At 40.2% G+C, this 72,089-nt stretch overlaps 1 protein-coding gene across 1 annotated transcript; it reads right to left on the bottom strand.

Annotated features, from left to right (window-relative positions):
• Nucleotides 1–18,929: 18,929 nt before the first annotated feature.
• PPP1R14C (protein phosphatase 1 regulatory inhibitor subunit 14C) lies at nt 18,930–68,117 on the bottom strand. Its single transcript, XM_081320532.1, has 4 exons — nt 67,707–68,117; nt 26,029–26,112; nt 25,506–25,538; nt 18,930–19,437 (listed from the first exon to the last, which is right to left on the bottom strand). The coding sequence occupies exons 1-4, from the start codon at nt 67,989–67,991 to the stop codon at nt 19,363–19,365; spliced, it is 477 nt and encodes a 158-aa protein (XP_081176658.1). The 5' UTR covers nt 67,992–68,117; the 3' UTR covers nt 18,930–19,362.
• Between the last annotated feature and the right edge of the window lie 3,972 nt (nt 68,118–72,089).

Genomic DNA, 72,089 nt, shown 5'->3' with positions numbered 1-72,089 from the left:
GTTCCTGGAGGAATAGTAAAATCTCAGGCTAACAAATAATGATTTGTAAGCAAGATGAGAAAGCTAAATATATGAATATTGATGAAGCAAAGTGATTTCAAAACAGGGAAGATAAGCAAGTCAGATATGAAATTCATTTCCTCATGCTGCTAAAAGGCAAAGAGTTTGTTAATATGCAAAAGAAAATATTAATTAATATGCTATGGAATACATCTCACAAAATTAATAAACATTCATAAAGAACATACAATATTATGTTTCAATGCTTTATACAGATGCTGAAGACAAAATTCTAACAGACAGCTAATGAGTGGCAGATGATAACAGCTTAGCTATTACTTTTCTGGAAAATTGCCAAAATGGAAATACTTACAGATAACATGATTCTGTAACCATCAATCATGAATAAACACATTCTGTGCCTACTAGTTCTCTCAGAATGACAAATATGTAACCCCCGTTCTCCTGCTGCAGTTGCAGAACCTCACATCCAAAAGGCATTGTATCTTTATTGTATCTTTAGCAGAATGGATTTAATGGTGCATTTTATCCCATTCTTAAATCAAGTATATGAACATATGTATGGCCTCATTGATTATTGCTAAAGGAGAACAATCAAATGCTTCTTAAAATATGACATTTCCATTCAATAACAGGCAAGTACTTAGCAACCCACTAACAAAGGTGGAAAGATGCTAGCTTCCTAAGCAACAAAGATAAAGAATGCTGCAACAGGTGTAATTCAATGTAAAAGTGTGAAACTTCCAATGGCTATTTTTATTAAGGCCAGAGATGTATCTGAAAGAGATGTAGGAGACTTGCCCACTCAGCCCACGAGAGCCTCTTCAAAGACTCTTCTGCCAACATCATCAACAAAGGCTGCTCTAACTGGACCTTCGAAGAAGAGGGAAATGTTGCCAAGGATAACAGGGAATTTCATTCTCTCAATCCTCCCACATGGAAGAAATGAACGTTATTCATTCATTCATCCATTTCAAGTCCTGACCTTGATATTGATGCATTGGGATAGTGAATCCCACTGAATGATATTCAATTTCCCACTCCAATTCTGAGTAATGTTTTTTTAACTAGACAGTATAGTAATAATTGGCCAGGGAACCTAATCCATGGATGAAACCACCACTCTGTTTGCTAATCAGACTTGTCGATCAGAAGAGAAGGGGTAGCATTCATCCTTTTTTTTCAACACTAATTTCAGTGGGCAGAGCAAATGTATTTATGCATTTAATCAATCCGTTTATTACTTCCTTCTTACCTGCTTCAATGGCTAAAGCAACTCCAGGCAGCAGAGATGGTAAGAAACAATTAAAACAAGAAGGAGGAGGAGGAGGAGGAGGAGGAGGAGGAGGAGGAGGAGGAGGAGGAGAAGGAGAAGGAGAAGGAGAAGGAGAAGAAGAAGAAGAAGAAGAAGAAGAAGAAGAAGAAGAAGAAGAAGAAGAAGAAGAAGGAGAAGGAGAAGGAGAAGGAGAAGGAGAAGAAGAAGAAGAAGAAGAAGAAGAAGAAGAAGAAGAAGAAGAAGAAGAAGAAGAAAGAAGAAGACCCAGCAACAATAAAAATGCAATATCGTTTATTTGGAAACAAGCAATCCCATATAATACTCAGCAGGCAGGGTTCAAAAGCACCTGAACCAAGGCCTGCTGGAAATTCTAGGTCTTCATAGCTTTGCTAAAGAGCAGTGGAGTCTGGACTGTATGGATTTTAGGGAGAATGCTATTGTACAAGACAGGGAATAGGGACACGTGAGACCCAAAGAAGCATTTTTGCCATTGTTCCATATGTTAGGGAAAATAGGAGATTCCCCCCCCCCTTGAAGCGGTAAGTCTCTCTTGATCCTACTGCAATATGCTTTCTTTTTGTCTTTTCCAACGCTGAAGTACAGGCAGCGTACCAGACAAAAACCATATTTACGGTACTATCAGATTATATGATCCCAAATTTTGTATTCAGTCGTAGGGCAGAGACTTTTTTCCCTTTAACAATCCATTATTCAAATGTGGATGGTGTCGAAAACTAGAACAATTTGGACCAAAAGGAGAGCACAACATTGCTCAGGGTTTTTTTCCCCATTTTTGAAAGCTTTGTTTTATAGAAAACTATTTTAATGTTGTTTGAAGATCTTGCTATAGGGTACCTGTCCAAAAAGATTGTGGTTGGCTGGACAGAAATAGGCAATCGTATAACAGACAGGATGAGGTTTTTTTAAAAGTCTTTTAAAGTTCTTTCAACAGGAAGGAAAATCATCAGAGGCATATTTAGAATTTATCCAGTCATTTTGGGGGGAAAGGGCATTGAGAAGATTTTTTAAAAATTATTATTATCAGCATTTTTCTCAAAATAGAAAGTACTATATCATTAAACCAGTTTTAATGTTTCAGTCTGAAATGCTATGGCAGAAAGGCGAGTAATAGGTCTCCTAGTCAGAAATTGCTCAGGAGAGCCATAATGAGGAATGAATGTTGTGGGGAATGGAAATTAACAAAGCAGCGGGAAGTTTCTTTCTGCAAATTTCTCCACAGGCAGTGCTTACCTGGACAGAAAACTAAATGAATTCAAGTGATGGGCTAAACTGAAGGCTATTTTGCAATATAATCCAGGTTCTTTCCCTGACATTAGCAGAATAAGGCCAAATCTACATAGACCAGATAACCCAGGGTGGTCTTGTTCCTACAATACCCCTTACCTTGGTCAGTGGGAAATAGTGTAAGAATGCTAAAAAGACCTCAGTTTATCCAATCAACTATGCCCAAGGAAACTAGATTTACCGGTAGTCCTAAATAGACTCAGTTTCACATGGGTTTATCTGAATTCCATTTAGGCAGGGCTTTTTTTCTCATAGAACGCTCAGAACGGAGTTCTGACACCTTTTTTGGATGGAACCTTGAAGGGTAGGCAAGGCGGGTTGTATGACATGTGTGAGTTCCGGCACCTTTTTCTTTTACAAAAAAAGCACTGCATTTAGGCATTTGAATCAGAGAAGACCAGAACCAGGCAATTGCCTAGTTTTGTTTAGCCAGGCTTTCCAAAGAGAAAAAGAACAAACTAAAAAAGCAAAACAGTCCACTAGAAACATCACTGCTGAGATTAGAGAACATAAGACATACCATCCAAACCCTGATTGACAAGTAAAACTATTCCTATCCATCCAGATAGTAAAAAAGGGCATTAATGGTATAATGAATAATGTACAGTATGCAAAAGTTCATAGGATATCGAGAACTTCTTGATTACAGAAACAGAGGAGTTTTGTTTGCACATTGTTTGGCTGCTAGTAAAGAAAGACAAAGAAAGTAGCAACTTAAATGTTCTTGTATTTCCTGTAAATATCTGTTCAGATTCTTTTTATGAGTGTTAGCTTTCTAATATCAATAAATATTTCCTAAAGGTTTATCAAACATAAGACTACTTTTATTAATAAATTACTGGGTTTTGCCACAAATGTTTAACTTCACCTAAAAAAGATTGTAAGTTTTTCTTATAACCAATTATCTCTTGTTTGTGGCTCTTAACAATTAGGTCATTCAGGGCTCATAAAAACAAAATACTGCATTTTAAAACATACTTTAATTTCCTTATACTTTTTTGTTAACTTAGAACTCGCTAAATGTTGAGAAACCTTTCATTCAAAAGCCTTATTTTCAGCCGATTAAGAGAGGGGAATTGCCCCAAATTGGGTGAGTGCATACAGTGTGAGCTATCACTGCAGTAACTTGTCAAAATATGCAAACCATAATCTTTGCAAATTCGGGGTGCCTTATTATTCAGCCTATTTATAATACATTTAATACATAGCCAGTTTGGGGTAGTGAGTAAGGCACTGAGCTAGGAACAGGGAGCCTGTGAGTTCTAGTCCTGCCTTAGGCACAAAGTCAGCTGGGTGATCCTGAGCCAATCACTCACTCTCACCCTTAGGAAGAAGGCAAAGGAAGACTACTTCTGAAATCTTAGCAAGAAAAGGGTCCAGAGAGTCGAAAGTAATCATCATCATTATCATCATGAGCCTTGGTGGAGCTGTGGGCTAATGCCTCCTTAAGTAACACCAGCTGCCTGCAATTAGTGCAGGTTTGCATCCCACCAGGCTCAAGGTTGACTCAGCCTTCCATCCTTCCGAGGTAGGTAAAATGAGGACCCAGATTGTTGGGGGCAATTAAGCTGACTTTGTAATAATGCCGCTTGGGGTGTGTGTGAAAGCCCTAATAAGCAGGCATATATATAGAATGAAGGCTACTGCTAAGCTTGTAAGCCGCCCTGAGTCTTAGGAGAAGGGCGGGATATAAATGGAATTAAAATAAAAAATAAATAAATAAATCATCATCAACAACAACAACAACAAAATTACAAGATTCTCTAGTACTTTAGGCCCTGAGATAGGCAATGCTCTATAACAGGTGGTAAGACTTTGAAAGTATGCAGACTCAACAAACTAAGCAAGGCTAAAGAAAAAAATTAAGATTTTGGATTGGGAAATATTGCAGATTAACAATCATTTTCTAAATAAAATGCCCTCAGAGGGAAAATGCCCTCTGAAAAGATTAACATTGGCTCTTGGCTGTAGCTGTTTGCAGGCAGAAGCCGGTCACAGTAACTTAAAACAAAACAGCAGGACGAGCAGAGAAGCATTATTCCGATTCAACACAGCAACCTGAGCTTTGTTCCCAGTACATAAATGTAAAGCATCTCTGGGTGTTATCACTAGCCTTACATGCAGAGCATTACAGCAAGTTAAAAATAAGCCAGACAATTATGTATGCAGGATATTTTTCTTATCTGATTTTTGTTAAACTAAGTTGTAGGCCGTAGGGCAAGTATTTATGCAAATCACTTCATAGAGAGAGATCTCTATGATCGAGTGAAACTGCTGGATGCAAAATAATAGGAGAATGTTCTCGCACATATAATGAAGAGGGCAGCACTGGAGGGAGACATGGAATGCTCTCCATTCAATCCACATATTGGTTTTCAAAAAAGGAAAGTACAAGAGCAAATACTAATTTCAGTGAAGTGTTATCAACACAATAGACTCTTCATCTAAAGAATTTAGTGAGGAAGAGAATTTAGTCCAAAGAACTAAGGGTATTTTGACTACTTTACAATTCAACCTCAAAATCAAGGAAGGCAATTGTGCAATTAAATGACACTTTCTTAACTTTTGAATAGATTTTCAAAATTAATCATCTGCCTTTCAGTGTCTATGGTCTGCATGCTATTGTTCATATAAATATTCAATACCTGAATTCCCGATAAAAAATAAAAAAGATAGCTATATGCACTTAAATCCAATATGTATTGGATTTAAAATATTTTTTTTAAAAAAATCATCTACCCAGCATATAAACTAACAAGAGCTATTTTAGCATCTGTTTCAAGTTTGGAGCAGGATGTGAAAATAATTAAAAACAAAAATTATGTTGACTGTAAAATAATATTTACCAAATTGTTTATCTGTGGACATTATTTTTATTTTTATATATGTATGCAATATATGTGTTTTCTTTGTTATTTCATCTCTAGTCTGAATTAGAAATTCTTGTCAAAAATGGGTTCAGAAAGTCAGATCTAAATGAAATTATGTATGATATAGCAAAATATGTATGTATCCTCTGTTGCATATTTTAAAAGTTGCATTCATCTTAATGCACTGAACATTTTCAAAATTATGAAATGTGAGTAGTTGTATACATTAATACTCACCATTTTATCCTTTCTACAGCTGTTGTTGAAATGCACACTCACACATAGGTTGGAGAATTGAGGTCAGAGATCAAAGTATTAAGACTATTTTATATACAATGGGATGGGAGAGAAGATATTTATAAGGTTGTTTTTCTTGAAATATGATGTTTCTAGAGCCAAATTCCTTTCAAGGGTGAAAGAAAAGAGTTTTGATTCCATGAGGAAGTTTTAAGTCTAGCACCAGACAACCTGGAAGAGGAAAATGTCAGAAAGCAGTTCATCAACAAAAACCTCAGTCAGGTTCTGGATAATTTTTCCAAATTCTATCTTACCAACTTTTTATTTATCTCTTTCTAAACAACTTTCAATTTGTCAGCTGCTCACCTGAGCGGTTTTCTTTTTTTATGGGCAAGCAGAATCAACACATTTATGGGCAAAAAATTGCAAGTGATAATTTATCAAATGAACCCTGTTCATATGTACACAGACATTCATATTACATTCTCTTGCCCACTGCCCAATGGTCCCAAGTGTCATATTCTTCCTCTGACTTTGTATCCAATCACAATCACATACTATTTCAGAATCCAGTAGTGAGTTGAAGATGTGAAAGGAGCAATGGAGGAAGCAACAAAAATTGTTTCCTATATCATCCAAGTTTACTAATATATCTTAGATTCCAACCTACCATCAACTAATGAGCTCTATACAGTCATATTTCTCCAGCTGATTCAATATACTACCGTAATATTTTTATGGCAACACAGTTCATATGTATTGTGAGCAGTCCTGCTATGCCAAATTAGAGTATCCAGAAGTACTATGTTACAGCCTGAAAGTAGATGTCCAAAAGCAATTAATCAACCAAACGTCCATCAGACTCTGAGTAATCAGATTGAGAAGGTTTATGACAATATGCACTTTTCATATTCTTATTCTTGTCAAGTACACTAAGCAAGCTTCCATTTTCATGGGATTGGTTGGCATAGAGCCAAACTCTGAATCTTCTTTGTAGATGCTTGAAATACTATTACGAGAAAGTAGATGCCTTCTTAGATGGGTTGCATCATACTTCACCCCCAAAGCTACATCAGTACATAAAACAAAGATGACAAACAAGTTCTGTACTATTTCTCTGTCACATGACACTGAGCGGTATTATCAGAACTGATTCTAGGCATCCTGTAAATGGGAGGTAATGGGAGGGGGACATGGCTTAGAAGACATTGTGGGATATGCTGCCCCATTTAGGCACGTTGTGGAATATACTTTCCCCAGAGGTGAGCCTGGCCACTTTGCTTTTGGCATTTAAGAAGGCACTGGAGACTCTTTTTAACTGGGTGTTTGACACATAGGCCTGAAGGGGATTGGATAACCATTGTCAGTTATAATTTGTTGCTTATTTTTACATGTGCATGTGGCAAGACTGTTCCTTTTGGGGAAAGACAATAGTCAGAGGCAATTTGGTAGAGTAGTTAAGACATCAAACTAAAAACCAGGAGACTATGAGATAGGTTGACCAGCTGGATCACACATTGGGCCAGTCACTTTTCTCCTTCAGGAGGGAGGCAATGGAAAAACCACATCTTAAAACCTTGCTAACAAAACTGCAGGAATAATAATAAGTTGGAAGGGACCTTGGAGGTCATCTAGTCCAACCCCCTGCTCAGGAAGGAAACCCTATACCATTTCAGGCAAATGGCTGTCCAGTCTCTTCTTAAAAACTTCCAGTGTTGGAGCATTCACCACTTCTGGAGGCAGGTTGTTCCACTGGTTAATTGTTCTAACTGTCAGGAAGTTTCTCCTTAGTTCTAGGTTGCTTCTCTCTTTGACTAGCTTCCATCCATTGCTTTTTGTCCTGCTTTCAGGTGCTTTGGAGAATAGCTTGGCTCCCTCTTCTTTGTGGCAGCCCGAGATATTGGAACACTGCTATCATGTCACCCCTCTCCCTTCTCTTCGTTAAACTACACATACCCAATTCCAGCAACCGTTCCCTATATGTTTTAGCCTCCAGTCCCCCAATCATCTTTGTTGCTCTTCTCTGTACCCTTTCTAGAGTCTCGACATCTTTTTTACATTTGTCCAGGCAGTCACTGAGAATTGGACATAATTAAATGGAGGAGGAAAAAAACCAAGAAGGGACAGGTGTTGTGTGTTTTATACTTTTATATGCTAAACAATGCAGAACAGTTTGGAGAGATCAATAAATAAATTTCATATTCCTCCTTTGCAGGCAAAAATGTTTCGAGAAAATGCCTGCATGCTCAGAAATAAGAATGGTTCTGATAGGCTTTCTGGCACTCCCTTCCTTTTTGTTCCAAGTTCACATCAGCAATCTAGCTTCAAATAAATCCAATTTATTGCCCTGTGCTTTGTGATGAAATTCAACCAGAATTGAAAAGCAATATTTTTTCCTTCAAGTTTGCAACAAATATAGATGCTTTGATTTTTTTTATTTGTTATTGACCCCAGGTTTCACTTATTTACTTTTGCTGTTTTGTAACCGGAGATATTATACCTGAGCTGTAAGATCCTGCTGGAGAAAAAGACAGTCAATGGCCATAGCCTTCTCCTTCCTCCTCAGAAGAAATCTGAGTTTTATTACTTCATATCCTGGTAACAAAATTTACACAGGAGGGCAAAACCAAGCCTTTGATTTAATCAGATGCCAGTTGAAGTTCTGATCCAGCAATAAATGATGAGTCAGGAAAAGTGGAGAGAACAAGAGGACAGAGCATGCATATTTGTATATATATTGCAAATGTTCAATAATTTACAGGGAATGACATCCTTTCAGTACAATTCTGTTAGACAGTAGATCACTCATTTACACTTGTCAAGTAGACAGTTTCCAAGAATTTAAATGGGAAATCAATTTTTGGTACCAAATTTAATAATAATATTTTATTAAAGTCATGTGCCACTCCATTCTCAGCGATTCTACTAATTTGTAGAAGAGTTTGAAGGTAATGTTGGAAAGAGAAGCCAGAAAGCCAAGCAGGAGCTTTTTCAAGCATCTGATTCAATCCACTTCCAAACACCAAGCTGAGACTAGGAGACAATACTAAGAAAAAGCTAGACATCATAAAGGCATTAAGTGCTCTCCGGTTCTGTAAGCTGTTGACATGGAAACCTAAAGCAAGTCCTTTATAATTTTCAGAACGTGAAACTTGGAAGCTCATATATAGTGTATTCTAGTTTAAGAACAACAGGAAGCAATAGGAAGCATCATAAATCTCTGCTCAGACTGAGAGTTTGCTAGACATTTTTTTTACCCCAAGAAGAATTGCTTAAAAACAAAGTCCCATGTCCAATTAGGTCAACCCAAGTGACAGAAAATTCCACTAAGTCTTCAATTTATAACACTATTGAGAATAGCACAGTTGACTGTTCTGGAAATTATTAGTTTTAATTCCTATGTGAAAAAAATTACATATAGAAATGTCTTCTATAGTCAGATACGTGTCCAATTTTTTAAACGACAGGAACTAAACCAGAGATAGGGGTGACAAAGGGTATGTTCAAGGAAGAATGCCCAAGATGGAAATCCAATGATTCAATTATTTTGGCAAGAAAAAAGTTAAAGGAAACGGGAAGAAAAACAAGCGAAACTTACAAGTAGGAGAAGACATTAAAATTCCATTAATAAAGCAAGGCTATGTCATTTTACCCCTTCATGGATTGCTGCCTTGTTGTGGCGAAGGGGCTTGCGTAATTCAATGAAGCTATGAGCTATGCCGTGCAGGGCCACCCAAGACGGAAAGGTCATAGCCGAGAGTTCTGACAAAACATGATCCACTGGAGAAGGAAATGGCAACCCACTCCAGTATCTTTGCCATGAAAACCCTATGGACAGTACCAAAAGGCAAAACGATATGATGCTGGAAGATGAGCCCTTCAGGTCGGAAGGCGTCCAATATGCTACTGGGGAAGAGCAGAGGGCTAGTACTAGTAGCGCCAGAAAGAATGAAGCAACTGGGCCAAAGCCGAAAGGACGCTCAGCTGTGGATGTGTCTGGTGGTGAAAGGAAAGTCCGATGCTGTAAAAAATTTTCTCCATAGGAACCTGGAATGTAAGATCCATGAATCAAGGAAAGCTGGACGTGGTCAAACAAGAGATGACAAGACTGAACATCGACATCTTAGGTATCAGCGAACTAAAATGGACAGGAATGGGTGAATTTAATTCAGATGACCATCAGGTATACTACTGCGGACAAGAATCCCTCAGAAGAAATGGAGTAGCCTTCATAGTCAATAAAAGAGTAGGAAAAGCAATACTGGGATACAATCCTCAAAATGACAGAATGATCTCAGTTCGAATCCAAGGCAAACCATTCAATATCACAGTAGTCCAAGTCTATGCCCCAACCACCAGTGCTGAAGAGGATGAAATTGACCGGTTCTACGAAGCCCTACAGCACCTTATAGAACTAACACCCAAAAATGATGTCCTTATCATCATGGGGGATTGGAATGCTAAAGTAGGAAGCCAAAAGATAACTGGAATAACAGGCAAGTTTGGCCTTGGAGTACAAAATGAAGCAGGGCACAGGCTGATAGAATTTGGTCAAGAGAATACGATGGTCATAGCAAACACTCTTTTCCAACAACCCAAGAGACGGCTCTACACATGGACATCACCAGACGGTCAACACAGAAATCAGATTGACTATATGCTCTGCAGCCAAAGATGGAGAAGCTCTATACAGTCAGTAAAAACAAGACCAGGAGCTGACTGTGGCTCAGACCATGAGCTTCTCCTTGCAAAGTTTAGGCTTAAACTGAAGAAAGTAGGGAAAAGCACTAGGCCACTCAGGTATGAATTAAATCATATCCCTGTTGAATATACAGTAGAGGTGACAAATAGATTTAAGGAATTAGATCTGATAGACAGAGTGCCTGAAGAACTATGGACAGAGGTTCGCGACATTGTACAAGAGGTAGCAACCAAAACCATCCCAAAGAAAAAGAAATGCAAGAAAGCAAAATGGCTGTCTGAGGAAGCTTTGCAAATAGCTGAGGAAAGGAGGGAAGCGAAAGGCAAGGGAGAAAAACATAGATACGCCCAATTGAATGCAGAATTCTAGAGAATAGCTAGAAGAGATAAGAATGCCTTCTTAAATGAACAGTGCAAAGAAATAGAAGAAAACAATAGAATAGGGAGGACCAGAGATCTTTTCAAGAAAATTGGAGAGATGAAGGGAACGTTTAATGCAAAAATGGACATGATAAAGGACCAAAATGGCAGGGACCTAACAGAGGCAGAAGAGATTAAGAAGAGGTGGCAAAATTACACAGAAGAACTATACAAGAATGAGCTTAACGTCCCTGATAATCACAATGAGGTGGTCACTGACCTCGAGCCAGACATCCTAGAATGTGAAGCGAAGTGGGCCTTAGAAAAGCTGAGCAACAACAAAGCTAGTGGAGGTGACAGTATTCCAGCTGAGCTATTCAAAATCTTAAAAGACAGTGCAGTAAAAGTGCTACACTCAATTTGCCAGCAAATTTGGAAAACTCAACAGTGGCACAGGATTGGAAAAGATCAGTTTACATTCCAATTCCAAAGAAAGGCAGTGCCAAAGAATGTTCAAACTATCGCACCATTGCACTCATTTCTCATGCTAGTAAAGTCATGCTTAAAATCCTACAAGCTAGGCTTCAGCAGTATGTGGATCGAGAACTACCAGAAGTACAGGCAGGATTTCGAAGAGGCAGAGGAACTAGAGATCAAATTGCCAACATACGCTGGATCATGGAGAAAGCTAGGGAGTTCCAGAAAAACATCTACTTCTGCTTCATTGACTATGCTAAAGCCTTTGATTGTGTGGATCATAACAAACTGTGGCAAGTTCTTAAAGAGATGGGAGTACCAGACCATCTTATTTGTCTCTTGAGAAACCTATATGCGGGTCAAGAAGCAACAGTGAGAACTGGACACGGAACCACTGATTGGTTCAAAATTGGGAAAGGAGTCCGGCAAGGCTGTATACTGTCGCCCTGCCTATTTAACATATATGCAGAGCACATCATGAGAAAGGCAGGGCTAGATGAATCAAAAGTTGGAATTAAGATTGCCGGAAGAAACATCAACAACCTAAGATACGCAGATGATACCACTCTAATGGCAGAAAGTGAAGAAGAACTAAAGAGCCTCTTGTTGCGGGTGAAGAAGGAGAGTGCAAAACTTGGGTTGAAACTTAACATTAAGAAAACCAAGATCATGGCATCTGGCCCTCTCAATTCCTGGCAAATAGATGGGGAAGAAATGGAAGTAGTGACAGATTTTATTTTCCTGGGCTCCAAGATCACTGCAGATGGGGACTGTAGCCAAGAAATTAAAAGACGCTTGCTCCTGGGGAGGAAAGCTGTTGTGACTCAGGGCCAGCCTGTGGGTCCGGCAGCCGGCTCAGATGTCTCGGATGACTCAGATGAGGGGGAGGAGGAGGGTGTGGAAGACGAACTGGCTGATGATGGCTTGGAGGCTTCGCAGAGCCCCCAGCCGGGGCCCTCTTCTCAGCTGCGTGAGCCCGATAGTGCGGAGGATGATGACCCACAGCTGGCCCTGTTCAAGGACGCCCGACGCAGGAGGCAGTCGAGCAGGAACAAACAGAGAAAGGCTGTGGGACTCCTCGGGAGGAGGCACAGGGAGGCCACGCCCTGAACTCTAAATAAAAGGAGTGTTTGGGGAAGGGCTGGTTGCTGAAAGCAACCCTTCCGTTTGAGGATTCAAGTTCCAGTGTTTTTGTTTCTTGTTCTGTTGTTTGAGTAATAAATCTTGGCAGACGCTTTTCAGCCTCAGACGCTCTCCAGTCTCTACTGTTTGAACAGGGGTTTGCCTTATTGCAAGGCCGGTAGCAGGCTGGTTCAGAACAAAAGCCATGGCAAATCTAGACAGCACACTAAAAAGCAGAGACATCACCCTGTCAACAAAAGTGCGTATAGTCAAGGCTATGGTCTTCCCAGTTGCAATGTATGGCAGTGAAAGTTGGACCATAAGAAAGGCTGAGCGCCAAAAAATTGAGGCCTTTGAACTATGGTGCTGGAGAAGGCTCCTGCGAGTCCCTTGGACCGCAAGGCGATCAAACCGGTCAGTCCTAGAGGAGAGCAATCCTGACTGCTCTTTAGAAGGCCAGATCCTGAAGCTAAAACTCAAATACTTTGGCCACCTAATGAGAAGGAAGGACTCACTGGAGAAGAGCCTAATGCTGGGAAAGATCGAGGGCAATAGAAGAAGGGGACGACAGAGAATGAGGTGGCTGGATGGAGTCACTGAAGCAGTAGGCGTGAGCTTAAATGGACTCCAGAAGATGGTAGAGGACAGGAAGGCCTGGAGGAATGTTGTCCATAGGGTCGCGATGGGTCGGACACGACTTCGCAGCTAACAACAACAAATGTCATTTTAATCACGTAATCTGGCTGTGTTCTAACCAATATTGCTCCAAAGTAAGCCTTATTGTCCCAAGGACTGAACACAATCTTAGGTGATGTGCCAGGGGCTGCACGACTAGACTGAACTGAGGGAAAAATAAAAATGGATTTAATCTAAATGGCAATCAATTTAAATAAAAGGCAATCAATAAAATATTCCATATTTTCTCCCCTTGTATATTAGAAATTATAAATTGATAATCCCGTTAAAAGCTTTGGCCTTTGTAACCTACTCTTTGTTTTTCTGCCTCTGCTTTGACATGGCAAAAGTCAAAATACTTTGCCTGATCTGCTGGAACTTTTAGAAAAGCAAATGCAGAGAGAGTGCTTGTACGATTTGTGCGATGCACTGCAATATGCATTAAACTTCTATGGATTAAGGCACTAAGCCAAATGCTGGCATTAGCAAAAAACTAGAATAGAACATCTGTGATCCCTTTCTATAATCAGGCAGCCAAGAAAACAGGTGGGAAGCACTAGGCTAGAATCCCAACCAAGGAACTGTAGGAGTTGAAGTCCACAACGTTAAGACTCATGGACTTCAATTCCAAGAATTCCTTAGCCAGCATAGAAGTTGAAGTCTACAAGTCTTAAAATTACCAAGGTTGGACACCCCTGGGCTAGAAGATCCCAGATGTTTCTTTCCATTACAACAATTTCCCTGTGACAGTCCATGCAGAGTAGTCTCCTGCAGCAAAAGGAAAGGCTCTTTGTGGCATTTTAAGAGGTGGTATAAACTCCTGGGAATAGGGACCTGGTGGCTCAGTGGGTTAGGACGACAGTTTGGCAGGTCGAATCCCGAGTGCTGCGTAGCAGAGTGAGCGCCTGTTACTCATCCCAGCTTCTGCCAACCTAGCAGTTTGAAAGCACGTAAAAAATGCAAGTAGAAAAATAGGGATCACTACGGTGGGAAGGTAACAGCGTTCCGTGCGCCTTTGGCGTCTAGTCATGCCGGCCACATGACCACGGAGACGTCCTCGGACAAGCACTGGCTCTTCGGCTTTGAAACGGAGATGAGCACCAGCCCCTAGAGTCGGAAACGACTAGCACGCATGTGCGGGGGAACCTTTACCTTTACCTTATAAACTCCTGGAGACTACAAGCTACTTCCGTTCTTATTCTTTCAGTCTTTCCTGACCCGCTGCCACTTTCAAAGTTAGCACAGCGGTTGAAAGTTATAAAGCTAAGGTTTTGCTGCCAAAGTGTGGGCCATCCTGGGTTATACCCATAAGATAGTAACATTGCTTTGAACTAACAATTATAGTCTTAGAAATGAATGTATTAAAATGTTCTGTAGATGCTGGGTCTATTATCTCTTCAACAGGGAGAACAAACTAAGAATAATTTACAGATTGTTCATAATTCTACAAGTTCCCATTGCTCTAGTGAGGAGGTGATAAGACACCTAACAGGCTCAATGGCCAGGAAGATGCCAGCATTTTCAAATTAATACATACTAGGTGGTCCTTGACTTATGACCATTTGTTTAGTGATGGTTCAAAGATACAATGGCACTGGAAAAAGTGACTTATGACTGTTTTTCATACTTACGACCATTGCAACATCCCCACAGTCCACGTGACCAAAATCTGGATGCTTGGTAACTGGCATACATTTGTGACGGTTGCAGTGTCATCACCATTTGCGACCTTCTGACAAAGTCAATGAGGAAGCCAGGTTCCCTTAACAGCGTGTTACTAACTTAACGACTGTGGCAAGAAAGTCATAAAATGGGGCAAAAGTCATCCAACAACTGTCTTGCTTAGCAACAGAAATTTTGGACTCAATTGTGGCCGTAAGATGTGGACTAGCTGTATCACTATTTATAGCTATAAAGATGGCCTCATTTCAAAGCTCACCCATCTGGTAGAATTCTTCAAATTGAATACCAAAATGAGTTCGAGTGTACTGGTGGAGGAGGGGGGGAGGGGAGAGGGAGAGAGAGCACAAATATAAGAATTGCCTTTTGAATATATTCATTGCTATGCAAGTTTAAGCTTAATGGCATTCTCATTTTTGAAAGGCAAATGCAATTATACTTGGGGTCAGACAAATCTTCATTGATGCCAGTTTTCTGGCTTGAAGTCAGCTTCCATGGTTTTTTTTACTTAACAGTGTGCTATTCAAAAGCCACCCCACCCTTGTAAAAGGACTCCCACACAGCTTAACAGAGGTGAATTACAATAATATCTCTGCTTTATTCAACCATTTTACAGTAGCTCCAAAATCCAAGCTACACTGTGGCTCTAGGGAAGAATCCAGCCCTTTCCACTTGAGCAGGAAATCAGCCAAGGAATTATTTTAAATCCCATTTGATACTTTGTACAGGCCAAAGAATTTTCAGCATGCGTAATCTGGAGGAGTACAAGCCACAACACTAACCGTTTTATGCTTCCAGAGGGCAAAAGGGACAGACGCTGCTTTCTAGCAGCTTCCTGGTATACTGTTAGAGGGAATCAATAGTGACACTAAACTTTCCAGAAACATGTTCCATAAGAGGAAGCTGTTTTAGTCATGATGGTACTGTGCAATTCGAAGCATGCAACATCACTAGGTTTGTACTTGGCACCGAATAGGACATTAACTATGGATTTTCAGCCAATGATACAGGTTTTTATATTTTACCACAAATGTGACTCAAGAGTTTCAGATAATTAAAGTAAAACCATTTCTCTTGTTGTACATTTGCTTTGTGTTCTCTGCCCATGCACAGTGCGTGACAAATGCTTCCAAGTTATTCCAATACAAGGAAGGCTGCCATCATGTTTATTTTGCAGGCTGCCCTACCGATAATAGTATGGTTTTTACTTTTTTAAAAAAAATCAAACGTTCTTAAAAACAAGAAAGTTGCCCATCATCCCAATAATAATTTAGCTCAACCCCATATCTACTTGGCCAGCAAGACATTTGTGAATGGAACTAAGTAAAAATGCCATTTCTAGTTGCCCCTTACCCAAATAATAACAATTTAGCTCCACCCCATATCTCTTTAGCCATCAAGACATTTGAGAATGGAGCTAAATAAAAGTGCCGTTTCTAGCCCAGATTAAGGCAGAGATTATTACTGAGGCTCCTACTTTGTTGCCAGATGATAAAAAGAAAATCCCTTCCATTCTAAATGGTAGTTTTTTCAAAGCCCCTCCCATCTCTTGCTTCTGCCATGTTTTCCATTGGAACACCTGTAATCAGATCATCAGCAGAAGGCAGCCAATCCCTGAGGAATCAAGCTACCCATTATGAGCAAAAGTGCAGTAAAACTCTTTGATTCTGGATGGGATTATTCTGGATGCAAAAAAGCCATTGAAAATGAAACAGAATCTTCTTTCTGCCTCATGTTGCTCAAGTCCAAACAGTGTCTTGTGTTGATGTAAGAAGGTGTCTGTCTAACCTTACACATGGTTATAGAAGATTTTGAGAGGTTGGGGAGGAGCATTTAGGAATACGGACTAGAACCCAAAAATTGTCAACAGAAAAAAAGTTCTCCACTAGACATATACAATCATCACTTCTCCATTTGAAGGTGTTTTTAATTAGATTCTTCCCGTTTTTAATTAAAAAACAAACCCCAGCAAAGATAGATACATACCTGTGTGAGCATAATTGAAGATGTGGAGTTACCTCCCTATGTAGTATCAGAGGCAGTACTGGCACTGGAAATTGCAATTCCACTTTATTAGTTTTATTCAAGAATCAAATTTGCTCACTCTCAATCCTGTTTTATATCTGAAACTAAAGCAAAACCTTTATATTGCTACAGTTTTGCTGAACTTGTGGGAAATTTGTTCTTCCATTCACAGAAACCACCCCTCATTTGCCTCTAAGCAAATTATCAAAGTATATGACTAGCCAATGCACATAGGGTAAATTAAGGATATGGAGTGGGGTGGTAGCATTTTGTTTCCCTTTCGTGTGAAGTGGAGTGAAGGAATTTTTGTTCCTCCAAGACCAGCACTACACTGGGTCTTCTTGAGTTATGATTATGCACTGTACATGGGGCTTTTGACAGCCACAGAAATGAAGATTAGTATGAAGTTATTTCAAGCCATTTTAAAGTGACACACAATGGCAGTGTGAAAGTCCACATGGTCTGCCCTGCATTCAGATGATGATCTTTGTAGTAAATTCTGAATTTCTTTAATGAATTCCTTTAATAATATTATACTATTTAAAAAACAAGTTTCTGTATTTCCTCTCTTGTCTTAGAATAGAACAATGCAAGGATTATAAAATTAGGATTAAAACCTCATATTGGACAAATCATTTCCCAGATTGTTGCCATTCCCATCAACCTAAATATAGCAGGAACATTTTAGTTCAGCTTTTAAATCAGACAGACCCCAATAATGCCACCTCCTTCCCACCTTAAGTGAGTATTTGTAAGAAAAAAGTGTAATTATGCTAATTATTATTTATAGGTCAGGAACATCTGTTAAAATTCATCTGTAATTATATCGGGATTAAAATAATCAAGGTCACAAAACAACACTTCAGCAACTGATCTAGATAGCTAATTCTTTGTAATCTTTTAAATACCACTTAGCATTCTTCATTCTAAAGGCTATTGTACGTCATTTTTCTCCAATCATTTCTATTAACTGTGATTCCAAAAGCATTTCAGTAAATTTATCAGATTCAAACAAAATGTAGGGGATGAAATAAAACATATTTTCACATTTACTTCAGAGAAATACATGGGACGTGAGTTGGCTCAAGTGAGGAAGGGAAAGGTTTTACATATCTTTATGTAACTCACAAGTAATATTAAAACAGAGTACAATGTGCTTGGGAAACACACTTCTTTTCATGAAATTTTGCCATTCAAATAACTGAATCATTTAAATGAAAATAATTCTGAAAACAGAGGAAAGCTGTTGAAATAGTGTGCATATAATTTATGAAGTTGTTAGCTACCTACCCAAAATTAAAATAGCTTTTTCACCTTCATGTTCCAGTTTTCTATCAACAGTTAACATATACATAACAACATCTCAATTTGTTGCATTTATTTGAGTAAATATCTGGTAAATAAAGTCATTAATAAAACGTTACAAAATTAAATACATTTAAAAAAGCTTGCCAGTATACATAAAGTCCACAAACATGTATTTCCTCTTTTTAAAAAATAAAATTATGTTCAGAGCACCCTTGATATAAAATGCCAGACTAGCATCTACCAGCAGATGGTAGCTTGTGAAATATTACAGCAGTGTTTCTCAACCTTGGCAACTTTAAAATGTGTGGACTTCAACTCCCAGAATTCCTCAGCCAGCATGCTATTAAGTTGCTAAAGTTGAGAAACACTGCATTAGAACAAAGAATGTTTTCCTGAAGAGTTTGGGGAACAGGCTTTCACTTCTACAAGCTAGATCACGTCTTAGCCAGCCAGCCAGCCAGCCAACCTACCAAGTTGGATGTCAAAATAGGAAGCAATATCTGGATATTCTTATTGTAAGAAGGGGGCGGGTAGACTTGCATTTCCCCTCTCTGCAAGACTTTCTCATAACGGTATTGGCCTTTTTCTTGCTGTCCTATCAGACCTTTTAGCAGTAGGTTGATCAATCCTAGCTGATCACAAAATGAAGAGAGATTATCTGGCTGAGCCTCAAAGTTGGTAATAGTAGTTCAAACCCTAAAAGCATCAAGCCCTTGGACCCCAGTTTGCTTATGTGTTGCTTTGTGAACAGAGGTGTTTGTTGCAATGCTTTAACAGTGGCAGCACTCCCATGTAACAACCTGTATCCCTCCCTTCCCCTCCCGCCCGCAACACCACATTGGTTATAACTTCGGTTTATATTGTTACTTAGAGCACATTTCGTTTCCATCGATGTGAATCAATAGTAACACTCACTTGATAATGTATGTACACAAGCACAAGAACCTTAACATCCATGAGTCTGGTGTACAACTTAATGATCAAGCTGGCTGTCAAGGAACAGCATTTCCCCTAGTAGTTTTACAGCAGGCAGAATTTCTGCCTAGGAAAGTCCCTCCAAAATCGATGTTTTTTCCATCTATCTTGATCATCTGCAGGTAGTAAAAGCAGCATCCATAACGTTGCTATCTGTGATAAAATAAAATCACACTTTAAAAAACTGCCTTAAACAGAAGGGGTTGAATTCTTTAAAATGTCAGAATTCAGCCAAAAATGAGAAAATCGCTCATAACAACCAAACTAGCAGGTGTCCTATTTAATAGTTCCAGTTTATTGATCACTTCTCTCAAGAGGCTCCATCTTCACTTATATACTCTTCTTTTGAGGAGGGCTCAGTTTCCTCATCCCTCTTATCCGAGTCAGAAGTTCTTTGATAAAATCCTAAAAAAAAAAGAGGGGGGGAGGGGAATCGCTAATTAAAAACAATAGTAAATATATTCAAAACGCAACTCATCTCCACCCTCCATTGTTCTTACATATCAAATACAGGTAGTCCTCGACTTATTATCACAATTGAGCCCCAAATTTTTGTTGCTAAGTGAGACGTTTGTTACGTGAATTTTCTCCCATTTTACAACTTTTCTTGCCCCAGTTGTTAAGTGAATCACTTTCAGTTGTTAAGTTACTAAGACGGCTGCTAAGTGAATCTGGTTTCCCCGTTGACTTTGCTTGTCAGAAAGTTGCAAAAGCTGATCACGTGACCCCGGGACACTGCAACCGTCATAAACATGAGTCAGTTGCCAAGTGTCTGGATTTTGATCATGTGACCACGGGGGATGCTGCCATGGTCATAAGTATGAAAAGCAGTCATAAGTCACTTTTCTCAATGCTGTTGTAACTTTGAACCGTCACTAACTGAACTGTTGTAAATCGAGGACTAGCTATATCAGCCATTCAATTCTCTTCAAAGATCCTACATGAAAGTGCATCAGAATCAAGGTAAGGTAAGGTAAAGGTAAAGGTTCCCCCGCACATGCGTGCTAGTCGTTTCCGACTCTAGGGGCCGGTGCTCATCTCCGTTTCAAAGCCGAAGAGCCAGCGCTTGTCCGAGGACATCTCCGTGGTCATGTGGCTGGCATGACTAGACGCCAAAGGCGCACGGAGCGCTGTTACCTTCCCACCGTAGTGGTCCCTATTTTTCTACTTGCATTTTTACGTGCTTTCGAACTGCTAGGTTGGCAGAAGCTGGGACGAGTAACAGGCGCTCACTCTGTTACGCGGCACTCGGGATTCGATCCGCCAAACTGCCGACCTTCCGATCGACAAGCTCAGCGTCCTAACCCACTGAGCCACCGCGTCCCTAGAATCAAGGTACATCCAATCAAATCACCACTTTTGAATTCTAAAGAACTGATGTCATTGCCCAGATTCTATAGCAGAAGAAGCCCCTATAAAGTGTGAGGCTCTAAAGAAGTTAAACTCTTTCTACCATTCAATGACAATGGGCAATGACATCACTTGCTTCATTCAGTTGCAGAGGATGATTGCTACCATCATACAAAGGGCAGAATTTCTCCTGCAATCTTCTTTCAGACCACTCACCTTCTCCGTTTAATCCCCATTCAGCATATCCTCTCCGTTCTGGCTATAAGGTAGATATGCTCAAAGGAATGAAAATTCTTAATTCTTTTCACCAAACAAAAGAATAGACTCCAGTCCGTGAAACGCAATTCATCAGATCCAAAATCTACTAAAATGGTTCTTAATTTGGGTTCCAAACATAACGATACAGTACAAGTTTTTTAATATGGACAAACTAACTTAAGTTAATATATAAGCAAAACGTCACCCAAAATACCACATTTCAGAAGGTTTTTGCATTATCATTTAAGATTTTACAAGCAAACACCAAATTTCCTTTGTTGGTCATTCTCAGTCTCATAAAAGTCGTTGTTTTGCGGGGCACCAGTAAATAAAATGCAACATTCTGACAATCAGTCAATTATCATCATTCAGGTACAAAATAAGAGTCAACTGTAAGTTGATCATGGGGGGGAGGGGGGGTCCTTCACTGACATGCTACATGATTGCTCTGAATTATCTAACACATTACTCATTCCATATCTTTCAGAGTTTAGTGTTCTTTTCTCCAGACAAATTTTAGGCTAGTTACCGTATTTCCATTTTTACTGCTTTTTGGAAATTGCTTTGCATTTTTTATTTTTTTATTTTTATTTTTTATCTACAAAGGCTATGATTTTGTATTTTCACAGTGTGGAGTGCAGCCGCTCCTTATGCAAAGTTCAATAACTCCACTTTGCGGGATGGGGGCGGGAGGGTACATCAATTTTTTTTAAATTCATTCCTACGTTCTACTAAATATCTGCTTGGGGTATATATATTTCCTTGTGGATTTAATCAGGGAAAAGGAAGAGGAAGGACGAGGAAGAGGAGGAGAAGGAGGAAGAGAAGGAGAAGGAGGAAAAGAAGTTGTTTTCGCTTCTCATCCAAGAAGGTTCATCAGTTCAACTGATGAACAACAAAAAAACAACAGTCCAGTTGCATTTTTGGGGGGCGGAAGGCACCTTTGGGACAACTAAGACCTGAATGACTGAGAATGTCCATAGACATTAAGGCTGCATTGTTTCTACCACATACTGTTTACAGACAGATATCTTGAGATAAAATCAATTATTTCCTCCCGGTAGCTTCTGAAGAATCAACAAGGTCACCTAATCTATGTACTTCATGTCTAACTATACTAACTAAGGCCCAAGTCTAATTTTAAAGAGGAAAGGAAAAATCTGAGCAAGTTGGCAATTTTTGAAGAAATATGAACTTTTGACATGTGAACCTGCTTCCTGTTTCCAGCCAATTAGACACTGTGGTAATGTATTTTAAAAACATGTGCATTGACTCCTGTAAGAACTGTTTTCCCCAATCCTAGGTTTCATCTGAATAAATCAGAAGGCACTAACAAACATTTTCTGCTCAAATGTTAATGGCACTTTCTTTAAAATGCCATGACTGAAATTTCACACTAAGCATAACTCTATTTTAGGTTGCTATCTGGAAATGGAACTAAGTATTTATTAATAGCGTAAAGCCACTCATTAGTTATAATAGCCAAACATTTCCTGGAGGCTTTTGATGCCAGGGGCTTTTCTTTCCAGGCAATAAAGCTATTTTAAGTGCCAATGGATTGAGACTTCCAAGGGCCCAGTAAAAGGTACAGCTGTACGTACCTTTTAGAGCAAAACACCAATTGTTGAAGCATTGTTTTTTTCGATCTGCTACTAGGTTTTTATTTTGCCATTTCCTCATTTGCAAAAGGCCTGAATGCTGTGTACAACTGGCTTGCAAAAAATACCTTCTTCAAGGCTAATGTCATGAGACAGAAACTATTTTTAATTGTTGGCACCCACCAAGCTTAATCTTAAGAGAAGGCATCCCTTCATCAAAAAAATAATAATAATAATGCAGCATTCACTTCTTGTAGAGCACAAATCCAATGCATGTGAACAACAGAGATAAAGTGAGAACTTCCTGCATGTTAAAAAAAGCCGGTGTATTAATGAAAGCCATGGAGAAACAACTCAACAGCAGGGTGTTTGTTTCGCGGGCTATAAAGCTGGTGTGTCAAGGGCCATGAAAGACATCCAAATGCTTTGCACTAGTGCTACAAGCAGCTGTACAGCACATTTCCAGTACTAATCTTAGAGATTGCCGTATATAGTGTATCAGAGCTTTGATCCACTCTTATTGCCTACCTTAGCTTTCCTAAGTCACCAGTCTTAAATTCACATCAAAGGAGACTTTACTTTAACTTTCCCTAAATGGTACCCTGCAGATGTATTAGTTTTGAATTCAAAAGTAATGAAAAATGGCATCCACCATATAGAAGGCACCAGGTGAGAAAGATTGCATGCAGCAGAGAGCCCTGCTGGCGCAGTGGTTAGAATGCAGTATTGCAGGCTAATTCTGCATTCCACTGCCAGCAGTTTGATCCTGATTGGTTCAAGGTTGACCCAGCCTTCCAGCGTCAGTAAAACGAGGAGCCAGATTGCTGGGAGCAATATGCTGACTCTGTAAGCTGCTTAGAGAGTGCTATAAAGCATTACGGAGCGGTATAAAGTCCAGTCTATTGCTATTGATACTGTAATATTGCACCAAAGATATCTAAACATAAGCTTGTAGTCCAAATCATATCCAAATGCAAAATGTATTAGATCTCTTCAGAATATCAGCACTGTTACATACTGTAAGCTGTCCAAAAGCTGAACTATGAAGTATTATTATAGAAGGAGTTTTGTCCCAAGATTAAGACGCAAAGATATTCAAAATGTGCTACCATCACCACAAATAAGTCTAGTCCTACTGTGCTTCTACTGACAAAAATTACTGCCTATAAAATCCTCAGCAGCTTTAGCTCTTAAGAACTTTGGGGGAGGGGTTGACAAACATCCAATATTCTGCCACATAGGTTTACAGGACATAAGCAGTTGTTTATATCAATGCAACTTTCCTGTAAGTTTTTTTTCTTCCTCTGAATTCAGAAACCACAACTCACAATTCATAGTAGGCAAACATCAGGCTCGTTGCCAGGAGCACAAACATGATTGTATATATCTTTTTAAAAATAAGATATATATTTATCTAATCAATGTATTTGGCCACCCATCTCTCAAATGCAGCTAACAACACATAAAAAGAATTAAATTTTTTTAACACAGAGTAAATTACAGCATAGATGCTGAAAACACAACTGAATTACCTCTAAAAAAAAATCTGTCTTTTCCAGATCGTGATATAGAAATGAAGCCCTTCTGTGCATTATATTCCTGTAGTTGGAAGAAGCTTTCTAAACTTTGTTCCTGACAGAACAGTATAACAATCTATTGAATCAGGAATTACATTTCTTCCACCAAATCTTCCCACGATCTAGGAGAAGACATGGATTCATACCTTGATTATGGTATATTGATAGGATTACTACTATTTAATCTAAGGCAGGGGTGTCAAACTCAATTTCATTGAGGGCCGCATCAGCATTGCGGTGCCCTCAGGGGGCCGGGTGGGTATGGCCTGGGTGGGCGTGGCCTACTGGGTGGGCGTGGCTAGAGTGCGAATGGCCTACTGGGTGGGCATGGCCAGCTCTACATCGTTCGCATCAAGGGTGCCTATGGGGGCCTGGGCAGGAGTGGGACAGATCTGTGGGTCTCTGGCAGAAGGAGGGTCCCTGAGCCAGGGCCAAGGCAGTGGGGGCCGTTCCCTCACTGTTTCCAGGATGGCTTTGCGGGCCGCATGAAACCACTTCATGGGCCGGATCCGGGCCCCGGGCCTTGTGTGTGACATGTCTGATCTAAGGACATGCTATTCTTTTTTTTCCAAGAACTGAAAGGTAAAGTATAGGCCAATGACTTTTTCTAAGAGGCCCAAACTAAACAGGGAGGGAGAGAAGGAGAGGTGTAGTGTAGGTATGTATTTCTAACTCTATATTGGCAGAAATCAACTGTTTAAAAATCATCCCTATTGTCCACATACAGCTGCTATAGTCACCCACACTTCAATTATCACTCACAAGGTAAAAATCTGAAACAACTACTGTGTAAAAGCCTTCTTACAGAGAATAAGGAAGGCATTGGAATAACATATGTTAATTCAGCACCACAAAATCTGTAGTTTCACAAAATTAAAAAATAGTTTTCAAGGTCAAATGATCTAATAAACTCTAGGAGGAGCCAACGTAGGTGAATTAATTGAATTATTTGTGGCAGCCATTAGTAGTTCTTTTTCTAACGGCAGGAAATACTGTAATAAATCTCTAAAAGTTGTATGAACTTGTATTTAAATATGTGTTATTTTTCTTCAAGATGGTGTAATATTTTTCTTTTCCGATCCAAAGAATTAAAATAAATAAAGTTTATAGGCACTACCAAACAATGCTATGTCTGACGTTAACTCTATAAGTCCATGTAGAGCAGACATGTCAAACACAAGGCCCGGGGGCCGGATCCGGCCCACAAAGTGGTTTCATGTGGCCCGCGAAGCCATCTTGGAAACAGTGAGGGAATGGTCCCCACTGCCTTGGCCCTGGCCCAGAGACCCTCCTTCTGCCAGAGACCCTCAGATCTGTCCCACTCCTGCCCAGGCCCCCATAGGCACCCTTGATGCGAACGATGTAGAGCTGGCCATGCCCACCCAGTAGGCCATACGCACTCTAGCCACGCCCACCCAGTGGGCCACACCCACCAAGGCCACACCCACCTGGCCCCTTGAGGGCAACCGCAATGCTGATGTGGCCCTCAGTGAAATTGAGTTTGACCCCTGGTGTAGAGATTTGCATTTTTAAATTTCAATTATACATAACACCCAAATGCAAAATGTACCTGAAAGTAACTCTTTATTTGATTATCTGTGTTGATCAGGATAGTTGGCAAATATAACTGTTGTCTATACAGAAGACTATGTCAAGTTTTTACATGTAAAATAATATAAAGTTTGTTTACCTCTGTAGGTTTGTAGCAATCTACAAGCGCTTCCTAGAAGTACAATAATAAAAGCATCAGTTATCTTTCATTCCACTTTCACATATATAAGAACTGGATATTTCTGGATACCTCTCACATCTTTTCTAAGGGGAGCGTATGCAAAACAGGCTTCTCTCATGGGTGTGAAAATCAACCGTCAACGAAAAGCTTAATACTTTGACCCATACTTTAGTAACATTTTCCCTTGTCACTCAAAGCCATAGCAAAAGCACTTCCCATGTTAAAGTGCACTATTTTCCTGGCCAATAGAAACTGCCAGACAGACAGTGACACATTCTCGGAAACCCCTACAGGTCTGCCATCAATCATGGGAATTGTAATCCTCCTACCCCAATTCGTAGGTAGGTGTTACATGCTTAATTTTACCCTTCTTTATTATGCTTTGTTAATCTGCCCTCCAAACCTTAACAGGATGTTCTAGAAGACAGACAGTCCTAATTAACGCCAGATATTCTCCCCAATGGCTTAAAATCAAACTAACTTGTAATTTGAGGGCTCTCTCCTCTTCATTAGCAGCATCAAGAAGATCATCAATATCAATTTCTACATCTGGCATCTCTTCTTCCTAGAAAAAGAGAAAGCTGGGTGAGAAATTCAACTGCATTCAAGCTATATTTTTCACTTCCTTTTTGGTCCAGCTCCAAAACTTGAATGGCAATTCATTCATTCTCTCTAATAATGTAGTTCACACAAACCCTTTTAAGCCTCTCTCCTGACATTTGGCCCTGAGCCAGGTTAGACTCGTGGCCAGCTGGCCACTCCTCTGCATAGAAAATTGAAGCAGGTGCCTAGCCCAGTGATTTTTTTAACAGCAACATGAGCTCTCTGGGCAGATACCTGGGCCATGCTATTTATCCTCTATTACTCCCATGTCAATTAGGCCAAGAGCTGGAAAACTGCACTTGAGCTTTGTAAAGTAGATGTCACGCATTCAGATTTGCATTGTTGGAATCTCCCTTTGGTGTATCCTGAGGAAACCAAGAGCGGTTTGTCAGCCTTCCAGGTAAACCAGAAAGGAAACAAGGCTAGATAAGCTAATTCTACTTTAATGCAAGATTACATTAGAAGAATCTTGCAAGTCTGAAGGTACAAACTTCCCCTGTCACTTATAACTGTCTGATCAATTGGGGCAGGGGTCTTCAAACTTGGCCCTTTTATGACTTGTGGACTTCAACTCCCACGCTGGCTGAGGAATTCTGGGAGTTGAAGTCCACAAGTCATAAAAGGGCCAAGTTTGAAGACCCCTGAATTAGGGGCAGTTCTGCCTAAGTGTTGTTTCCCCCCCCCTCTATTTAGTCGTTGGGGGCTCCTCCCTTTCTTGTTCGATTGTTTCCTCAACAGCATCTCTTCCCCTCATTCTCCAAGGTCATACACACATTCCATTATACAGTTCTAGACCTCCTGAAAGCTACACCACTACTGCCAAACAGTTGCAAATGTGCCCATGGAAAGAAAAGCAGACAGAAAGGCAGAATGGCGACCTACTTAGGAGAACAAACTCTCTCTCCCCTCCCCAAGATGACGGTGTCAGCTTTAGGGGAAAAAAGTTACCTTCTATAATTGTATTCAGTTTAATCAAGGGGGAATGACATCTTGTATGAAATTAAGCTGATCTTAAAATAAAATCGTACAGAATGTCTAGTCTCAGCGCATTGCTGAAACAGATTCTATGATTCCATTATAGAAATAGATGAAATGGAGTGAGAAAAGCAATAACATTTAACTCTTTGGTGCACACACTGCCAAATCAAGGCCAAGCAAGCCAAACAAAACCTAGTTCCATTAAAGCAATTAAAAAAAAATCAGGTTACTAATAATTGTGGGAACCAATTCTTAGATGAATGTGATTTCTCCATGAATCAGGCATGCTGGCTGAGGAATTCTGGGAGTTGAAGTCCACAAGTCATAAAAGGGTCAGATTTGAAGACCCCTGCTGTAAACTCTATTGGTTTTGAGTCCAATTCAAAATGATGGCTGTCACCTTCAAAGCCTTGCAAAAAGTTATGTTGAAAGGCTGTATCCCATGAGTTCTGGTTGCCCCCAGCCTTCAGAAACATCTTGGAAACATTTTGTTCTGCACAGCATATCAGCCTGACAGTACAAGTATGTCGTAGGTTAAATTACACTAGATTAGTTTATTGCTTTTACTGATGTGTTACTATTTCCTGACAGTAAAATGGTTTAAGAGGAGGGTGTGACTATATATGGAAAATATTCTTAAAAGTTTAATCAAAATACATTTTTAATAAATAACATTATTAGTCTTTAGTTTCTTCCTCATCCTGTCCTACATTTTGGGCTTCAATTTCTGTTTTCCATAAAGCAACCAGAGATGTTTGCCTGTGACCACTCAAAAAAACCCACTGACAATTTACAATCATTTCATAGAATAGCGGCTTCAGCTTTATTCGTGCTCTCAAGGTTTCCGTAATGATACCCTTCCAAAGTTGTATGCATCTATTTTTAGAGAGTAATGGTATTCAGACACAATATAGACATTTGTTTAGCAAAGCAAGGTTTCTACTGTTTACATAGCACTTAGATTACTCATCTGACTAAAAGCAAATACCTTCCTTCAATTAGTTTTCCTCAAACTTATCTAGGCCAAGAAATCACATTAGTTTCATTTGCAGAATATTAACCATGGGGACCCCTGCTCTATGCATCATTTTTGAGGCTACTCCTGCCTTAGGCATGAAAACTGACTGCGTTACTTTGGGTCACTCTCAACAGGGGTTGTTGTGGAAAAAATAGGAGAAGGAAAGAATAGGGAGTATATTTGCCACCTGGAATTACTTATAAAGTAATAAAGGTGGGATAAAAATCTAATGTTAAAACATATGAAAATAAGTTTACCCAACTGAAATATTTGACTTTTTCACACAGAGATAGTTGATCTTCATTTCAACAATATCAATAGATGCTGCTAAAAGGAGATATAACAAATATCAGGTAACATTTGCATTTTATAGTCCGTTATGTAATTAAAACAAATATAACTACAAATTTCTCATAGGGAAAAAGTTCACCCTATGTTGAACCCTTGGAGCCAAAATCAGAATCAGGTGCATCAGATCAAGTGAAAATTATTAGAATATATAGAGATGATCTGAGAGGAGCCTGGCTAATTTAAACCTCAGATGTTGAGTTTGATTTGCTCTTTGTAGTTGACATAATCACCATGTCTAGACTGTTCTTTGAGGCAATCAGAAAGAAGGTTGAGTCTGAGAAGGGATTGAAGAAGATTGTGAAATCATTAATTGTCCAGAAGATCACCTACAACTGGATAAGATTTCAAACAACTGAAAACTTGGTCAGACCAGACCATCCCAACAAGTTCAGCTGGAAAACTGAAGCAGAGAGAAGTCTCTTAAGAAGCCCAGAATTTTATCACATCCAAAGTCTCCAATAATAATAACCTGATGGATTTAGACAAGAGATGATTATAGAAAAGTTAACAGATTTCAAGCTCATCATTCTGGGGCAACTTGGCTAGCATCATAACTGTGATGCCCATGATATATGTCTTGTCTCTGACACCAATGTAACAAGTCTGTAATGAACTGCATTGCTATGTCAAAATGAAGGGGGAAACCTGAGATTCCATTAAGATTTTTAATACAAGAATGCATAGAACACTACCTTGTCAACTGTTAGGCCAAAGCCCAAAGACAACCCAGAAAAATCCAACTTAGTTCAGTCCTTTATTTGTTTACACCTACTGGTAATGGATAGAACTTTGCCAAATTAAAGCTGTAACCTTCTAACCTCGATATATTATGAAGATTCTGAGATATGGCTACCTGGGACCTCTTCCCCGCTTCAAAATCTAGCTCAGGATTGTGTAGTCTCTCAGTCTGGGCCTCCTTCTGGAAACACTTTGTTCTGCCAAAACTCTTTTAAAAAATCATTGAGAAACCACAGTGAGTAATTCTGATATGATCCATAACTATAATTATTGAAAGAGGTTTATAAAAGCATTCTCTCCATTATTTCTCCAGTATCACAAATTGAATTTCTACCTGTATTTAGTCTTAAGGCCACTCTCTGTTAATAATCCTGGATTTTGGGATGGAGAACATCAACAGTTTCTGTGCATTAATCTCTCCTTCCAAATGCTGCCCAGTTACTGTGCAGCACCCCTGCTATTTTGACACAAAATTTGCTAATACAGAATGCTGGGACTACAGCCAAACTCCATTGGTACTATCTGGCAAAGGCAAAACTCCTGAAGCGTCCATTTAGGCCATCAATTCTAAACCTTTGCTCAGTGCATGAATCTAATTTAAAGCCTCCCTGACAGATGGCTGTCCAGCTGCAAACTGAGCACGTTCAGTGAAAGGGAACTCAGCAGCTCCCTGGGTAATTGACTTCACTGCTGAAATACATTCTATAATAAAGCATTTCAAAGGCATCACTTCCTAAATCTAAACACCAAACTAGTTGGCATATTTTCCAACTTTCTTCAACCACTGAGAATTTGCCTGCTCATTAAAATTAACGGTCCAGCCTGCCAGCCGAAAAGCATTCCTACTAGACCTGTGCAGGGCTTTAAATTTGATTGAAAAAAGGTGCCTCGAAATTGCAGGACTATAAATATAGTATCTTCCTGCAGCTCCTTAAAGCAGCTACATCATTTTTCAGGATTACATGACTGGTCTCTGCAGCTACTTTTCTCAAGGGGAAAAAATTGCTTCTTCAAAGACAGGCAGACAGCGCCTGTGTTCATCTCCCTACTTCCTGTCATACAGCGTCACAGTCTGGTTTAGAAGCACCACTGCTTCAGACAGGAAGGCAGTGCAGAGAGTGGTGAGGATGGCTGAAAAGATCATTGGCAGTTCCCTCCCCTCCATCCAGGACATAGCATAGAAGCATTGCTTGAGCAGGGTCCGTAAGTTTGTCTGGGACACGACACATCCTCTTCACGACCTGTTTTCCTTGTTACCTTCTGGGAGGAGGCTCCGTGGTATCCGAAGCAGAACATCCAAATTCAGTCACAGTATTGTGCCAAACAGTATTAACCTTGTGAACTCTAAAGCTTCCTCCTTCTGCTATGTATTCAAGATGGACAGTGATTAATATTTATATGTTATATGTTACTTATATGTAAGGGTGTAGGTCTATACATAGTATGTTTAAATGTGTGTTATATATGTGTACCCTTTGAGAGCAACCAACTAAATTTCATTTTTAATGTGTGCTGTTGTGCCCACAGTAAAAAATGACAATAAAGGTTATCTATCTATCTACTTTCTCCAAAGCACTTTTTGCATGCAAATTTCTGCACAGGTCCAACTTCTACCCAGAAATAACATAACACTGCGTTCAGTAGGATATACTGATATATATATATGTGTGTGTGTGTGTGTGTGTGTTTGTGTGTGTGTGTATCAATTATGAGACACAATGTTATCCGCTTAACTGATCATGATGCAATACAATTCTCCTTGTATATTTTTTTCTAATACATTTTACTTATCCCATTTACTATCTAATGAAGCTTCTGTATCACCGCAAAGCCCATCTCCAATTTTATTACTATACCATATGATACATTTACTGCATGTTTGTTAGATATGTATAAAATTAGTTACTGGATGAAACACAGTAGGATATCGTTAAGGAGTATTCAGGCTGGAAACAAAGCACATACATTTGAAATGTAAATGGTAAATTCATAATAATATAAATCACATTCCTAGATTTCTATACTTAAACATAACAGAATACAAAATAATTCAAAAATCAAACTTCTCAAAACTTCTTTAAGTACTTTGATCTTTTTCAGAACTGAGAAGAACTATGATGGTGTCTCTGTCTAGCATCTAGATAAAGTGTGTTTGTCAGCTGGAAAAACCCCTTTTCTGCTGCACGGAAAGATGGGAATTTTTATTTACATCCACTGTATGCTCTAAGTTACTACTTGGAGAGGGAAATAAATTCTCATGTGCTCTCCCATGTTAAACAGAGTTGCTCCATTGGACCTGTAGAGGGCTAGGAAAAAAGCATGCCACATAGAAAGCTGAAACAGATATAACAGTTCTGCTAGGAAGAGCTTCAGTCTTTTAGGTGCTATATTCCAAATTAAATGTGGTGGTGATGATGCTGGTGTGTCAGCGACTGAACTCTTAAGACTTCTCCCTTCAGTTTAGCTATAGCAAATCAGAATGCAAACTCTGGGTCTTCCTGCTCCAGACTTAACTTCCTCAAACGTAACACATCTTGTGCCAATCCTAAAACACAAGAGGCAGCTAGGTAACTGGGCACTGGCTAGTCTGGTATATATACTCATAACTTAGGCAATAGTTCAGCTCCTCCAATATCTTGAAAGCCCGGGGTGTTTCGGGTGGAGGAACAAAGAATTAAAAAGAAGGAAAAATTCTGTAGTAAAAGGAAAAGGGAGAAATAACTTCTTCTTCCAGGACAGAGTCCATTGTGATAGTCACCTTTATATTAAACAGGAAAGCTGATAATGCTACTTGTAATCTGGTAGGTCACCAGGATGGAACAGCATGACGTTTTGTTCCAGAGGTCATAACTTATAGAGAACAGTTACTGCAGATTAGTAGTGAGCAAAGATGTCTGTAAGCTTATTTTGTTTACTAACAACTTATGTTGCCTTTTACAATAGCAACACCCAGGTACATGTTATCAAAGGGATGGGAAAAGAAGAGCCTACATCAAAATTATTTTTCCTCCCAGTGGATAACCTGTGCAAGCAACTCAAAATAAAATCTTTTTAGACCAAGCTATTGCATTGCTGGAGCTGGGGTGGGCGCGGTCTCAGTATGATGCAACCGGCCCATGGGCTGGCAGTTTGACACCCCTGCTATAGATTATAGTACTTAATGTAAAGAAGGTCATCATCCACAGCTGTAAGAAAGCACCTTTGAATGCCTTAGAGTAGAATAATTTGGTTTTTATATTTACTGTGGAAATATTACGTTGAAATTTGGGTTTCATGTCAGTGACAAGTAATTACTGAAGAAAGTCCAATTCCACTAGTATGAAATTGCAGGAGGGAGCATTCATCTGAGAAGATGCTAAATATGGCTTAGAAAATCAAGAATCATTGGTGGAACATTCCAGCACAAACTCTGTTCCAAATAGCTTTAAAAGCTACCTAAAAGTCACAAAGTTATTCTTAAAGAGGAGGAAAGGAAACTAGTGATATGATTTCCATACCGCTGCGCTAAATCAAGGGTTGCTTAACTAAGGTTTATTAAGCAAATTATACTAATCTGTCCTAAAACATCATGCTGAATCTAAGAATCTCATTACAGCTTAGCAAGAAATGTCAACTGGGTCACTAAATGCTGGAAGCTGTTTAATAGGAGGGAGTGGGATTCAGACTGGAGATGTGTAGGCAAGCCATCCGTGGCAGCCCTTTGAAGCACTCCTAAGCCGGATTGGGCCCAGTCAGTACTTGGATGGGAAACCACCAGAGAATACAGGCCTGAGGACTTAAAAATGATTCCAAACAAAGCAATGGTATACATCTTTTGTACTGTTGCCAATGTCAATGAAGATTCTGAGTCATCCAGGACATAGTCCCGAAGGTGCTTTTTCAAAAGGCAATTGGACTATGTTTTTTTCTGCTAAGGAAGAAGAAGGCATCTCACTTCTCATCCAAGAGGCTTCATCAGTTCTGGCTGAACTAATCCTCCCACCATCCAGCCACAACTGATGAAGCTTCTTGGGTGAGAAGCAAAATGCCTTCTTATTCCTTAGGAGAAAGAAGTTGCCTTTTGAAAAAGCACCTTTGGGACAGCTGTTGCCAATGCAATCACATAGATACATCCATGAAAATATTGGTAGTCAAGCTTGATTCAGAGAAGATTTTATTTTTAGGCCAAATAACAAAGAGCGAAGTTAAGACAAACTACATTTATTCACTGCAAAAAGATGCACCTAAAGGTCAAGGATATCCAATTTTTAAATGAATTGTGAAAGGCTGGGGGGGGGGAAATCCTTCTGCTGGGGCTTCTCGAAAACTTTTCTAAGTTTTGCAGGAACAGGCTTGTACTGAAGAAATCAAAGTTCACGATTTACTGTACTGCTGTAGACAAGGAAAAAATATCCTGTGTCTTTTCATTCATTTCACCAGAAAACACGGAGGTTCAAATTTAAAGTTAAATTTCCTTCAAATCAGGTTTTACTGCTGATGACTTCATAGCCACTTTCCATGTAGTTTTCTGGGCAAATATATGAAAATTTTATTGCAGGATTTTTTTCCAACTTCCTAGTATAATTAACAGTATTAATTGGTATTTCCTGGTGATTTCTACTCCCAGTTCCAATGAGGTTTAATTCTGCTTAGCTTTGGGGCATCAATTAAGGTTGATAAGATGCTGCCACTAGCTGGTTGAACTTGCAGCAGAGGAAAAGAGGTTTTATTTGTTTCCCACTCCATGGCAGGAAACTGTACCTTAAATTTTTAGGTTACGATTAAAGGGAATTACAAGGCCACAAAATGAGAAGTTCAGGATGTGTATGGACTTCCTGGGGACCAAAGACTGCTCAACCCCTGTTTAAAGTTCTAATGAACATCACTGAGCATTAAAATGTGAACTATCTTTAAGTGCAATTGAACAGTGAAATTGAACCAGCTCTAATAAGAAGCATGACTGCAGAAAGACTCACAAGTTGCTTTGAGTGCATTGGATGAACTTCATTGCCTCATCTCATTTCATATAAAGAAGCATATATTTGGTGGATAAAAATGCCCAGTGTTATAGACAACTTTTATTATCTCCGACCCAACTGGCATCCACCCAAGATGAACGCATGATGAGCCAAGTGCACCTCATTTCATATATATCAGCAAATATCTACTTTATTAAAAAACATTGGCAAAGGAATAAAATATGTTGCCATTTTCATGTCAGGAATGCTCTCCTAGGAAGTTAATTAATGAACAGCCTGACAGGGTAAGTAGGAACTGAATCTTATACCAGCTGCTTAATAACTCAATAACTTAAATTTCAAGCCAAATTACAAACCAAAGGATTTAATTTAATCGGGTATAAGAACTGGATGTTTATTGATTTATTACGTTTATATTCTGGCTTTCCTCTAAAATCTCAAGGCCATGCAGATAGAGATCTCCCCATTTTATCTTAAAAAGCAACACTTCATCCTAACTTAAGAAGTTAAGAACAAAACATGAAGAGATGGGTTTTGATTTCAACCATCAGCAATTTTAGCACCATATGGGTAATCAATGTGACATTTTATTCTTCCCTATTGCAAAAGAATCACATGAGCAAATTAGATGTCACTTCATCATTCAAGCAGCTACTATAGTATGTAGAGGTGTTATGTTTACTACACCAGGAGATTTTATCCATAAAAGCAAACCCTTGATATCAAAGCTCTCAAGTAAGCTTAGAGAAACCCATGCTTTCAAACAATGTTCCATATTCATTTTCAAGTGTATATTCAGCTTCTGCCTATCAGTCAAGGGGCTATTCTGCCTTTTATAATACATGAACCTGATGTTATCTGTAGATCTTCACAGAGCACCACTTTCCACCCTCACACATAAATCCAGTTAGTGTCCATTACGTACCCACAAAGAAAGGGTCAGCAATGAATTGCTGTAGCTGTCATTATGCTTGTCATCTAAAGTAGACAGAGAAGTAAGTTTACAACATGATGGAGGCCAAAAACATTTTTATATTATGGAACTACAGTTACCTTATTTAAAGCAGCTTAAAACAGCTTAAAATTATGGCAGTGATTATGGAAGTTGAAGCAGGTTAATACGATAATGTTCACTCGGAAGCCCTAATTATGCTGTCTAAAATTTAGTGTACAATGCAAAGTGTATGGCTGTACAGAGGTTCGGAGTTTGGTATCGTTTTTACTTGATTTTAAAGTACTTTATGGAAATGCAAATCTTAGGACAGTGGTGACCAACCTATGGCATGTGTGCCAGAGGGGTCACTTGGAGCCCTCTCTGCGGGCACGCACGCCTCACTCTTTGGCTACGTTTTGATAGGAAAAAGCCATTTCTCAGGCCCCTTCCTAGCCAAATCAAGCTCCAGAGTGAGCACACTGTTTTCAGCTTTGAGTTATATCAAATCTGACAGCAGAAACAGACTAACAGAAGACCTGAGTGCTGCATGTTTTGCTCTCAAACTTACAAAGTATAAGCCAAAGTTAGACAAATTATCAGCAATCATACAACAGTAAAAAATCACATGAATTGTTCAAAAGCATGCCAAATGCAAACTTTTACTTTTCAGTAACATTGTTTGTATCATTGAAAGCTTTGTTATTGTGTTTTTCTTTTAAGACAAAAGATGTTGATGTATGAGTTGGTTTTTTTCTAAACTAAAACCTCAGTATTCAGATTAAATTGCCGTGTTGGCACTTTGCAATAAATAAGTGGGTTTTGGATTGCAGTTTGGGCACTCGGTCTCTAAAAGGTTTGCCATCACTGTCTTAGGAGGTACAAGAAAAAAAAGAAATCTGTGCCTTTAAGTCAGTATTGACCCCTGGCAACTGCCTGGCCAAGTCCTTGCAGTTTTCTTAGCAAGATTTCGGAAGTGCTTTGCCTTCCCATGGTCATGTGATCAAAATCCAGGCTTGGAAACCAGCATTCATTTGCAATGGTTGCAGTGTCCTGGAGACGTGGGATCAACCATTTGCAACTTTCCCAGACAGCTTCTGACAAGCAAAGTCAAGGGGGGAAGCTGGATTTGCTAAACGATCACGTGATTCACTTAACTGCAATAATTTGCATAATAACCATGGCAAAAAAACAATCATAAAACTGGGTATGACTCACTTAACTGCCTTGCTTAGCAACAGAAATTTTGGTCCAAAAACCACCTGTACCCCATTTCTGTGGATTATCAGCAATTCAATAATAGTCATATTTGAATAAATGAGTACATGCAAAAAGGCTTTCCTGTAACATCAGTGGACTCTGAGCAACCTGCATCTCTTCTAAAATGCTTTAAGTATACCGCCCTTCATTCCTGGTTCTAGTAAATGTTTGTATAGAAGTAATTTTATTTTATGTAGCTAAAGTCAAGTATTGGTGGCCCCACAGACAAACCTGGCACTATGTAAAGCTGAAGGTAATGTCCTAGATAGAAGCTTTGAAGAAGCTTTGGCTATTGTGGAAGTTTGAAATGCATTCCTGACATTTCCTTCTTGGGCACTTGATAAACCTTCCCATAATTTCATGATAACCAGACAAATTTGGGTATACCTTTGCCTAGCAAAATAGTGATTTAAACAATTTCTAATCTGACACTGGTTTCACATAATTCAAGGTGCCATGCACTTTGGATACATCTCTACTTGTGCAGACAGACACGCCTCAGATATACAATAATGTCTGAATATACATTACATGTGTAGATATGAGTTTGTCTTCTGGAAGAATGGTCCATCTTTTCAGTATTATCTACTCTGTCTAACCATAGGAATAGCAACAGGAGAATCAACAATAGGACTAGCATCAGGAAGCCATACTGAATCATGGTAAACAAAAGCACATCCATCACACAAACTATTTATCAGTTTAGCTTTCTATCCCACAATTATTACAAGGAGTTACGTACATTACAGAACAGTTCTTCCTCCTATTTTTCCCCCGATCATAATAATCCAGTGAAGTAGACTGGGCTGAAAGAGGGAACTTGCCCAAACCTATCTAATGAGCTTCCATGGCTGACAGGGTTTTAAACCTGAATCTTCTTTATGTTATACCAACACTTTAATGACGACACCAAACCACAATTGAGACAGTTGGACAAATGAAATCAACGTATGGTGATTTAACAATCAAAATTGAAATGCTCCCAAAATAGACATTCCAGGAGTTGTTTCTCCGGCATAAGACAACCAACCATTCAAAATGAATGGATTCAAACAGCTGTTGCTCTGAAAGAATGCCAAGACTTGAAATGCAGGGGGCTAATAAATCATTCCTGAGCAATCTTGAAAGATCCTTTCCTTAATTCTGCATTGGCATTCTTCCTTCTTTTCTTTTCCAGTTTTCTGCTTATCTGGCCATTCATTTTGAAATTCAAAAAATAAGTCAAATATAGCCATTTCCACGTTCAGCTAGCTGGAAGCTTGGACAAAGTAAGTTAAATCAATTACCAAATAACTTGGCTGAAGATTAAGAGCTAGCTTGAGCTGCCCTGCAATTGGTAGGAGTCTGGCTACTGTTAGACTGCAGTTTTACCCAGATACTATGTTCCTATTTCTGAAACACAGCGATAAGATGATGTACAGTAAGTGCCAGTTTTAACGAGGTTATTTTTATTTCAGACAGGTATGTGCCAATAATGAAACGGAGAAGACTTTCAAATAGACCTTAGTCATACAAATCTAAGTGCTACATGGCACGTTAGAGGTTGGGGATAATAAGGGCATGGGGCAATTTATGGGCAGGAAATAAGTATGGCTAAGGTGTGAAAAATCTACTTTCAGCCCTTCAGTGCACAGGGCATGGTTATTTCAGGGCCAGCTTTCTCCCATAATGTCTGCCCATCCAATAAGATCAGGCAGAGTGGTTATGCTCCAGGTCCCTTTGATTAAACAGTGTCACTCATCAGAATCTAGGAAATATGACTTCTCTGTCTTGTACCTGCCCTCCGGATCATCCTCACACACCCACACTCTGGAAATCTGTACAGCAATAACCCTAATGAAATTCCAGAAGTCAGCTTTTCGTTAACCTTCCCATATATTCCAGACAGGAAACACACCAGATGTGCTACTTCTACTTTATTGTAAAGCTACATTAACAGATTCTTGCAAGTCTGATAGTAGAAATCTCCTGCCATCTTTTACAGCCTAAGTTAGGGAGGTTCCTTGCTGAGTTTCTTTCTTGCCCATTCTGCAGATGGGGGCCATGCCCTCTCTTATTTGATTGTTAGTTAGATAGCATCTCTTCCCCCCACCTTCCCCAGGTCATTTCCACATAGCATTAAACGTCTTTTAAGAGCTGGCTGTTCTCTCTGGCCTTGGGGTAGGGTAGGTGTCAAGCCCATTAATTGCTTCCAATTATGTTGTTGTTGTTTGGGTTGTGGATGGTTCTTTTTTCTCTTTCTCTTTTATATTCTTTTTTTTCAACTTTTTAGATTGTAGGCTGCTGAGAGTCATCTGGAAACTGGCAGCTTTTAATTTTAATTAATAAGTAAAAAAATAAATGAATATTTGGCATGGGCACTTAAGAGGAGCCTAATAATCACTGTAGCTGTGCCTGCCAATAAGCCAGACTTTGTTGGAAGTGCCTCCAATAGCTTTGGTTTCTAATTAAATGGGAATTTTTCCAACAACACACCCTTCCAGCATTTACCCTAGGACATCCCTGCTTGGATTGTTTTATGCTACACATCACACTCCTGTGATATTTTCTTTCATCGGTGGCCCTACAGAATTGATTTTTGGAGTAATGTATAATAAAAACAGCTGAAATGACATAAACATCAGAGCTGCAAACTGTATTCAAAACAGGAACTTTGAAATTTATGTTGGCACCAGAGAAGTATTTAAACGTTAAAGCATTTGGATCCTCTGGCATCTCCTTACAGTTTCGTCCAAGAATTTTCCTGACTGTCAGTGCAGATGTGCAGGCACAGCTGGTTCATTTCACCAGTAGTCTAAATGGTGTGTTGTTAACAGTCCTTTCAAAGGCTTTGTGAAATGATAATCAATCAACTGCTGCTGAAAAAGTTACTGTTGATTAGGGCAGCTGAATTACAGCATGAAGATTAACATCAAACAATAATGGGCTTTTGGGGAATAAAATAGTGTCCCTCTCTGGGCAGAATATCCCAAATTTGAGTGGTTGCTTCCTCAACAACAACAAAAAAACCCAGTAAGACTTGCAAAGAACCTTTCAGACACACAATAATTGCAAGTGTAAAATATTTTATGGGTTGGTACCAGCACACCTGGGAAATGAACTCTGTTAAGGACAAGGATAAAATACAATACTGCTTATAAAAATGTTTAAAGAAAGTTAAAGAAGGTGACTCTGCCTTTCATTTAGTCCTGATTTATCTCTGTTCCAGGAATGTTTAAGTGCATATTTATATTCTTTACAGTAGCCATTTCTGATGGGTTTCTGCATATACTGCAGACCTTAAATCAGAAAACTACAGGGGAGGAAAATTTAGTACAGCTTCCTTAGATAAGCTCCCTGATGAGAGACAAGATATATGACTGAAATGAATGAAAAGGATTCACTTTCTAAACCTATAACCTGAAATTATGTTAGGCAGAATTTTATTCCTATTTTCTTCTTCTCTGGAGTGAGAATGTTCCTTCCAAGCCCTATGGATCTTGTGAACTGAAGTTCTGAATCAAATTACTTGGCATAAATTAAAACTAGTCATTTAAAAAGCCATCACTCTAGAATGTCTATGGAGATTCTCAGACATCCAGCTCATAGTTATCCCAAAGATGCTTTTTCAGGAGGCAACTGGACTTTGTTTTTCTTTGAAGACGTTTTGCTTCTCATCCAAGAAGCTTCTTCAGCTCTCCAAGAAGCTTTTTGGATGAGAAGCTGAAGAAGCTTCTTGGAGAGCTGAAGAAGCTTCCTGGATGAAAAGCAAAACGTCTTTAAAGAAAAACAAGAAAGTCCAGTTGCCTCGTGAAAAAAGCATCAATGGGACATCACTATAGAACATAATCTCCTTAGAAAGACTGCTTTTAACACGTTTACAAATTCTTTAATTTAAACTGATGATTCATCTTCACTTGCTGGAAGGGATGCTTCTCCTTATTTATACAATGAATCAAACATAAACATCTTAGAAAGTAAAACAAAAGTATATTTTTAAAGCCAGAGGGTATGTTGATCTCTGTGAACTGAACACCGGTCTTTCTCCTGCATTTGAGATATTCCATCAAATGCAATTCTCTATAAAGAAAATGTAGCTATTATTTTACTTCCTATAGAAATCAGTAGGACAGATTAGGGAATGCATGCTATTTCTGTTTATAGCTTATAATGAAAATTTATCAGCTAGCCAAATTTATCAGTTTGGCGTGAGCCAGGTACAGGGCCCATGGCTCGGGGTGGTGGGTGTCGAATTCGTGGGGTTGTCCGGCCCTTGCCATCGCGGTGTTGGGTTTGGGTCTTGAGTCGCAGATGCGGTGACCAGCGTGGTCCGGTTGGCTGGCGGTCGCGTTGGGAGGAAGGGAAGATTCCTGCTTCCTTCAGCGTGCGGTGCCCTCCCCAAGTGACTTCAGCTTCTTGTTGGCAGCAATCCCACCTTCGTCGCCACTGTTGTGTGGTGGGTCCGACGCAAGGAAGAGATGCCAGCCGGAGTACGTGTTCAGCTCTTTATTGGAAGGGGGTAGCGTACTGAGGGATGAGGGTTACCTGTCCTAGCTAGCCAGGTAGGCGAACAGCCAATGGTGTTGGCCCTAGGTTTCCCGCCGAAACTAGGTTTCCTGCCAAAACCGTTAAGGCCAACGCCCCCTGGTGGCTGTTGCTATGCAGGTGCCTGCATACATAACAACTACTGTTCATATAAAAAGGATAAAATTATTCAAAAGCTTCTGATAACCCTAGCAATTTCAGAGCACATCTAACAACGTCTCAAAAGATAAAGGGAAATTTTCATCAATAAACACAGCTTTGTAAAGAATAGAGGTGTAGTTTACCTATCTGGGTTCAACCATTGCATAAATTCATGGTTTGTTGAATAAACTATAATGGCTGGATACCAACATCTATTAACCACTCTTCCTCAACCTAAGTGTTCTTCAGGTACACAGATTTCAATTCCAAGAATTCTTGGCAGTGGTCATCCTGGTTAAAGAAATCTGGGTACTGAAGTAGTCCAGATTGAACAACTTTGAATGAAGCCATAAAACAGCATTTATAAACCACAATGACTATTTATCAGTGACTGGAAACCCTTTACGTACTTTTTGCTGACAGAAGAGAAAAATGATCTTGAGATTTACAGTTATGAAGATTACAAAGGGTAGTCTACAGAAAGAAGGAAATTATGTTGTCACAGAAAAGAGAGGGTTGACCTATTCTCTAAAGTAGGGCAGCACAAGAAGTAACGTGTGGAAAACATTAAAGAGAGATGCAACCTAGAATTAAGGAGAAATTTCCTGACAGTAAGAACAATTAACCAGTGGAAAAGCTTTTCTCCAGAAGTTGTAGGTGCTCCATCACTGGAGGTTTTCAAGAAGAGACTGGACTGCCATTCTGAGCAAGGTGTTGGACTAAATGGCCCCCAAGGTCCCTTCCAACTCTATTATGCTATGTTCTATGATACAATTTTAAACAAAGAAGGTAAAATATGAATGCTATCAAAAAGATTGATTCTTTATAGTGTAATTTTTTTCTGTTTTCTTACTTGTAGTCAATATTCTTTCCCATTTTGTTTCTTTTCTAATATTTATGTTGTTTCAGCTTGTTAAAATTTCTTCAATAAAATTGTATTTTAAAGAAAAACAAAACCAAATTACAATGGCTGAGTTCACCCAATATGCTACATCAAAAAAACAACAACCACCCACCCCTTACAGCTTAGAACTGGGGTCTTCAAACTGGCCCTTTTATGACTTGTGGACTTCAACTCTCAGAATTCCTCAGCCAGCATGCTGTTGGAGATCCAGCCGGTCTGAATTTGACCGATTGCGACTAAGGTCCTCTACAAGGTCTTATCTCGCAGCGATGAGGGCAGCAAAGTATAATTACTTTACTGCCCTCATCGCGTCCGCAGATAATCATCTGGCCGCCCTGTTCAGGGTGACCCGCTCCCTCCTCAATCAGGAGGTGAGGGAGGAGCCCTTGCAGGGTCGTGCCGAGGAGTTTAGCCAACATCTGGCGGACAAAATCGCTCAGATTCGGGCCAGTCTGGACTCCGACTGGGCAGAGTCTGACGGAGGTGACACGAGCGGTCTTGGTGATGTTATCTGGGAAGAGTTCGACCCTGTGACTCCGGAAGATGTGGACAGGATCATGGGGAAGCTGAGCTCCACCACGTGTTTATTGGACCCGTGCCCCTCCTGGCTGGTCTATGTGGCTCAGGAGGGGACACGAGGCTGGCTCCAGGCAGTAATGGTTGTACGTTCCAGTATCTCGGGAAATTCGGTCCATTCCATCTTTAACCATGGGAGGTGAGGTGTTACCCCCCGTAGATAGGGCTCGTAACTTGGGTGTCCTCCTGGACTCACAGCTCAGTTTGGAAGACCATGTAGGAGCTGTGACCTGGGGGGCTTTTGCCCAGGTTCACCTGGTGCGCCAGTTGCAATCCTATCTCGACCGGGATGCTCTGTGTACAGTCACTCATGTGCTCGTGACCTCTTGTATAGGCTACTACAATGCTCTGTACATGGGGCTGCCCTTGAGGACCACTCGGAGGCTTCAACTGGTGCAGAATGCGGCCACGTGAGTTGTGATGGGGGTCTCCTGATACTCCCATGTAACACCTCTTCTCCGCGAGCTGCATTGGCTTCCAGTTGCCCTCCGGGTGAGATTCAAGGTGCTGGTGATTACCTATAAAGCCCTAAATGGCATGGGTCCGTATTACTTACGGGAGCACCTGCTGCCGGCGTCATCTTCCCTTCGTCCTGTGCGCTCCCACAGAGAGGGCCTCTTTAGGGTGCCGTCGGTCAGAGAGTGTCGGCTTGCGGCCCCCAGGGGGAGCGCATTCTCTGTGGGCGCGCCAGCCCTTTGGAATCAATTACCGGTTGAGCTCCGGATGGCTCCCGACCTTCGCTCTTTCCGCCGCAATCTGAAAACCTATTTATTTGAACAGGCCGGCCTGGTTTAAGGGTTTGGGGTATTTTTAATTATTTATTGTTAGGGCTTCATTAATTTAACATTAACACCAGCTGCCTGCAATTAGTGCAGGTTCGCATCCCACCAGGCTCAAGGTTGACTCAGCCTTCCATCCTTCCGAGGTAGGTAAAATGAGGACCCAGATTGTTGGGGGCAATTAAGCTGACTTTGTAATAATACCGCTTGGGGTGTGTGTGAAAGCACTAACAAGCAGGCATATACATAGAATGAAGGCTACTGCTAAGCTTGTAAGCCGCCCTGAGTCTTCGGAGAAGGGTGGGATATAAATGTAATAAAAATAAATAAATAAATAAATAAAATTTAATTTTACTTTTAAGTTTTGTAACTTTTGTAGTGCTTTTATTGCCCTGTACACCGCCCTGAGTCCTTCGGGAGAAGGGCAGTATAGAAATTCAATTATAAATAAATAAATAAATAGTTGAAGTCCACAAGTCATAAAAGGGCCAAGTTTGAAGACCCCTGGCTTAGAATGCTGTGGGAACCATGTAACTAAACTGCCAATTTCCCAGTCCCCAATACAATGTACTTATGTACTCAGGTATGATACTAGGATACCCAAGTATCATCACTGCATGCTAGTAGCCAGCCATAATCATAATCTTTTATAATAGCTTGGTACTCGCTGCCAGCATTACATAGCAGCTCTCCTGTTCTAACAGTACACATTAGAAAAAAAAACATACACAAGGTAAGTCTGGGATATGACAACAGGGCCTGCAAACCTCCATCAGTGCTGCAAAAGGCCGAGATTTAAGAGTTGCTGTAGCCCCTGAACCGAAACGGGGAGTAACCATGGCAACTAGCTCCATCCTGAACTGCACTGCACACAGTCAGGTAGGAGGATTCACTGGAGCAGGTAAAAGCAAATATAAGTACTAATATGTCAGTTAACTACTAGCACAAATGAAGTTCCAGGAAATGATAAAAAATTTTTTTGCATAATCTACCATATGGCTATAAAGACACATATACTAAGATACCATTAATACTGAGGCATAGATGTTAATGGTGATTATTCCCCCTGGTAGAAAAAACCAAGACAACTGTCTACAATAGCTCAGTGTATCTCTGTCTTTTCCTGAAAGACCTGTTAAGCCAGCAGCCAAAAGAAACCTGCTTCTGTATAAAATATAGTTAGGATAATAGCCCTCATGAGCTAAAGGAAACTTTTGGACCATTATTGCAATAGTAAGAAAAACAAGCCAGATACTTCAGTGGACACAGATATGTCAAAAAGCACGTTATTTTTTCACTTTCTTAATCTGTTCTAAGATCCAGGATAAATACATTTTCCAAACTGTCATTTCAACACAGAGCAGAACCTAAGCCAACATAATCGGCCATACAGTTTATATTTCCGGACAAAGAGATTTAAAGCACATACAAAACACTTAGGTACCTCTTTGCCATCAATAAAAAGTTCGTTACCACGTCAGAATGCAACAGATGTTCTGCAACTGCCTCCTACAAGTACAATACAGGATTGAGTTAATCTACAGTCCATCTGAACAGAAACCACATTATCTTGTGACTGTGAGGATGGTATGGAGGGGTGTTGGAATATTGTGGTGGAATATTGTTCTCTTATAACTATGTAAATATACTTCTCCATAGCTTCAATGAGAATGCACTTCTAATATAACCAAATTCTATTCTACTTTACATATTAGAGCAATGATCATACACTCAAACGCAGGGGTCCCCAACCCTTGGTCCGTGGACCGGAAATGGGCTACAGCATGCCAGCAACCGGGCCACACAAACAAGCAAAGCCCCATCTGTGGGATGCAGGCAGCACACGAAACCACACCCCCTCCGGTCCATGGAAAAACCTCTCTTCACGGAACCAGTCCCTGGTGCCCCAAAGGTTGGGGAGCGCTGCTCAAACAAATACTAAAGGTTCTGCTTTTTCTTTATATTCTGAACATTATATATACCAAAAATTATTTCAAGGTAGTTTTATATTTATGTCCTTGAAACAAATACATACATGTGCTATACTGATCGTGATAAAACACGTAACACTCTTTCAGGTCCAAATCCAAAGACAACACAGCAAAACTCAAACAACTCCAGTCCTTTATTTGCTTACATATAATGGATAGAATCTTGCCAGACTACAGCTATAACCTTCTAACTTACTAGATACTGTATATCTTGAGAAATTTTTAGGGTGTGGCTACCCTGAACCTCTTCCTTCCTTCCCCATCCAATTCGAGACTGTGCAGTTCTTTAATTTGGGTTTCTCTTTGATGGAATGTACTGCCTTCTTGGGAAAGCTCTGTGCTGCAAAAACTCCTCCTCCATTGCTTCTCCAGGTGAACACTCCATGACACCATCAGGCTAAATAATGGACTTCAAATGGAAGAAGATAATTGTATAGGAGAGTTACATCTGTTAGTTCAAGGTTTGCCTTGGGTTTACCCAGAGCGTAAATGTTCACAGTCTAACACTTGGCAAAGTCAGGATCTGAGAGGGAAGCGGGGGGGGGGGGGAGGAGGGATAAAAATAGGTATCTTCAAACTTCTGCAAAGCTTAAGGCAGTGTCCTTTAAACACCACCATCCCTATCTAAATATGCGAAACTCTTGAAGTATCTAGGATGCTGACTATTTCAAAATGGTCCCTTCAAGGAAAAATATCTTCCAATTTGGGGAAAGGCTGAGCTTACGAATGAAAGCTAAGTTTTATCTGTAGGAGCGAAGTAACATGAGGAAAAATCCAGAGTTACTATTCCTCTAACTGCAATTAAAACTGACACACCCCAGCAGAACCTCCACCACATTTATCCATTGATATCTGTATTTAGAATTTACATCAATGGGAATGTCAAGAACCCCAAAATATGATCAGAAAAGCAATCTAGTAGAGGAGTCTGCAAATTTAGATTATAACTTCAGTGAAAATCCCGGGAAGAATTACAGTCAGGGAAAACTGACTTGCAGATGATTACGTGATGCAGGAAAAGAGCTTCCTAGCACAGGGCATATCAGAACAATAGAATCATGTTCGAATACAGGTAGTCCTCAACTTACAACAGTTCATTTATTGACCAAAGTTATGACAGCACTGAAAAAAGTGACTTATGACCATTTTTCACACTTACGATGTTTGTAGCATCCCCATAGTCATGTGATCAAAATTCAGATGCTTGCCAACTGACTCATATTTATGACTGTGGTAGTGTCCTGGGGTCTTTTGCGACCTTCTGACAAGCAAAGTCAATGGGGAAGCCAGATTCACTAAACAACTGTGTTACTAACTTAAGAACTGCAGTGATTCAGATTAACGGATGTGGCAAGAAATGTCATAAAATGGGGCAAAACTCACTTAACAAATGTTTCACTTAGCAACAAAAATTTTGGGCTCAGTTATGGTCGTAAGTTGAGGATTACCTGTAAAACGTTTCTCAAGTTTAAGTCTCCGGGACCAGGCCACTTATATCTGAGAGTCTTTGGGCAGCTTGTAAATGCCATTTTGAGCCTCTATGATTTTTGAGAAATCACAGAGGATGGACAAAGTACTGGGGAGTTGGAGAAAAACAAATGTTCTTCCAATCTTCAAAAGGGGGGGGGGGGAAGAAAACCAGGATAATTACAGACCAGTCAGTTTGACATCATTACTGACCAAAACTCTGGAACAGATTAAATAGTTGGTTTGTGCACTTTTTTCAAAAAAGAAAAAAAAAGCCTCTCTTGACAAGAAGCAGCATCAGTTCTTCAGGAATAAACACATGAGAAACCACTTTTGCTAGAGTTTACACACTACATTTTGATTTAGCATTTGATACAAACATTAGATTTTAGAAGAGGAGATGGCAAAGACTGCTGGCATGAGATGGACGTACCTCCGTATCTCCATATGAAGCTGGAAGGAAATATCAAGTGCTGTAGCTCAGGGCGCTGCACTATACTGCTCAATATATTTACAAATGATTTGGACAGAGATTAGAAAATAGACTTATTAAGTTTGCAGATAACACAAGGACGACACTTTGGAAGGCAATAACAGTCAAGAGGTGCTTTTTTTAACCACCTGGGATAATGGGCAGGATCCCCAAAGGTGAATCTTAGTAAGTATAAATGCAATCTATTGTTTTGGAAAAATCAAAAGTAGGAATATAGGAGAAAAGGGGCATCATACTGGAAGCATTACGCATAAAAAGGATCAGAGTGCCTTGGTATCTCATGCGCTGATCATGAGCTTGCACATACAATCCTAGGTTGCATTAGCAGATAGATACTGTCAAAATTAAGAAAAATCTCTGATCCTGTCTATTCCGATCTAGCCAAACTGTAACTAGAATAATTTGTCCGGTTCTGAGAGCTGCAATTTAGGAAAGATGGTGAGTGCATTCAAAGAAAGCAACTGAAATGATGGGGTTGGAAGGATATCCATATGGGAAATAACTGGAGCCATCGCTACGTTTACCTTCAAGAAGAACAAACTGCATGATGCATGATAGCTGTCTGTAGAAGATGAGGCAGACTTGTTCAAAGCTGTTTCAGAAGACAGACAAGAAACTGGGTTTAAATCAGAAGGAAGAAGGTTTTGCTTGGACATCACAAGAAATTTCCTAACAATAAGAGCTGTTCAACAATGGAATAAATTGCCCTAGGAGATGTGGACTCTCTTCTCTGGAGATGTTCGTGATAATTGTTAAATTTGATGTGACAAATTTCCTCCCTAATTGGGAGGAAAGAAGAAGAAGAAGAAGAAGAAGAAGAAGAAGAAGAAGAAGAAGAAGAAGAAGAAGAAGAAGAAGAAGAAGAAGAAGAAGAAGAAGAAGAAGAAGAAGAAGAAGAAGAAGAAGAAGAAGAAGAAGAAGAAGAAGAAGAGGAAGAAGAAGAAGAAGAAGAAGAAGAAGAAGAAGTAGTAGTAGTAGTAGTAGTAGTAGTGGTAGTTTTTTGGACATAGTTCCCAGTGCCCCGATGATAGTGATACCCATTGTCATCAGGGCACTGGGAACTATGTCCAAAAACTTTGCAAAATACATCAAGAAATTGCAGCTTCCTGCAATAACTCCAGCAAAGCTACAAAAAACTGCGCTACTCGGAACATCTTACATTTTAAGGAGATACCTGGTTGTTATCTAGGATGCTGGCAGCAACCCGTGTCAACCATTAGTGCCAGTCAATTTGTGTGTTCAGTTGACTGAGTTTTATGTTTTATGAATAAAAGTTTATAATAATAATATAATAAAAATAAAAAAAATAAAAAAAAGTTGGAAGGGACCTTGGAGGCTTCTAGCCCAACCCTCTGCTCAGGCAGGAAACCCTATACCATTTCAGACAAATGGTTGTCCAGTCTCTTCTTAAAAACTTCCAGTGTTGGAGTATTCACAACTTCTGGAGGCAGGTTGCTCCACTGATTAATTGTTGTGTCAGGAAATTTCTCCTTAGTTCTAAGACTAGATGGTCTCCAAAAATCCCTTCCAATCTTTCTGTAAAGTCATTTATTTCCACAATGAGCATCATAGGAGGAAATATACACTTTGAACAGATGCAGAATGCTACTATTAGCATTTAAGTAGCTTTAAAACCAAAAAATACAATCTATGTGGAGAGCCATGCATTTTGAAGTAGTCTTGTAAGTGTGCAGCAGGTATCACTGCAACAGTGGTTAGAAGTGGTGCTATGATGCTTAGCAAAGAGTGTGGGGGAGATGCAAGTTCAAATTTCCACTTAACCATGGAGGCTTCCAAGTGACTGTTAACCCGTCATTCTCTCTCAGTATAGCCTACTTCATATATCTATTCTGGGGCTATATAGCAAAGCAAGGTTCCATGAGGAAAGGCTTGATATAAATGTAATACAGATAGTCCTCAATTTTGGTCATAAGTCATGATGGTGTCATTAAGTGGGTCCCCTCATCCAATTTTATGATCATTTTTGCAGTGGTCATGAAGCGAATACTGCAATCATCAAGCAAACTCACTGTTTACTATGGGGTGTTTTTTTGCCAGAAACAGGAAGTAAACACCCAAATTGCATAAATTGGAGTCAAATGTCCTTATATCTGGTCAGGATGCCAAGCACCCAAAACGCAGCCACATGACCACATTGGAACTTCACATCCAGGTGGTAAAAAGTCCCCCCCCCCGGGTTTAACACTGAACACTTGCTAACTGACCAGGCATAAATTGAGGACCATCTGTTAAATGTGTTTCATCAGCATGCATAAGGGCTCAGAAAATGCTAATAAAATACAGGCAATATTTTTTTTAACCTTGGTGACCTATATGTATCCCTGTAAAAGCCTTCAGAAAGTAGCTGCCTTTTATGCATATTAACCTATAACAAGTACACAAAACCACTTTCACAACATTGCAGCAACTACTTGATTGTAATAAGTGTGCAGTCATAGGTGTAGGGCTAAAACATTCAAATCACTTAAAATACACCATCACAATATTCAATATATGAATCTTGAACTCTAGAATATCGCTAGAAAAAGAACAGCAGCAGGAAAATACATTAATTAAAAGTGTAGCCTGCATCCATGTGAGAAAGCAGCGAGTCAGACCATTAACACTGCCTCCACAATTTAAAAAGGAGCAAATCCTGTTTCTTAGAGAAAGACATTGTAGAGATGGAAGGCGACATGAAATTGAGACTGGAAATGGAAGCAGTGGGCCATTTAAAGCAGAGATGCAGTTATCTGAGCAGACTCGTGAACTTGAGATTGAATGCCATAGGTTGCCTAGTCTGGAATTAAATTGAATTTCATTTACATTGAAATGTAAGCAAAAATAAACACTGCATATATCACTCCTCTATTTAATTATTGTTGAACAATACAATTTGATAACAATTTTATGAAATTGGGGAGTGGAGAAGGGGCACATCAAATACCTTACATTTTACATCGAAAGGCAGGATGGGGATATTCAGATTATGTACTTCTGATTTAGGCAAGAGGGTTGTCCAATAGTAGGACAGGTTGATTATCTTCTGAAATGAAAGAAATACAGTACTTGGAAAAATCAGTACATTCCAGAGTATTAATCAAGACACTCCTAACAACCCTAGCCATGGATCATACCTAACAGAATTATAATACTGCACAAGATTCAGTTTGGGGAAGCAAAAATCATCTAACTTTGCAGATGGTTAGGATATAAAATATAATTAATAAATCTGCTTTAGTCTGGAGATCAAGTTGTCACATTTCCCCCTCAAGCTTAGTCAAGTTTATAATGTGTATAAGATTACACATTAGGCATGACAAACATGCTTTCCCAAACAGGAAAGTAGATAAACACTATCACAAAATATTTGAGAATAGAATAAAAAAAAATCTAAAGTGAATGATAGGCTTTTGTGAATTCTGCAAGGTCATTTCCTTAGGACTAAAATATAAATATTTATATATTTATATAAATAACTTATATTTCAGATAGACAGACAGACAGATAACCCTTGACTTATGACCTACCCCCAAAAAGGTAACTTATGAGTTTTAATAGTCTCCTCTACAGTTACGTGACTGAACATAGGGTACTTGGCAAGATGGCCACATTTACGGCTGTTTCAGCATCCTGCAGTCAAGTGACCGTTTTATGATAGTTTTGCTGAAAACTGGCATTTACTTCTGGATTTTTGGCAAAATCACAATGATAGCAAATCAATGATTCACTTAACAACCATGGTATTTGCTTAACAATAGCCACAAAAAAACATTGTAAAATAGGATTGGTCACATGACTGACCTATTTTACAACCATTATGACATACAACTGTAATGAGCAGGCTCCATTATGCTCATCTCTCTCTCTCTCTCTCTCTCTCTCTCTCTCTCTCTCTCTCTCTCCTCCCTCCCTCCCTCTCTCTCTCTCTCTCTCTCTCTCTCTCTCTCTCTCCCCATGAGATTCTCAGAGACTGCCTAGACATGGCCCTGCAGGTTTTTTGGCAAGATTTTCCAGAAGTTGTTTGCCATTGCCTCCTTCCTAAGGTTGAGAGAAAATAACTGGCCCATGATCACCCTAGTCCTAGCTCAGGGGTAGGCAACCTTGGCTCTTTTATGACTCGTGGACTTCAACTCCCAGAATTTGTGGACTTCAACTCCCAGAATTCCTGAGCCAGCATGGCTGGCTCAGGAATTCTGGGAGTTGAAGTCCACGAGTCATAAAAGAGCCAAGGTTGCCTACCCCTGTCCTAGCTGCTTTGTGTTCAATGCAGAAATACATGGGGGAGTAAAAACCAACAACCTCAAAATGAGATTTACATTATTTTCCAAAGTTCTAACAACAGTTCTGTAATCTTAGTGGGTCTTGGAGTGACAAATATTCTTCCACCTAAATTTGTGCAAGAAAAAAATGGACCTCACCCATGCTAGTGAATATAGCTGATGCTCTGGTTAGTAGTTTGAGCAGAAGAGTCTGCAGGATTATAATTCATGCTGAAGCTTTTCTACTGCTTGCAGTGTGAACACAGTTCTCTGTGTTAATGCCACTCCTGCATCATATACTTGAGAAAGTTATTAGGTTAAAGTAAAAATCCTCTCAAGGCAATCTGACCTGAACTCCTGGAACAAACTTGTTGATAAGTGAATTTTATTGTTATCTGAGCCTATTTTAAGAACATGGAAGGCATTGGTTTTTCTTTGTGTCTGCTTATATATGAACCCAATTCAATTTCATATTATTAAAAATCAGATATGGGCTACTTTAAACATGCTTACTATACACTATTTTCCTCATCCTGTGGTATTAAATGGCATTCTTATTTGTGGGAACCAGCATTTTAAAATCCCTTCCTGCTGCCTTATAATACTATTAAAAAGGGTTCCTTGAATAATTTATTTATATTCTAAATACAGGTAAGCCCATCAAGTTTCCAGATTTTTAAAGCAGCATACCCTACAAAACCTTTATTCATTATTTCCCAAATCCATTAACTGAAGAGATTAATTAAATCTGAATTATAATGTTAAATATTGCTGTGCTGGGTTGTGTGTGTGCTCTGTTTCCTTTTTCTGTTGTTCAAGATTGCTACAATGAGTTTGTGCTCCTCTAAATAAAGTTCTGATGCAGCTTCTCTTGTGGGAGGTTGGGTTATTGCTTTGGAAGTGGAGTGCTTGATTAGTGTGATTTCAACTTTTATCCCAGATTACTTATCCTTAGATAATGTACGTTAAAATTATTGCCTCTAGAAGTAACAAACTACTCAGTCTAGAGACTGTCCTACAGATCCATTGATGTAATCCATGTAGACAAGTATTCCTCGACTTAGGACTACAATGGAGCTTAAAATTTCCATTGCCAAGCAAGGCAGTTGTTAAGTGAGTTTTGCCCCATTTTATGATCATTCCTGCCACAGTTGTTAAGCGAATCACTGCACTTCTTAAGTTAGTACCGGTAACACACAATTGTTAAGTGAATCTGCCTTCCCCATTGACCTTGCTTGTCAAAAAGTCATCCTTAATGGAACTGCATATAGATGGAGGGAAGTAAGCAGTGGGGTACTGTCTTAGGCCCAGTAATCTTCAATTTCTTCATCAATTATTTAGACAAAGGGATAGACGGGGAATTCATCAAATTTACAGATGACACCAAACTGGCAGGAATAGTCAATACTCCAGAAGATAGGCTTAAGATTTGGAAGGATATTGACAGACTTGAACACTGAGCCCCATCTAACAAAATGAAATTCAATGGTGAGAAAAGTAAGGTTCTACATTTAGGCAAAAAACCACAAATTTACAGGTACAGAATAGGTGGTACCTGCGTCAATAATAGTAACTTTGAGAGGGATCTTGCAGTCCTAGTGACAGTCACTTAAATATGAGCCAGCAGTGTGCTGCAGCTGCCAAAAAAGCCAACACAATGCTAGTCTGCATTAACAGAGGGGTAGAATCAAGATCACGTGAAGTGTTAATGCCATTTTATAATGCCTTACTAAGACCACACTTGAAATATTGCATCCAGTTTGGGTCGCCACAATATAAAAAAGATGTTGAGACTCTAGAAACAGTACAGAGAAGAACAACAAAGATGATTAGGGGTCTAGAGGCTAAAACATACAAAGAATGGTTGCAGGAATTGGGTATGTCTAGTTTAAAGAAAAGAAGGACTGGGGTGACATGATAGCAGTGTTCCAACATCTGAGGGGTTGCCACAAAGAAGAGGGGATCAACCTATTCTCTAAAGCACCTGAAGACAGGATAAGAAGCAATGGATGGAAAATAATCAAGGAGAGAACCAACCTAGAACTAAGGAGAAATTTTCTGACAGTTAGAATGACTTGCCTTCAGAAGTTATGGGTGCTCCAACACTGGAGGTTTTTAAGAAAAGATTGGACAGCCATTTATCTGAAATGGTATAGGGTTTCCTGTTTAAGCAGGGAGCTGGACTAGAAGACCTCCAAAGTCCCTTCCAACTTAGTTATTCTGTTCAGTCGCAAAAGGTGATTTAATGACCCGAGGACACTGCAATCATAATAAATATATGCCAGTTGCCAAGCACCAAAATTTCAATCATGTGACCTTGAGGATGCAGCAATTGTCATGTGTGAAAAATGGTCATAAGTCACTTTTTTCAGTACCATTGTAACTTTGAACGGTCACTAAACAAGAGGTTGTAAGTCAAGGATTACCTATATAGGGCCTCCTACATCTTCCAGAACTTTTGCGGAGATGCTAAAGGACAACAAACGCAGGTCACAAGAGTTGCTTTGCAGCATGACAGCCACGTTTTCTCAAGGGCCACATAAGGCCACCCGGGACATCTGATGTGGCATTCAAGACAATGATTCAGTACAACCATAATTGGCTCCTTTGAGGCATTACTGCATTGTAGTGATCCCTATGAAAATTACTAAAGTTTAGTTTGAGAACTAACCACTGCTCCATGATATAAATATCAAATAGTTGTCTTGTTTTTAAAAGTGGGCAGCTCCAGCTTTTTGAAGAAATATAATAAGGGGTAAACCATCTTTAAAGAAAAAAAAACTATGGGCTTTTTACTTCAGAATGAAAAACTTGAATGCTTTGGGACACATCTCCTATGCTGCCAGAGAATGCTTGCCAGAAGCAGTCATATGGAGAAAGAAACATTACAATTATTTCTCTACCCAATGGGCCAATTTTTAAAGATAATGAGACACTAGAACTAAAACATACAATCCTGTAAATATGTAGTTCCTATAGACCTCAAACAGTGGAGAAAATGATGATAGAGAGGTAATTCCTAGCATCCAGCTGAATCAAAATCTGTCAAGCGACTATATCTATTTATAAAGAACTCTCATCTCTGCAGAACTACAATTCCCAAGCTTCAGTTTTCAAATTTGTTCAAAGCCAGCAGGGAGGTTTCACGTTGCTTCAAGCAGCAGCAGTGCAAGGTACTGTATAATGGCTAAGCAAAGAAGCTTATAAACACAGCATAAAGTTTAGTTTTAAATATGCTTTTGAAATATCCAGTTAGTCACTTAAGTTTTAAAGAATTCTACTGCCCCTTAATAAGATGCTAAAAGCAATGTACACCACAATCCTCTTGCTGCTATACATGTACTTTTAATAACTAAGAAATCATAGTTTCCTCTCCTGTCAAAATGCAGGTTTATAGACTCTTTGGATCTAACTCCTTCAACTGCTATATAACATAAATCATACTGCTGAACTATGGATGCTTCTAAACGGGCAGCCTTATGCCTATTCCAAAGCCTAAAGACGTACAGCTATTCTGAGATTCTCTTGTAATCTGTAAATTGTCCCATAATTTATTCAAACTGAAACTGTCTGGATGTTCCCATCACCTTCTCTGAACACGGCAGAGCAACTGCTGGCAACAGCAATCAAAAAGGTTATGCAACAGGAAATATAAACTGAACATGACATAAAATAGAAATGAAGACGCACCAGAACTGGGGAAAAAATCACATTTGGATAAATGTTAATGACATTAATGAGATTTTTCATGTTCTATTACTACTGGCTTACTACTGGTTATTACTGATGGTCCACCTGATAAAGTCTTCAGTGTGTTTGAACCAAAAACCACTCAACAGTAAGTACTATTTTAATCTATATTTGATTAACATTTTGCAACATGCAGCCTGACATAAGATTTTTCTTTCTTATACTACAGTTCATACATTTCAAGGCTTAAGGAGGAAAAAAAGCAGATAAAAATTTACACTACAATAATAGTGCACGCCTGGAATAAAAAAATGTTCTCTCATGTTGCAACTATTAGACAGGAGATACAAGTGGCAATGTGCAAACAGATTCATTTTCTAGCAGAAGGATTACTTTGGGGGCTAACATGTATTCTAAATTCATTTAGAATCTATGCAAGCTGTACCAGTTTTGTAAGTACCGGTATTAATAAAAGTTTTACTTAACAGCTCTCAGTTCGAAGAGCTAATAATATAACCTTTAATATAATATAAATCTTGGCAGGTCTGAATTATAAAATTCCAGAGTAAATTCTTTTAAGCATGAACATGTTAGAAAAACATGAAGTTCACTGCCTTTCTTTGTTGACAAACTTGTGTATGGTATAACTTTTCTTGATGAGGATAAGAAGATAGAATAAAAACAGATTTCTGGCTTGGTGACTTAATTTTTACAATCTATCAAAGGAGCTTGTAGCTTCATTAACACAATTCATTTTTCCCTTGCAGAGAATGGCTGGGTTCCAACCACTTACTTACAGTATATAATCGCACTTAACTTTTTATATGCAAAATCAGCAGCATTGCAATTTATTCATTTAGTTACTGATGTCTGAAAGGTACATACAGTATTCAGGCAGAGTATTGCCATAAGTACTGTACTTACGCCCTTTGAGCTAGTAATTATCCAATTAGAGCTTCATGAAAGCAAAGCAGCTCCCCCCCCCCATCCTCCATCCACCCGCCTGGGAGGGGAAATACTTACATTAGCCTGCAGACCTAATATTATTTTAAACAAGAACTTCCACCATTATTATTAGGAGCCACCTAGAGTTGGTTAGAAGATGGGCAGTTCTATTAAGTTTCTTAATTAATTAATTAATTAGTCTATTATCTGTTATATTCTAAAAAGCACACCCATTCTATATAATCCACTTTGTATTCAGTGACCCACATATACTGTTCAGAGAAACATACACATGAAATAAGGGAAGTTGATCCTAGGATAATAATATCAGTTTGGGTCCGAAAGTATATTAGGGAGGGGGAAAAAGCAAAGGGAACGAAAAAGCTGTTGGGAGATATAATGTAAATATTTGAAGGATCTAGGGGGGTTTGAACCAACTGCAGGGTGTGAATACAGGAGAATGTAAAATTTTAAAAAGTTACACCTTTTTTTTCCAGGACATCAGGGTCTGTTTTATTTATTACAGGTAGTCTTCAAATTACCTCTATACTGGGGACTACCCATTATGGTCATAAGTCACGACAGTCAGAAACTGTGCTGAAAACCAAAATGTGGTCACTTGACTGCAGGATATGGCAAATGGCCCTAAATCCAGGGCCAAGCACCCCAAATTCACTATGGTCATGATGGGTGGGCAATTATCAGAACTTTGAATCTGGGTTGTAACCCCAAAGTAGGTCTGTTTAACTTTGGAAGCTCAGCAACTAGTTATAAGTCAAAGACTACCTGGATGGAGTCACTGAAGCAGTAGGTGTGAGCTTAAATGGACTCCAGAAGATGGTAGAGGACAGGAAGGCCTGGAGGAACATTGTCCATAGGGTCACAATGGGTCGGACACGACTTCGCAGCTAACAACAACAACCTGTAATTGTTTTAATGTGTAAACAAAGCAAATATTACAAGCCATTTGGATAGGTCTCCATTTTTTCCAAAGCTATCAGACATTCCTTTACTTTCCAAAAGGACCCCCATTACTGCTCTAAAAAAATTATTTTTGCAGAGGGCAGGTTTTCTTCTTGAGCTCCTTGTATGCTATAGCTGGTTGGCAAATATATCACTTTACGTTTTTAAGGGATCTGACCTTAGATTTTTATATGTATCTTTAATTTTCCATCAATGAATCTTTTGAATAAATTGAATTCTTGAGATTTGTCCTTAAATTTTTATTATAATTGCAAACGCTAAGTTGATAGGATATTACTTTGTGTATTTTTTTTAATATTGTCTGAAGGAACACCTGCTTCTTAGAAATAGTAGATGAAACACAGATTTTCCCTGCATTTATCCTCAATTCCATCAGCTTTTGTGCATACTCAGTATCTGTGGTATATTTCATTCATTAATATATTGTTTATATTAAAAAAATAAGCGTACTCTTTCTTAATTTCAATGGATGTGGAGGCAATTCATTGATCTCTAATGAATTGAGAACTGGTCTTGGCTACTTATTTTCAGCCTCTTTTATGATTATTTTATCTACATTGTAGATAATGTTTATGTTTATGTTTATGTTTATTGGACTTATATACCGCCCTTCTCCCGTAGGACTCAGGTCGGTTCACAAGGAATTTAAAATAACAATACAAATTACAAAAGTTAAGAACAATTAAAATAATTAAATTTAGTCCTTGAATAAAAACCCCTATTAAACTCCAATTAAAACCCAATTAAAATAAAATTACAATTAAAATTTTCAGTCCTGGCCGGAAAGCTCAAAGAGCCAGGTCTTCAGGTCCCGGCGGAATGAACAAAGGTCAGGGGCAGTCCTGAGCTCTACGGGCAGCTGGTTCCAAAGGGCAGGCGCACCCACAGAGAAGGCCCTCCTCCTGGGTGTTACCCGCCAGCAATCTTTTGCCGGCAGTACCCTGAGAAGGCCCTCCCTGTGGGAGCGTACAGGACGAAGGGAGCTTGATGCCGGCAGCAGGTGTTCCCTCAAATACCCGGACCCAAGCCATTTAGGGCTTTATAGGTCATCACCAGCACCTTGAATCTCACCCGGAGGGCAACTGGAAGCCAATGCAGCTTGCGGAGAAGAGGTGTTACATGGGAGTATCAGGAAACCCTCATCACAACTTGCGCGGCTGCATTCTGCACCAGCTGAAGCCTCCGAGTGGTCCTCAAGTGCAGCCCCATGTAGAGCACGTTGCAGTAGTCCAACCGGGAGGTCACGAGCGCATAAGTGACTGTGTGTAGGGCATCTCGGTCCAGATAGGGCCGCAACTGGCGCACCAGGTGAACCTGGACAAAGGCCCCCCTGGTCACGGCTCCTATATGATCTTCAAAACTGAGCCGCGAATCCAGGAGGACGCCCAAGTTGCAAGCCCTATCAACAGGGGGTAACACCTCACCCCCCATCATTAAAGGTGGAATAGACTGGTTAACTCGAGATTTTTATTTTTTTTATTTTAATCCCATTTATATCCCGCCCTTCTCCGAAGACTCAGGGCGGCTTACACTCTAAGCACAAACCAATGTGCTTAGCAATAGCCTTCATTCTATGTATATGCCTGCTTGTTAGAGCTTTCGCCCCCCCAAGCGGCATTATTACAAAGTCAGCTTATTGCCCCCAACAATCTGGGTCCTCATTTTACCTACCTCGGAAGGATGGAAGGCTGAGTCAACCTTGAGCCTCGTGGGATGCGAACCTGCACTAATTGCAGGCAGCTGGTGTTACTTAAGGAGGCATTAGCCCACTGCTCCACCAAGGCTCTTGCCGGTACGCACAGCCACTCAGTCTTGGCAGGATTGAGACAAAGCCTGTTTCTCCCCATCCAGACCCGGACCACATCCAGGCAACGGGACATCACGGCGAGGGCATCGCTGGGTTGGTTCGGGGTGGAGACAAAAAGTTGGGTATCATCAGTACCCCACCCCGAAACCACGAATGATCTCGCCCAGCAGCTTCATATAGATGTTGAACAGGAGGGGAGAGAGAACCGACCCCTGAGGAACACAAACAAGAGGCCTCGGGGCGGATCTCTGCCCTCCTGTCAACACCAACTGCGAGCGGCCCAGGAGATAGGAGGAGAACCACTGCAAAACAGTGCCTCCCACTCCCAACCCCCTGAGACGCCGCAGTAGGATACCATGGTTGATGGTATCAAAAGCCGCTGAGAGATCTAATAGGACTAGGACAGAGGAACAACCCCTGTCCCGAGCCCGCCAGAGATCATTCACCAGCACGACCAATGCCGTCTCCGTGCTGTACCCGGGCCTGAAGCCCGATTGGTACGGGTCAAGGTAATCAGTTTCCTCCAGGAACAGAGGAAGCTGATGCGCCACCACACTCTCAACAACCTTCGCCAAAAAGCGAAGGTTGGAGACCGGACGATAATTATTTAAAATCGCTGGGTCTAGGGCAGGCTTCTTGAGAAGGGGCCTCACCACCGCCTCCTTCAAAGCAGCGGGGAAGACACCCTCACTCAAAGAGGCAGATATTACTGCCTGGAACCAGCTTCGTGTCTTCTCCCGAGCTGCATAAATCACCCAGGAGGGACACGGGTCCAATAAACAGGTGGTGGAGCTCAGCCTCCCCATAATCCTGTCCACATCATCAGGGGAAACAGGATCGAACTCAGTCCAGATAACATGCTCAAGACCGTCCGATTCCTCCACATCAGACTCTGCCCAGTCAGAGTCCAAACCGGCCCGGATCTGAGCGATTTTGTCCGTCAGATGATGACTAAACTCCTTGGCCCGACCCTGCAAGGGCTCCTCCCTCACCTCCTGATTAAGAAGGGAGTGAGTCACCCTAAACAGGGTGGCTGGGCGATTATCTGCGGACGTGATGAGGGCAGCGAAGTAGTTAGACCTTACAAAGGTTCTTAACTGCAATGATATGTATTGCATGAATGATATGTATTGACTAATTGATACCGTATACGATTATCGTTTAGCATATATATTATAGCTATTTAATGTTATATTAATTAGTCTTAATTGAACATATGTACCCGGACAATAGTCTGTTTGCTAAAGCTTGAAAATGTTATTGGGAGGCAACCCCAATGTTGTTCCCAACCCCGTTCCTACCCTAATCCCAATTCTAACCCCATTCCAAATCCTGATCCTTACTCTGGTCATATCCTCTTCCTAACCCTAAAAAAAATTAATACTCTTATTAAAAAAAAGAATGGGCCTTCTGGATCAGACCCCTGGCCCATTTATCGAGCAGTCTGTTCTTATAGTGGCCAACCAATTGCACAAGGAAGTCTAATAGTCTCCCAGGAGATGGCCTTCAGAGGCAGTCACATTTCCATCAATACTAATAACTATTGATCCCCCAAATTTTCATGAATTGGTCAATCTCTTTTTTAAAAAAAAACTAATTGAACTAGTAGCCAGCACATGTCATGGTAACAAATTTCAAAGCTGGATTAAATATTATGTAAGGACAAACAGAAGTATTTTTTTATATTCTTTCAGGATTCAATTTCATTGCGCCACCTCTGGTTTTAGTATTTTGGGAAGGGAGAAACAGCTTCTCCTTGTCCACTTTATTAACCTCAGTCTCATCCCTTTTGTTCTGTAGTGGGTTTCTTGGAAGCAGGAGGCGAGACAAGAGGGTTCAAACAGGAACATTGCTTTATTGTAGTAACAGGAACAGAACTGAGAACAGAGGCTTCTATGCAGCTACTTATATGGTTGGCCACTAGGCGGCGGCCAATAGGTTTAAAGGAACCTATTCCCGCCCCAGAGCCAACCAGTGATCGTCCTGGAGACTGCATGTCTGGGCAGCCAGCGACCGTTACACACCCTAATTAGGCAATCTCAAGCAGCATTCAAAGACACGTGAAAACAGTTCAAGTAAAAGGCCCAATACATTACACCTTTCATTCGCCCCCAAATGTCACAACCACTCCTTATAGGAAAGCTGCTCCACCCCCTTGATCATCTTAGTTTCCTTCTTCTAAACTCTCTCTAGCTCCATGATACCCTTTCGAAGGTGTGGTAACAAGAACAGGGAATATTATTTAAATACAGTCTCACCATTGATTGATATATAGGCATCATCACATTTATATTCTTATTTTCAATACATTTTTTTATTCTCCCTAACATGTTTTTTGGCCTTTTTTACAATAAATTCACACTGGGTTGACACCTTCATTGAACTATTTACCATTAGATCTCTTTCTTCATTTTTCACTGTTAATCTCTGATCTTATTGATTTTCATGAGTAGATAGGATTTTTGGCACCAATATGCAATCTTTTAGACTGGCTTACGTTGAATGATATCTGCCATTTTGACGCCCATATTTATATCACAACTTTAAAATTGTGCTTTCATCAAATTGTTTGTATATTCATTTTACAACTCGTCTTTACTGTAGATATAACATGGATGCACACATGACTGAAGTTTGGAAGGCAAAATCTCACATTTCCCTTTCCCAAGAAAGTGAGTCTGAAATATTCAAGTGGCATTATCTCATCAGGCAAATGGATTACACACATGCTTGGAAAAAGGCAACAAATAAGCCTTGCCTGCAGGCAACTCACATTTTAATCTGGGTAATACAGTTATGGTTCAAACAAGAATTTACACAGTGCTCAAGTTATTTGAAAGACATAATTGCTTTTTCAGTAATCCAAATTGCTTGCAGGCATAGGACATTTTGTCTGAGAATAGGTCCTTATTTGGATTTTTGTTTATGCTCTAGTCCACTTGAGAAACCAGGTTCATCCTCTTGAGATCCTCCTGGCTATAAGCAAATATGCTTTTGTCCACTTCAAACTAGCAGACCCATTTCTAGAGCTGTGCCCTAATCACATTATCACCGCATCAGTGAAATCTTCTTTACACTAGATTGTCTTTCTGAACATTTTAAGAAATTTCTTTGATACAATTCAGTACCAGCAATGTTTCTGACACAGGTCAGTACTTGGGAGGCTGTGACTCTACTTTTTGTAATTTTTTCACCAGCTTCTAGTTCATTTGTGGTCTCATCTTTTTTACCATAAATCTTAAATGAACTAAGACCAAGAAAATCTCCTATATAAAACTAATAAATTTATTGCAGATGGAATTCTTATTGCAAACCAAGGTGAATATATGTGCCCCGAGATAATATTGCAAAATCCATTTTAGGTCAGCTACTGGCAATTTTTATTTTTTGTCAAACATATGGTTTGTATTTGGTTAGGATACAGGGTGGAATTGTCTCTTTAAGTCCTCAACCAGAATACCTGCCCATCATGCCAGCAAAATCCCAGAAGGATATTCCAAGTTGAGAAGGTTTACCTAATCTGTGAAAACCCTTTCTCTAGGCTAGGAGGCTTGTGTTACATTCTCCATGATGTTCTGCAATTGGCTCACAATGGCTTGTTTCAAGCAGAAAAATGAGATGGCAAATTGCTGATCTATTAATTTTCTGCTACATTCCATTTTTCCCATTTACCTTGTGATTTTAGAGTGCACTTGTCTTATTTGAACCGTAGCTGTAAGTCACTTTGAGTATTTTAATAGAAAAGGAAGGTCATGTTTACAGAAAAATAAATGAATGATTTTGGTAGTTCATTGTTCTCAAATATTTTGCTCCCAAGATTCAAGCAAAGTAATATACATTACACATCATATTTGAATAGAGCTATAATGAGGGTATCACCAAAGATGGCAACATCGAGTCAATCACAGTTGAGTTCTAAGACAGCTAAGCAGGGTCAGACTTGATTAGCACTTGGATGTCCATACACTACAGTAGGAAATCCCAGGACAGCAGATTAGATTGGGAAGTTATAAAAAAGCTCCCAAAAGAAGACAGTGGCAAACCAATTTTTTACTGCGCTGAGAAAATGACATGGGTTGTCCCTGTAATCACCAGGAATCAAGTTCAATTTGGGGTAGTCTCTGTTTATAATAGCAGCATGTTAGGATTTGGTGTCTCTTGCTCTCTGCCAATAATATAGAAAAAATAAAATCCAAGTTCTCTTTCATACGGACTGTAAGAAGTTCATTTTTGTTCATTCTATTCCTGAATGAGAATTCATGAATGAACAAATCTCCTCGGAACATCAACTGCATTGTCTTTATCTTAAGCAACAGAACTTAAGCACAGCAGTGTGTCAAGAAGTACAGGTAGTTCTCAACTTACCACCAAAATTCAGCCCAAAATTTCAGTTGCTAAATGAGACACTTGTTAAGTGAGTTTTCTACCATTTTATGACCTTCCTCACCACAGTTGCTAAGTGAATCACTGCAGCTGTCAAGTTAATAACAAGGCTGTTAAGTGAATCTGGCTTCCCCATTGATTTTGCTTGGCAGAAGGTCACAAAAGGTGATCCCCACATGACCCCGGAACACTGCTACCATCAAAAATATGAGTCATTTGCCAAGTGTCCGAATTTTGAACATGTGACCATGGGGATGCTGCAATAGTTGTGTGAAAAACGGTCATAAGTCACTATTTTCAGTGCCACTGTAACTTCGAGTGGTCGCTAAATGAACTGTTGTAAGTTGAAGACTACCTTTAATACATTTTGAGCCCTCTCTCATTCTTCATTCTCATTCCCAATGTTTAGTTAGAGCAAGCTGAACAAGACCAAGCAATAAGATGTTACCGGGATGAAGGCACTGAACAGGAAAGGTAATAGATCAAACATGTGTTTCCCACTCCCACTCCTAGGACAGTGACAGTCTATCACCTTTTCCCTAAATAAAAAGACTAGGCAAGAGTGAGAACAAGCAGTGAGGAAAGATATTACCCTTTCATTGCCGTCCAATATTGATTTATCCCTGGTGGAGGGATACTGGCATTCATACATTCTCCATGCAAGAGAGGATACACCCCAAAAATGGGTTTGGGGGGGGGAAGGAAAAAAGATTGAGTTGGCTCTTTTCTCCACCCATGCTATTCTTTTGATCAAAGTCTACAATATGAAGGATAGGCTTCCAACATGTCCATTCTCTGATGTATTTTATTTTTAGTCTTGAACGGGAATGCCATCTTATATGTAGTCAAAACTGCAGGTTCCACTTGTAAATGTCAGATGTCAACAGACTCCAGAGAACTATTGGCGGTGTGTTAGTTCAAGAAATCTTTAGAAAGAAAACTAAAAATGGAGCTCTTAGGACTAAACATTAGTTGGGTACTGAAATGACTCGACAAGCCAAAATGTGGCTTATTGGTGAACACGTCCACTGGTGAGCATCTCCTTTCAAGCATGAAAGCTAAAAAGCAGTTGCCCAGTTTGTTTTAACTTTGTCATCTTCACAGTAATTCTGCAGCACCTAACCAGAAAATGATCTACCACCAGCCACAGGCATCTTTCCTGAATTGTTCTGGAAAAAGTAATTTAAATGTCCACAGGCATGGAGGTGAGCTCTACCACACAAATCAGTGAAGAAAAAGTAAGATGCGCAAATAACTGGAAGGGGGCATCTGTCCATCTAGCCCATTCCAGTTTCCCAACTGAAGAAGTCAGCAGAAAAGAGACATATTCCTATTCTTTTCTAATCCTGTCCTTATTTAGCATGACATGTTAAACTAATAGCCTTGTTCATAAAAAGCATTGCCCGTCTTGCAGAATGGAAGGACCTGGTAGACAGCAGGGTATGACAATCATACAACATGGTTCACACTACATATTAGTGGTTCATAGTAATCTCACAAGCTCGGGTTGCCCAAGTTGCTTAAACGAGTTACTTACCCACCTAGCAGCTACATTTACTAACAGCTAACTTGGTTAGTTTTTCTATAGCAAGAAAAAAAACACAGGTCATTTGGTTAGACCAGGGGTAGGCAACCTTGGCTCTTTTATGACTCCTGGACTTCAACTCCCAGAATTCCTCAGCCAGCTGGCTCAGGAATTCTGGGAGTTGAAGTCCACGAGTCATAAAAGAGCCAAGGTTGCCTACCCCTGGGTTAGACTAAGGTTCAATCTACTGTGCAAACTCAGTACACTGGCTGATTCAGTAGTCACATTATTTACGTTGGGTGAATGCAGCCTATGATGTCGCCCAGCTATATTAAATTTTGAATGAAGACTGAATGAAATACAGATTATAATATCCCATAATATTATCCAGTATTTTTATTTCCTTACTGCACTGTAGGTTAGATAGAAAGAATAATATGTAACAACCCTCCAACATCATTCCCTATTTTACTCCAATGTCGTTCTCTATTCCACCTCTACTGTAGACTGGGTGGTTGTGCTAAGACACAGCTTACAGGAACCTTGCAACATAATCCATTGTTAATTAAATCCTTTGTTCTTGTTAGGTTGCAACAAAGCCCCATCTCAGACTAAATTAACCTCTACTGACTTGAAACAGCGTAACTGCACTTCTCAATCTTCAAAAACGTAGTTAAAAGTTTTGCAGTTTAGAGGATACCTATCAGAGCAGAAAACCTTATATTTTGATATATGCTTTCCCAATGGAAAAAACATAGGTCAGACAAATCTGGAGTGGTTTGTCTGACACATATGCCAGGCATGGTGGTAAGACAGCCCAGAGCAGCTGGCTGTGGTGAAGAGATGATACCGACAGGCAGGGAAAGCACAGAGCAGCTACCAAAGGGGAAGACTGCATGACCTCACCTGACATCCAGAAGTCAGATAGTCCAGTCCGACCTATGGGATTGGACCTACTGTCTCCACTTTCCTGTTGCAGATAATTAATTTCTAGGCTTCTCAACTTAAGCAACTTTAAAATGTGTGGACTTCAACTCCCAGAATTCTGCAGAGAGCTATGCTGCCTGGGGAATTCTGGGAATTGAAGTCCACATATCTTACAGTGGCCAAGGTTAAAAAACACTGCCCTAGCGCTATCAAAACAGATATGGAGCTACACCAGCTTTCCCTCCTTAATGAACTTTCTGGTAAGCAAAAAGATAGAAGGGGTGATGGGAAAATATGGGAGATTTTGTAAATGCACCAGTTTCTTAAAAATTCCTTTGCCCAATTGTTCCTCAGGTTTTAAAGAAAGGTCTGCTTTCAAAATATTAGCTGTGTAGTAAATTGATAGTTTCTTAGGAAACTGACTTTGGTATTAGAGGCTATCATGGCAACTTATAAAGGAGCACACTTCATTTATTTATTGCCACTGCTTGAGGCAGTGAAAGATTTAAAAATGGCAAAATGTTTATGGAAACCAATGCCGTCATTGTGTAATTTTGTCGATTAACATTTTTTTTTAAAAAAATCAAACCCCACTAGAACGCATTGAGAACCAGAAGAAGCTGAATACTATCCCTTCAGATGCACTACGTAAAATGCTATTTGCTAATCTAGGGAGCATTGTATTTCCTTTGGCTCTAGGGACAACTAATAATCTTTTACTAAAGTGTTTGCTTTCACCAGCGCACACATTGAAATGTCACTTTTCACTCAACCGGAAGATCCTTGGTGCAGAGGAAAATAAATCAGGTTCTCATTTAAGGTCTCTATTCACAAGCCTCAACAGATTCCGGCTCAAGCTTTAAATGCACTGGGCGGGGAAGGAGAGAAGAAGGTTCATCCCTAAAGTTCTTTCCACCTTAGGTAGCTTTATTTAATCAGAAAAGCCCACTTCGCCTAACCAACTGAGATTAATAAAACCTATTTTCATCCTAAAACTGCAGTTTAGAATCCCAGAGGGAGGGAATTTAGCCGTTTAGAAAGATGAACAGGCATGGCATCTATAATTACAAAAACCGTGCAGTATATTACATGTCACTAGGAATTTTAAACCCAGGAAGGCCGGGGAAAGGACACCTCTTCCTTCTGGCTCAAATAAATCAGAGCTTCACTGCCTTGCAGGGTTAAGGACCTCAGCTAAACTGATGTAGGCAGAAACACAGAGTATGCATGACATGTATCACATGGTACATAAAGCACACACCGCATGCATGAACGTTAAGCTCCCCCCCCCCGCCGCCGCCGCCGCAAACTGTATACACACGGTCTAGTTATTTTCAAGAAACAACCAAGGTAACTATTACTGTGCGCAAAAATGAGACCCTTTCCTTGATGCACCGACTGCCCTGGCAGATAAAAGCAGGAAGCAGGAAAAGGCGGCAAAGAAGGGAGAGGGAAGACCAGGAATGTCATTTGGAGGTGGCAGCGCTCAGGGACACACTCACGCCCGCTCCCAATAAGGCAAACTGTATTTCCCTCCCTCCCCCGCCGCAAACCCTCGTCCCTTTTCAAACTGTTAGGAAAGGACCTTCTCGCTAGCGGACGGATGGCTCCGTCTCTACTCCGGAACGTCTGAACGGCAAACACACGAGTAGAAAAGCGAGAGACTTAACCCCGCGAGGAAGGAGTCGCGAGGTGGCCGAGAGCAGCGCAGCCTCCCCTCCACAGCTGCACCACCAGGCAGGGGCAGCCAGAGCCCCGTCAGCGGCTCCGGCTTGCCAGCGGCTCAGCTCTCCCCGAAGGGGAGCCGGACCGTCAAGGGGTGTGGCGGGCTTGCCTGGGCGCCTCGACGGCTCGGGGCGTCCACGGTTCGGACGCGCCTGCAGAGCGAGAACGGGCTGCGGAGGGGCGCGACAGCGACGGGTACCTCGCAGCCGTACAGCTGCCCGAGCTGCTCCACGATCCACTCCTCCAGCACTAGCCTTTTCCGCAGCTCTTTCCGATCGTATTTGACCGTCACTTTGCCCTGCTGGTGGCGCCGCTGCTGCTGCTGGACTTGGACCACAGCGGCGGGGGCGACCGAATCTTCCCGGGAGGCGCTTCCCCCGCGCGGGCTCTGAAAGAAAACCCGGCTCCCTCCGGCGGCGCCTCCTCCTCCGGCGGCGGAGGCGGCGGCAGGGCCCGGTTCGCTACCTCCGGTAACCACCGACATGTTCCAGCTCAGCCTCGTGGGCAGATCCGTTCCTCCGGGCGATCGGGGCTTCGGGGAGCGCCGCCGGAGCTAGCGAGGTCTGGCTGCCGACGAAGATGACCTCCTCCGGCCACGCCGCCGCCGCCGCCGCCGCCGTGCGGGAGCGCTCGCCTCGCCTACACCTGCGGCTCGTAGCCTCTCACGGCACTGCTCGCTCCTCCGCCGCCGCCGGTTCGGCAGGAGGAAGGCGGGGTGTCCAGCAGACGGAAAACGGGGCGGGGACAGCGCCTTAAAGACACCGCGAGCGCCTCGCTACGCCAGACATTTGCCCCTTCTGGGTCCTTCGGGGCCGCTCCGGGCCTTTCCCTCGACGGGTCGCCTGCGCCTTTAAGGCGATTGCAAGAGCTACTACTTTGGGGCCGACTTAAGAGCTGCTGGGGGTCTGGGCTGAAATGCGCTCGGTAGAGCTTTGCCCTCCTGTTCACGCAGCTCTTTGAGTGGGGCGGGGGTGGGGGGTGGGAGGAAACATCCCCGTCCGGGCTGATCTTTTTCTCTCATACTAACGTAATTTTGGTTCCGCCAAATGTTTGTGTGGGACTTCAAAACTCTCTTGCATCCGTCAAGTCATCTGGAAGAGACGACAACAAAAGCGAACCTATTTCGGCAGCTGTGTTTGCTTATTTGTGGCTTGTAAATCAAGATTGGCATGTCAATCTCACGTTTAGCTGTATGTGCGAGCAAAGAGAGTTTGGGCTCACCGAAATCGTTAGGAGCAAGCAAACTGTGGGTTTACAGGGGTGATGGAAATCTGTCTCTGTGAATAACCATTGTTGGCTTGGCTGCGATTAATTTAAAAAATGCATTGGTACAAATTCATGCATAATTAAAGAATAAGACTGTGGAATCTGAATTCAGGATTAATGTGGTATGATTCTTCTATATGTTTGGTCAATCTTAGCCACCCAGTTTTTGTTCTTGGGAATTTTAAAACAATAGTAAGGAAACTAAAATGTTTGGACACTTGGATGGTCTTGCAAAAATCTGTCTTTAGGAGTACATAAAACACAGCTGCCGTTGAATAATATAATCCTAAAGTTGCAGACACAATAACTGAAGCATATTAAATTCCCTTGGATTTATTTCTGTTATTCTCTGAATCTCTGAATCCTTCTTAGTGTTATGCTCCAAATTGTACAAAATATTCAACATGGGATTTGGCCAACAGAGAATGAAATGGAGGACTTTCTTCCTGTGTTTTTAAAAGTATACAAATTGCCCTTGCCTTTTTTGCAGCTACATTGCACCACTCACTCATATACTGTATGCAATCATCTACTTTTTCAAAATGTTTGTATAAGTACTATTATCAAGCCAGGTGTCCTCCATCCTATACCTGTAGATTTGATTTCTGATTCCTAAGGGAAGAAATTTGCATTTGATACTGCTAAATATTCATTACGTTATCTTCAGGGAGAAAGTATTCAAGCAAGGAATATAATTATGTAATTATACAAAGTACTAGATAATTGCAATAGAAAATACCTAACTTTGATGACTAAAAAGCAAAGGCTGACGTCTTAATTAGACTCAATATTCTAAAAAGCACATTAACTTTATATATATATATATATATTTATTTTATTTTATTTATTTAGTTGCATTTGTATACCGCCCTTTCCCTGAGGACTCAGGGCGGTTTACAGGGAATTAAAAAAAAATCCAACATACAAAAGTTAAAACCATATTAAAAAATATTAAATTGACCCTGTACACGATTAAAACCCCAATTAAAAATTTCTCCTCAGCCTGGGCCCGAGAGCTCAAAGAGCCAGGTCTTCAGGCCCCGGCGGAATGATCGGAGGTCGGGGGCAGTTCTCAGCTCCACCGGCAGCTGGTTCCAGAGGGCAGGCGCTCCCACTGAGAAGGCCCTATCCCTGGGTGTCACCCGCCGGCAATCTCTCACCGGCGGAACCCTGAGCAGACCCTCCCTGTGGGAGCGCACTGGGCGAAGGGCGTTTGAAGCCGGCAGCAGGTGTTCCCTCAGATACCCCGGACCCAGGCCATGTAGGGCTTTATAGGTAATAACCAGCACCTTGAATTTCACCCGGAGGGCAACCGGAAGCCAATGCAGCTCGCGGAGTAGAGGTGTTACATGGGAGTATCGGGAAACCCCCATTACAACTCGCGCGGCCGCATTCTGCACCAGTTGAAGCCTCCGAGTGGTCTTCAAGGGCAGCCCCATGTAGAGAGCGTTACAGTAGTCCAAACGGGAGGTCACAAGCGCATATATATATTTAAAGAGTTTTTTAAAAAAAATTACAATACATATCCCCAAAACCCACCCACCCCAAACCACCCCACTTCCCCCCCCACATCCCAAAGCTGAATACAGGGTTATAGATATAATAATCATATTCTAACTAAAATCATCCATTATAAAATTAACCAAATTCATAATGTGCTTTAACTCTCCTTTAACATAGATACATTCAAATTATTAAAAACATAATAACTTAAACAAAAATATAATCAATACTAATACTAAAATTCCCTAAAATCTACTCATAAGCTAAGTGAAACTTTTTAGTCCCATATTTATTCTGAATATAATCTATCCATCTTCTCCAAACTGAAATATATCTTTCTTGTGAATGATCCTTCAAATAAGCAGAAATCTTAGACAATCTTATGGTTAAGCCAAATAAAGGCTCACAAAATATACAAGCTTTCAAAGACCTCCAGATATTTTTTTCTTAAATTATTACAAAAAGCATCTGAGGAATGTAAAGGAAAATAATAAAAGAATTTATTTAATTTAAATAATAAATTCTACTAAAGAGATTCAAATTAAGCTCTCTCTATTAACTGTGACGGTATACAGGACTCCCTCAAAGGTTGTCAGCATGAAAATATTAACAAATATCTGTAACTAGTGAGGTGGACTGAATAACCCATAAGCCATCAGGTATTCTAATTCATGGCTATCAAATGAACTTCGGTACCATCCTTTTCTCAACCTGCTCTTTGTAGCACATCTTGTATTAAGACACCTGATGATCATTTCTTTTTCAATTAGCCTACTATAGCATTTAGAATAGTATTTATAAAAGGTAAAGGTTTCCCCTGTCTAATTTGTCTGACTATAGGGGGCAGTGCTCAGCTCCATTTCTTGAAGAGGGTACCAGCGTTATCCAAAGACGCTTCTGTGGTCATGTGGCCAGCAGTCAAGGAACACTGTTACCTTTCCAATGAAGTGGTACCTATTTTTCTAGTCACGTTTGCATGCTTCCCAACCCTCTAGGTGGGCAGAAGCTGGAGCAAGTAATGAGAGCTCACCCCATAGCACAATGCTTGGATCTTGAACCCGAGCAGTCAGCTTTTCTGCTGACACGCTCAGCGCTCCCCCCCAAAAAAATAATACTTGTATCATCATAATAATAGTATTGTCTTTAAAAACAGCATACTTGGCTACTTCTTTAGCAATACACAGCAAATACTGTATTATTCCATTTTTTTCTGTTCCAGTGCTGGATCAGAAAACCAAGTTTTAAATAAAACTGTGTCTGTTACTATCTCTGATATATGATGACCTGGGGAAGGTAATCCATCACTGTTGGGAGAAGAACAGTCTAACCATATTCAGTGAAGCATACTTCAAGAATAACTATTAGGAGGGGAGAGAAAGACCAAGTAAAGTTTGCAGCTCCCTCACATCCCTGCCTCATCTTCCATTCCCTTTGGCAGGTTCATGCATCATACTAAGCTATAATGCAGCTTATGGATGTTACGTAAACCCAGTTATGGTAGTTTGATTATAATTTATGGCACATTGTATGAAATTAGCCAGCTAGGTATTTTTGAGAAACAATACTTAAAACCACAGATCAGTACAATATGTGAATGTAGGCATACTAATATCTTAGGGTCACATCAAACTGAATGAAATTAGCACTTGCTAGCCTTTGAAACATGACTACACCACATTGACTCCCATTTCCTAAACAGTGATTAACACTGATTGGCTTATTTAATCAAGTTATATAGTGGTCCACTTGCCAGAAAGATTCTGGGTGGCTAACAAGACATTAAAAAACAGTCAATGAAATTTAAAACATAGAT

The sequence above is a fragment of the Vipera berus genome, assembly GCF_964194415.1.
Source record: "Vipera berus genome assembly, chromosome: 1".
Taxonomy (NCBI): Eukaryota; Metazoa; Chordata; class Lepidosauria; order Squamata; family Viperidae; genus Vipera; species Vipera berus.
This window is presented reverse-complemented; position numbering and strand designations above follow the sequence as displayed.

Excerpts from the sequence above, each read along its gene's own strand:
- PPP1R14C (XM_081320532.1), bottom strand. The coding sequence starts at position 67,991 with ATGTCGGTGGTTACCGGAGGTAGCGAACCGGGCCCTGCCGCCGCCTCC. Across the intron at positions 26,113-67,706 it reads GGCAGCTGTACGGCTGCGAG|GAAGAAGAGATGCCAGATGT; the intron begins GTACCCGTCGCT and ends CTCTTTTTCTAG. Across the intron at positions 25,539-26,028 it reads AGAGAGCCCTCAAATTACAA|GAAGCGCTTGTAGATTGCTA; the intron begins GTTAGTTTGATT and ends TTGTACTTCTAG.